Source organism: Pinus tabuliformis, chromosome X, assembly GCF_031772625.1.
Source record: "Pinus tabuliformis cultivar Carrire ecotype Pingquan chromosome X, CPIR1, whole genome shotgun sequence".
Taxonomy (NCBI): Eukaryota; Viridiplantae; Streptophyta; class Pinopsida; order Pinales; family Pinaceae; genus Pinus; species Pinus tabuliformis.
The window spans coordinates 82,491,373-82,563,461 of NC_142308.1; positions in this window are offsets into that span (position 1 = coordinate 82,491,373).

Here is a 72,089-nt window from a genome sequence, read left to right on the forward strand (position 1 = left end):
TATGGGTTAGTAAAATATGAAATTTTTTTTCTTATGGATGACTTCAAGAGATGTTGAGGCTAGTGGTCTACATCCTTTATCCTTGATTAAAAGTGATTCAAACTATTCAGTCTAATTTGTCAACATTATATATTTACCTTTTCTTATGTCAATCACTTACATGATCATAATTTATATATTTAGTTTAAATAAGGTTATATACTTATCTGAAACTTGCTTAGTATAATATTTCAATTTAAATGAATTGTATCAGATTCATTTGAAGCAATCATTTATAGATGAAAAGTTGTCTATTCGCTTGCTCTTAATTGATCAAAGTCTCGTACTATGCACACAAGCCTCTAGTTAGGGAATGATGCAAACCCTGTTCAAACCAATCCAAAGTGGGAGATATTTTGATTATTTAGGCCAATTCATCTAGGTTGTCTCCAATCCCTTGCCTTGTATTTCATGTTTTGCACACATGCCTCTAATTAGGGCATGGGGAAAATCGTGTGCAAAAACATCTTTGATAGATTAAAGTGGTCTTTCATCCCACTCGTGCTGAAGGCCCTTTCTCTGGTCAATGTTTTTTAACAAATGTGGAAACCTTGTTTAAAGTAGTGACATCCTGCCTTTTGATTAACCAATCCAAGTCTGAGGGATTTTGCTTATTTATGCCAAATCATCTAGGATTTCCTCAATCCATTCCCTTGTATGCCATGGTTTCTTAGGCATTGGGGAATTCACTTCAAAATAGAGTAGCCTTAACCAGGTGATTTAATCTCATGGCCATTTCATTAATGACACTTTTGTCACCTATTTTTAGGGATATCCCTGAAGGGAACACACAATGAACTACCTTCAAAATCTTTGTAGTTATTTAGGTTACAAAATCTCCTGAGCCAAAATCCAATGTTATACGCAGAATCAACATGAAGTGTTCTAGCTTGGGTAGCTACTCTTGAACCTTCATCTACGGAAAAAATGACTTTTCCACTCTTAGTTCTTCTTGCTGGCCTGATATCCATCTCAAATTTCATTTGTTACTCTATTATGTTTTCTTTTGTGGTAACCTTTTGTTATTTATTATAGAGGGGCGCTTTTGTAGAAGACATTTTCATTTTGCAGATAAAACATCTAAAATCAAATCCTCCAAGCTACCATAAAACTAACGAAGTGAGGAACATGATTAGGATTTGAGCCAAGCGACCATAAACGACCTTAAGGCTCTGAACCTGTCATGAGGATCTCACATGACAAAGCAGGTATCACTCATGGGATTGATCAGAACAAATCGGGAAAAGGTAAGTATAGCCTTGGTTCTTACCCTAATTAGTGTTCAAATTTTTGAGGAACCCATTTGCATTCCAAGCCCCTCCCAAAGAGCTTTGGGATGTTGTGGTTATCTAAAGGATTAATGAGAAAATTGTCAAATGGATAACCAAACACGTAACTTTATCTCCTACGACCTTGTGCAAATCACATGCACTAGCACAATAATAAATTAGGTGGCCGACGAATCTCGATAAGCCTTCACAATAAGAGTACCTTATGAAAAAAAAACCCTAATTCCATGGAAAAGTGATCTTCTCCACAAATCTCCCCCAGATCCGTGACAAAACAATATAGAAAATTTCTTATTTTTTTCTAGATCTAATCACTTAGCCTCGTAACAATCAAGGAAGAGGATTGGAAAGAAATTACATGCCTTAATCCTAAACTTGGGTGATGATATTGACTAATACTAGTGAAAAAGAAATCGACTTGGCACAGGAGGCCATTCATAACATCAAGAAATAAAACCAAGTGAAGCTCCAATGATTCTGGAAAATAAGCACCCTAGAAAGGGTTGGCCATGGCCAATTGAAGGAAGCCCTTACGTGGAAAATTTGTAGTTAAGATACCTCCCAAAACCACCACTTGTTTTAAAGGATGTTACGTTCTTTGCTAATGGAGGGTAAAAACTCATTGTAGTGGGAAGACGGGTAGTGGGTAATCTTCTCTTGTCTTGGCCCTTTTCTGGATAGTTGAGCTTGCTAATCATTGATGGGATTGATATCAGTATAGTTGGTATAAATAACTTACAATAAAAAATAAATATTATTTCTCAATAACTAACTCTTTTTTAAGGAACAATCATACATCACTTGGATCCACTTCATCCACACAAAGATCAAGAGATATGGGAGTCATTGGAGAAATGCCTTCTAACTCAATATTTGGATCCCTGTGTTCTCACTTAGGTGGAGGAGGGCCGAGTGACATGACACGCCAATAAGGTGACCCATGGTGACATAGCGAGAGCGATGGTGGGGGTTGCAAGTGTTGTTGCAACACCACATAGAGATATACAGAAGTTGTGCATATATGGAAAATATGTGATACAAAAGATGCACATATATAAAAGTTGTGTGATTTTCGTATATTTTCATATCTTCCATAAATGTGCATATCTTTTGTATATGCACATATCTTTCGTATATGCGTATATCCTCTGTATATGTGTATCTTTTGTATATGCTCATATCCTCGGTATATGTGTATCTTCGATATATGCTCATATCGTCTGTATGTGTGTATCTTCTGTATATGCGCATATCCTCCGTATATGCACAACTTCCATATATATGGAAGATATGTGCATGTACAAAATATATGTGCATATATAAAAGTTGCATATATGCAAAATATATATGTATATATAGAAGTTGCACATATACGAAAGATATGTGCATATACATATAATATGTTCATTTATGGAAGATATGCTCATACAAGATGGGCTCAACACTTGGATTGGATGAGCTCAAGATAGAGTAAATGGAGAGCCATATACATAGGAAACGAAAATTGCGCATATACAAAAGATATGCACATATAAGGAAGTTGCGCATGTATGGAAGATATGCATATATGGAGGTTTTCATATATACATATTATGGAAGTTATGTACTACTTCTGTATATGCGCAACTTCCATATATATGCATATACGGAAGTTGCACATATATAGAATATATGCACATAAATGGAAGATATACACATATATGGAAGATATGAGTTGTATATGCATATATTTTGTATATGTGCATACCTTCTATATATGCACAACTTCCGTATAATATGTGCATGTATTCCATATATGTGTTACTTCTATATATGAGAATATTTTCCGTATATGAGTTTCAGAAGAAATGCACATATACAAAAGTTGTGCATATATGGAAGATATGCGATACAAAATATGCACATATATAAAAGTTATGTGACTTCCATAAATGCACATCTTTCGCACATGCACAAAAGTTTTGTATATACAGAAGATATGCACATATACAGAAGTTGTGCATATACGAAAGATATGCACATTTATGGAAGATATATGTATACACGCAAGTTGTGCATATATAGATGTTGTGCAGAACTCCAGCCTCTATATATGCACATAGTTCGTATATGTGCATGTCTTCCATATATGCACAACTTTTGTATATGCGCATGTCTTCTGTATATACACTTCTTCAGTATATTCACTGAAGATATGTGCATATGGTGGTTGTCGTATATGCATATATGAAAGATATGTGTATATACGAAAGTTGCACATGCATAGGAGATATGTGCATGTCCATATATGCACAAATTTTATATATGTGCAACTTATGTATATGTGCATATGTTCTGTATATGTGCTTCTTCTGTATATGTTCATATATGGTAAATATGCACATATACGGAAGATACGTGCATATACGAAAAATATGCACATATACGAAAGATATACGCATAAACAAAAGATGAGTTGCATATGCACATCTTTCGTATATGTGCATGTCTTCTATATATCCACAATTTTCATATAATATGCACATGTCTTCTGTATATGTGTTTCTTCTGTATGTGTGCATATCTTCCATATATATGTGCTTCTTCCATATAGGTGCATATACAGAAGATATGCGCATATACAAAAGTTGTGCATATATGGAAAATATGAAATACATAAGATGCACATATATAAAAGTTATGTGACTTCCTTATATGCACATCTTTAATACATGCACAACTTATGTATATGAACATATCTTCGTATACACGCAACTTTTGTATATGCCCATATCTTCCTAACTGCACATATCTTCTATATATGCACATATATTTCATATATGCGCAACTTCAGAAGATATACACATATACGGAAGTTGCACATATGTTATATATATGTGTATATATTCTTTATATGTGCAAATTCCGTATATAGCCTTGAGGTCGTCTATGGTCGCTTGGCTCGAATCCTAATCCTGTTTTTCACTTCGTCAGTTTTCCGGTAGCTTGGAGGATTTGATTTCATGTGTTTTATCTACAAAATGAAAATGTTCTTCTACAAAAGCACCCCTCTATAATAAATAACAAAAGGTTATTGTAGAATCAAGCATACTAGAGTAACAAATGAAATTTGAGATGGATATCAGGCCAACAAGAAGAACTAAGACTAGAAAAGTCAAATTTTCCATAGAAGAAAGTTCAAGAGTAGCTACCCAAGCTAGACCACTTCATGTTGATTCTGCGTATAACATTGGATTTTGGCTCAGGAAAATTTCGTAACCTAAATAACTAAAAAATATTTGAAGATAGTTCATTGTGTGTTCCCTTCAGGGATATCCCTAAAAATAGGTGACAAAAGGGTCATTAATGAAATAGCCATGAGATTAGATCAGTTGGTTAAGGCTACTCTATTTTGAAGTGAATTCCCCAATGCCTAAGAAACCATGACATACAAGGGAATGGATTGAGGACATCCTAGATGAGTTGGCATAAATAAGCAAAATCCATCAAACTTGGATTGGTTAATCAAAAGGCAGGATGTCACTACTTTAAACAACATTTCCACAGTTATTAAAAATACTGACCAAAGAAAGAGCCTTCAGCACAAGCAGGATGAAAGGCCACTTTACTCTGTCAAAGGTGTTTTTGCACAGGGTTTTCCCCATGCCCTAATTAGAGTCCTGTGTGCAAAACATGAAATACAAGGCAAAGGGTTGGAGACAACCTAGGTGAATTGGCCTAAATAATCCAAATCTCTCTGACTCTGGATTGGTTAATCAAAAGGCGGGTTGCCACTACTTTAACTAAGGTTTCCACAGTTCTTAACATGTGCACAACTTCAACCTCTGTATATATACAACTAACGTATATGCGCATATTTTTCGTATATACGCATATACAAAAGTTGTGCATATATGAAGGTTGTCGTATATGTATATTATGGAAGTTGTGCACTCCTTTTGTATATGCACAACTTTCGTATATATATATATATAGAAATTTCCATATATGGAAGATATGCGAATATACGGAAGATATGCGATACAAAAGATGCACATATATAAAAGTTGTGCAACTTATGTATATGCATATCTTTTGTATATTTGCATATCTTTCGTATATGCACAATTTTCGTATATGTGCAACTTTCATATATACAAAACTTCCGTATATACACAACTTCCGCATACGTGCATATTTTCCATATATGAGAAATATTTGTATATGTACATATCTTCTGTATATGATTATATCTTCCATATATGCACATATATATGCACAACTTCAACCTCTATATATACACAACTCCTTACATGCGCATATCTTTTGTATGGAAGTTGTGCATATACAGAAGATATGATATGCATATCTTTTGTATGTGCGCAACTTCCATATATACGCATATAAGAAAGTTATGTATATATGGAAGATGGATATATATGGATGTTTCACACATACAGAAGATATGCATATATACGGATGTTGTACATATATACAGAAGTTGTGCATATATGGAGGTTGTCATATATGCATATTATGGAAGTTGTGTACTACTTTTGTATACCTGCAGCCTCCTTATATCGGCATATATGAAAACTCCACATATATGTAAGATATGCACATATAAAGAATATATGTGCATATACGGAAGTTGTGTAAAACTTCAACCTCTATATATGCGCAGGTTTTGTATATGTGTATGTCTTCCATATATGCATAACTTCTATATATGCACTTCTTCCATATATGTGCATATATTCCGTATAGGTGCATATACAGAGGATATGAGCATATACAAAAAATGTGCATATATGGAAGATATGTGATACAAAATATGCACATATATAAAATTTGTGTCTCTTTCATATATGTGCAACTTTCGTTTATGTGCAACTTTTGTATATGCACAACTTTCATATACGTGCATATCTTCTATTTAGGTGCAACTTCTATATATGTGCATATCTTATGTATATTTGCAACTTTCGTATATACACACATCTTCCATATATGCATATCTGCACAACTTCAACTTCTGTATATATACAACCTCTGTATATGCGTATATATTCCATATGTGCGCAACTTTCATAGATACACATATACAGAAGTTGCACACATACAGAAATTGTACATATATGGGGGTTGTCGTATATGGAAGTTGTGCATTGTTTTTGTATATGCACAACTTTTGTATATATGCATATATGGAAGATATATGCATATACGAAAATTACACATATACAAAAGATATGTGCGTATACGGAAGATATGTGCATATATGGAAGTTTTACATATACGAAAGATATGCACATATTTAGAAGTTGTGTGAAACTTCAGTCTTTGTATATGTATAGGTTTCTTATATGCACATGTATTCCATATATATACAACTTTTGTATATGTGCATGTCTTATCTATATGCGCTTCTTTCGTATATTAGTGAGATTAAAATGTTGGGAAAAAACATGAAGAAGGAGAATCTTCAAGGAAAAGAGAGCATAATGGCTTTGAAAATTTTGATATCAAAATTCCAAGAAAATCTGGTCAAGATAAAGGCCAAGAACCCTTTGAGTCTGCTTGGAAAAAATGGTGTAAATGAAAATATGGATATGATTCAAAGAAAGTTCCTTTTGATCCTTTGAATACAGAAAATTATCCTACTTGGAGCAAAGAAAACCAAGATGTTTCTTCAATGATTAATCTAAATTGCAAATCAAAGGATGAGGTTCTTATGATTATTCAAAAATTGAATGCATGGGCTTTGACACAGAAAGCCCAATACAAAAAACATGTCTCCTAGCAAGAACTGGCCTTAAGAATCACATGGGGTTTTACAGGAGTTGTCAAAATGTGGTGAGATAGATTAAAACATGATGATAAAATTGGTATAATGGAGTCTGATAGGCCTATAGAAGAACTATCTAAAGCCTTATCCAAAGAATGTTATGGCTTGACTCCTCCACCAACAGATCATTTTGCTAAGCTATATATGTCTCAACGATTATGCAACATAGAAAAACTTCCAAAATATTATTGCACAATGCAGAATCTTTTGTATCAGACCCTTGATCCAGATAATGTTGCATATCTAAGACACTATCTTGCATTTATGCCTGGAAGAATCCAAATTCTTGTTCATGAATATCTTGATTTAAATAAACTACATATTGAAATATGTGATTAGCGAGTCTGCATGATATTATCCTACAATCCCTCCAAAAAGCCTATTTACCCCGAAAAAATCAGAAAAATGTTAAGAAGCAACTAGGGTTTAATCCAAAAAAATTTGTGACATCTATGCAAAGAAGTATCATTTTAATCGCAAAAAGAAACAAAAGAAAAATACAACCCATTGCAAGCAACATTGTTCATGCCAGACTCCAAAATATTATAAAAAATCCTGCATATTCTAGAAGCAAAGAGGACAGAAACAATCTACTAGGCCAAAAGCCTTATTTAAATGAAGGAAGATTCCTTCAAAGAATTATGTATGTTACATATGTAAAAATAAAGGTCATTAAAACCACCTACAAGAAACTTACATATTTTGTCGTTGGCTAACCAAGTGGTTTTAAACTATTCCAAAAACTTTTTATGTTCACTAAATTCTTCAAAGAACCTTTCAACTGCATTTTTTACAGATTCATCATCTTGACATGTGTGTGTGATTTCTCCTAAAGCACGAAAATGTGGATTTGGATTTACCTTTCTTGGACTTTATTTCCAACATTTTTCAACCATGCACAACAAACATGCCACACACATAATAATATTATACACTTGATTGAAGACCTAGAATAACTTAATTTTTAGAGAGAGTATACATTAAGAATATTTTGTATGTCTCTTATAAAAAGAATAAAGACATCACCTTAACGCTTCAATTTCAACAATAGCATCATCTGTGATGAAGGCTTGAACATGCCAATATGGTCACTATTTCTTTCCAATGGAAAATAAGGCTGACATCCATTTAAAAATATTAGTTATAGTATTGTGTGATGATATCACCCAAGCTACTAGAACCCCATTGTAATGTTCGTCAAAAACCATTAAGGTGTAAAGTTGATACTACATTACAAACAATGTACATAATTATATTTATATAAGATACATGCATTAAAATGAGGTTGAATAAATGAATCAAATTTAGGATAAATATCTACTCTGTTAGGTCCCTATACTACTAGTGCAACCCCTTATTGTTATTAGTACAACCCCCTTATTATATTGTTGTGCCCATGTAGTCCCCATATTGTTATTATTGTGCCCCATAGAAGCCCACTATTGTTATTATTGTGCCCTTACATTATTATTGTTATGCCGGATTTGATTATATTATCACCACTTAGACTCCTATATATAGAAAGGAGGTCTTGTAATTTGAATCATCCAAGAATTGTTCATTTGTGTAATGTAAAGGAGGTTTCCCCCTCGAAGAGGCAGAATTCTAAGGTGTTTATCTCTCTTTTCTATCTTATTGTGAGTTGGTTCCATAACATACTCATACTTATTTCAACTAAATGTTGAATCCATTGAGATAATATTATTGTGAGAGTATTTTAGCATCATTGAACACATCCACTTTGTTTGTATGCCTATGATAAAAGGGATGTTTTCAACAAAATCTTGTTTCTGGTAGAAGAAAAAACTCTCAGGGTGTTCCTTATACCAACATTCTACATTGTTTGGATCGCTTTTATCTTTAATATACTCTAACCTTATGGTATCATTGTAAATGTTTAATATATCTTGTCTTGTCATGTATGTATCTCAAAATATCCCTGTGTATAACTCACCAAATCCAACCTTCACATCAGAGATCAAATTGTCCCATATCATTGAAATATTAAAACCTTTTTGAATGAAATTTTGGACACTAGATCACATATCCCTTGTTAAATGTGGTGCATAGTTGAATCTCACAGACCTACCAATTGCATTTTTTCCTTGAAAAACAACATTGGATTTATCAATATTCCTACATGTAGTATATATTATTACATAATCATCTTGTCTAAGTTGAAGTTGTTGCACAATGAAGTGACATTGGAAACCAACTTTAATACTTTCATGTCGATTGTAGTTTCTCTTTTGATCTGAGGATGCACTCATAATTATCTTTTTGGACTCTGGACCATATGCACACTAATAACTATATGTAAAAAATTTACAACAAATTAGATATAACATTTATGCATATTGAAAAAATTATACGTATATTGTAAAAATATATAAATACTCACATAGCGTGCTCCAGATACGTTAAAAAAAGGTTTGTTTGATATCCTCTACTTTTTTACTTCGATGAGACTTAAGAAGAAATTGAGTGGGTGCACATTCATTCAATTCATCTCCGCTCAAGTCGACAATATGGAATAACTGCAATTGGGTCCCCATCAACCTTTGTCCATGTTAAGTCTTCTGCTGAAAATAGTATCATATCCTCTGGGTCTTCAAATTCCAACTCGTTAATCCTCTCCCACTTAATCATTCTTCAAATGCCTATACAAATTGCATTGAAAATAGTTTTGTTTGAGTAAATATTATGGTCTTGATTAATGCATATCACTAAGCATGGAAGTCTCTTTTTTAGATAAATATTTTATACTTTTTAGGTAAACCACTGTGGAGGTGGTGCCACCATGTTGGTGTCAGGGGGTGACTTGTAATGAGTCATTGAGGTGGAAGGGGTTGAAGAGCACTGCCTAACACTACCTAACACTGACGTATGAGATGGTGTGCTAATGGGGGCCCTTCGAAGAGGGATCAAAGGGAGATACATAACACCTCTCCCAAAGGGGGGAAGTTTTGTAAGGTTTTGTGAGGGGAGACTTTGTGTATGTGCAGTTTTTATATATGCACATAGATATGCAAGCACATATATAGAAGTTGATTTTTCTATATTCACTCTCATTTCTTTATATGTGTGACTTTTGTATATGTATGCTTTCATATCTATGTGCATATAAAGACATTGCACATATATGGAAGATACTTCCGTATATGCGCAACTTCTATATATGCACATAGATATGAAAATTGGCATATATGGAAGTCTCAAGTTTCAGCTCTCCACAATTTAGAGTCTAAGTTTTCATCTATATTATTCATCATTTTTAGTGGTTGTTACTTAAAATTAATCATCATATATACTTATCTTCATATTATATGTAATTTCATTGATTTCAACCTAATTTTTATAACCATTATAAAGTTTTAATGAAATGTTATAGATATAAGTGATGCTTTACATGCGAATATTCTAATATCGTTCTCCTTTCAATTTTTCTTCATAATTATTAACTAACATTGCCTAATTTTCATACTTTTGTGTGTGTACAAGAAAATAAAAATTGGAACTAAAAGACATTAAGGATAATTTAAAGAAATAAATATATGAAATACAATGAGGGATATATGTATGAGAAGAAAAATATTTATTAAGAAATTGAGAGGAAGATAATTTCGTTGGAAGAGGAAATGAAAAAAAACATATAGGTAAACAAGTGATAATTGGAGTTAAAGGGATGGGGATATTATAGTTTGAGGTTTTTGGTAAGTGTCAGTTTGTTATGTGTATGTGTGTGTGTTATATTTTATATGAAGTGTGTGCTCTATTGAAGACTAAAAAAAAATCTTAAAATGTCATAATTCAAATCTAGATGGAGTAAGCAGACCTTTATAAACTCTATTTTTTTAACCAAATTGTTATGTGGATAAAATCTCTTATTTCACAAAGAACCATAGATTTAAAATTAAATTATTATTTTTATTATTAAAAATAATTTTAAATTTAATAAAATAAAAAATGATTTCAATTTAAATAGCATTTATGAATTCATGACATTATATACTTTATAATAATATTCCATCTTAATATTAATAAAAGAAAATAACAAGTAAAATTACAATTTTATTTATTACTATAAAATATGCTTTATTAAAATAATTTTATAATATATTTTAATTATATCTTATAAAAAAATAAGTTATAGCTTAATTACAGTTATAATCCTCTTGATTTAAGTGAATAATATATGGTAATTTTTGAATGATAATGGGGCATATGTTTATGTATAAACTAGAATGGCCATATAAATTAAATTGTTAATAAATGTTGATAGACATCAAACACTTACCTCAAAATACATTTCACATGGAAAATTTTGAAAGAAAAAACATAAAAATTAACTTCTATTATTATTATTATTATTATTAAAAGAATTAATATATGAATAATATATTTAAAAAATATGTAACAAGATTATTAACCATGGAGATTCAACACCACTTTACCATGGAGAATCTTAATTTATAAATAGATTTTGTTATAATATTATGGACCATTACCATGGTATGACCTTTTTTTTAAATTAATTAATTTAATTAAAAAAACAAAGAAGACATAACTACTTTCAAGATAAATCTCAACCTTTGATTTATGAATATTCTAACATATTTTGTAGAGGTTAAATCTTTACCATCTACTTAATAATTATTGATATTTAAATTAAAATTTTGAAAATTATAATAACATAATAATGTATATCAATTTATTATAATAAACATAAATAATGTAAGTGACTTAAATTTAAATAATTATAAATATTTATGAAAAAATAAATATAAAAATATCATTTGTTATCTCTTTAGATAATCTCATTTCATGGATATTGGAGTTGGTAAAACACATTTGTAAATGATATATGTATATCCTTTATTAAAAGTAGTGTGTTAAGATTAAAAAATAAAAAAGTAATGTAAAATTGAGTTTTTTTTTTTAGTTTGTCATTTAGGCATTGTTAGCTCTGCTATGCAGCGCTAACTTTCTAATTCCAGAAAGAAGTCTGGTCTGTTTGGTTGTGTCCAAAAGGGGGCTTACATTGGTCACTTTTCCCTTTTTCCCTCACCCCTCTCACCTTTAATCTTCCTCATTTCCTAAATGAACCTTCTAAATCCGAAAAAATTCCCTTTGGCCTCAGCCCTAAGTGCAAAGCTAAACTAACCATAAAACCTTATCCATATACCTTGTGCACTCGTAACCCATCGCAATGCATCCCCGCCGTTGATCAACCCCCGCCAATCCAACAGCTCGCATCGCACCCAATAAAGGCGACCCTCTCTACCACTCTTCACTGTCAGATCATCTCCACCAGATCTGATGGCCTTCGCACATATCGCAAGAACAACTAGATCGAACGATAGCACGTAATGAGGGTGGTTTTTCTCTCTCATCCGCTGCTATGTGTCGTTCATTAAGTGGAATCGCTCGGCCCTAGGCAATTACCACTTAACGCCTGAAAGCTGTGTGATGAAAACCGTTACTGCCTAAGCAAACCACCCCCACCCGTTAGCGCCCGTGCAACTCCATCGCCCGATGACCGTCCGATCTGTCTGCTGCAGATCTAACGGCCCTGATGCACCCCGCTCCCACCTCGGCCGATAGCCTTCGCCGAGCCATCTCCGCCATTCATCTTCCCGATCTGACGGTCATCTCTCTCGCTCATCCCAACTGTCCACTTACCCATGCATCCTACGTCCTACGACCATTCTGTTTCCCGAAGAAGGAGATGACCAGCTCTGCCGGACTAGTTACAGTAAGATCCCCAACAACCACATTAAACAGAAAATATGGCCAAAGGGAGAAAAGGACATAGCACGGCTCTGTAACAGAATTTATCAGTCATGGACTTCACTACTGCGAGCATTCCAACTGCCTAAAGGATAGCACAACAGTTGTGCAGATCAGATTTACACAGTAAAGCAAGCAACCTCGTTCAGAGACTCCATCAGGCAACTAAATGCAGTTGGTGGTCAATTAAGACCCCTCCATACCTAAATGGCCAGGTGCCATTGTAATGTAAACTTATAAATACCCAGAAGAAAGATGTAATCAAGGTTGGCATTTGATGTAAGGTTCAACTTGTGGAGACTGTAAACACTTTGTCACTTGCAGCATCTCATCTTCATTTTCAGCAGATACAAGCTTCTTTTGCTATTAACTACTCACTGTCCATTTTCCTCTGTTCTAAGATTTTACCTGATATGTTGTGTTCTTGATGTCTTGATGTTTAGCACTAGATAACTGTCATCTTATCTCTGTGTTAGAATATTCAATGCATCACTGAATAGGTTGCTCAGGTTTCTTTCTATCTAATGCTGGAGAGCTATCATCCTGTCTTTGCATTAATAGACTAGATTTGCAGGTTTCTGTACTCGTTGCAGTCGGCCATCACATGGTCTTGTGTATCTTCTAGTGTGGTTAGTATTCTCCATATTCACCTAATATCTAAATTGTGAGCATTGGTGGTCTAAAGCCTTGTAGTATGAGGATGTTCAAGCATGTCTCGAGTGAAACAGAGTAGAAGTGGTTATCTGGCTTGAACCAAACCATCATTCCTTCCATTAAACCTTGCAACAATAGTTGAATTTATATGTTACCAGGCATCTCCGAGCTACAACCTAGGAGAGTTTCTTGGAATCCTAACATAATTGACGCCATTGACGGGGAGAGGAGATTGAAGCTGAGCTTCCCTGGGAGAATGACACAGATCCAACTTTGATGATAGACAAAGTCTGGACACATTTTTGGTTGTAATCATCTATCTGGCAACTCTACTGGAGGTCGAGCTTCTTGGCGACTCCACATCACAGTTCTGGCTCAGTTTGTGAGGCACACTCGGAGAAATCCTCAGAAATCACCAGCTGACCTAGTGCCTGACCCTGAAAATATTATCAAGCAAAGAAAGACATCACCAAAGGGATAATTAGGATCAGGTAAACCTAAACAATCTTATGCATCTCTGTAAGAAAGGCTTGTAATAGAATACATACATTGTGAGAATATAGCCTCTAGTACTAGCAATGAAGAGAAATTTTTAGAGATTCATAAACCTCCCTATTCTTTAGGTCCTCCTTTGGATTTCAGCCCAAAGGGAACCTCCCCTCTTGTCCATCATAGTCCTTTAACCTTGTCAGTCATTTCTCAACTCCCTACCTTTCAGACTGCCAACACTCTTCAATCCACCACAATCATGGCAGGCCCACAAGCACCCACCAAAATGGAAAGAATCATAGCTGCTAGGTATGGACCCCTGGTCCTACCTATTCCTTTGAATACCATGCATGCAGGAGAATATCATAAATACATGCCTAAGTTCAGTGGGACAGAGGGAGTAACAGCTGAAGAGCACCTGGAATATTTTTATAGCTATGCTGATAACCTAGACATCAGTGAAGATGATGTGTGGATGAGAGTATTTGTCCAAAGCCTTGATGGAGAGGCTAAAAAGTGGTTTAGAGAGCTAATCCCTAGGTCTATAGCAGACATTGAAGCATTATATGATGTGTTTTTAAAGCATTGGGGGGATAAGAAAGATCTGCTCTATTATCATACTGAGTTTGGTAACCTAAAAAGGGAAAATGGGGAGTCATTATCGGATTTCAATAAAAGATTTAATCGTATGTATAGCAAGATACCAGCTGAAGTGAAGCCTACCCCCACCTCTGCCAAACTCACCTATGCTAATGCCTTTGACTCTGATTTCTGCCTGCTATTAAGAGAGAGGAGATGTGCTTCTCTAGCTGAGATGCAAGATGCAACCTTGGAGGTGGAATCCAATATCATGGCTGCAGAGAAACTCAAAGGACATGTTGATAGAAGGAGGCAGAGAGGTGAGTCTTCCTCTTCTTCTTCATCTTCAGATCCCAAAATGGACAGAATGTCTAAAATGATAGAGTCATTGGTTGCTGAAATCTCCAAGCTGAAGGTTGAGCAGAGTTCTAGGAAAGCAAGGCTTCCTAATACATTTGCTCCTAGAAATCCAAATCCATATAGAAGAGCAAATGAACAATTGCAGATCATTCAGAGGGGCAAAGGGGCCAGTGAAGAACAAAGGGTTAAGACTCCTTTCCAGAACGTACTCATGGAGGAAGAGCAGTTTGATGAAGAGGATGAGATTCACTACATGCAAGACAAGGGCAGTGCAGCCTTTTTTACATTAGCTGCCTACGAGGAGTCATTACTTAGGGACTAGACCAGTCAAGAGTGGGACAGGGAAGTTGTTCTGTAGACTGAAGACCAGCAGAGATATAGCTTGAGATCAAGAGCGAGTAATGTCAAAGAGAGTCCTGCCCAAAGAGCTGCAATCCCCTCAGAGCAGTAGATCAGCAAGCAGAAGCGACCAGCAGCTAATCCCGTCATCCTCAAAACACCGACTCAAGAGGTAAGAGGCCCTGACAAGTCCCCTTCCCCTTTCAGTTTTGAATCCGAAGTCCAGAGATTGAGAATCTTTGTGCCTTTGATAAAACTTGTAAAGAGTGAGGTCTTTAAGAAGTCCATCCTTGATGCCATTGAGCTGAAAGCCACACGAGCCTCCAATGACTATGTGAATTTGCAAGATGACAAACCTGCAGTTGTGCTTAGCCCAATGACTGAGCCTGCTGATGACAATTCCCCATCATTCTATGTCTCCCTGGCCATTCATGACAAAATCCTTCACAACTGTTTGTTGGATACAGGAGCCAGTCATAATCTAATGCCCAAAGCTGTTATGGACGAGCTAGGCCTTGATATTACCAGACCTTATCATGACTTGTTCTCCTTCGATTCGAGGAAGGTGAAATGTCTGGGGCTAATCAAAGACTTAGCCATCACCCTAACTCAGCTGCCCATGAAAAGCATGATGATGGATATTGTGGTAGCAGATGTCCCCCCCTAAGTTTGGTATGCTACTTTCTAGAGGGTGGATTAAGAGGTTGGGTGGGACATTGAAAAATGACTTGTCTTATGCCACAGTCCCAATTTTTGGAGGAGAAATCAGAAGACTATACAGGGAAGCCTAGCTAGCCTATATCATCAGTGATGAGAAGAATCCCACTAATCATCCCATTTACGCTGTGGACACTAATTTTGGAGCATGTATTCTCCAAATTGAAGAATCCCAGAGGGCCTCGATGCAACTCAAGAAACCAGTATGCCAGGCCATGGAAGAGGAAGGGACACAGGCTTGGGATATGTTCTTCGATGGAGCTTGTTCAAGGGAAACTGCAGGAGCAAGAGTGGTGCTGGTGTCTCCAAAACAAGAAAGCACACATCTGTCTTTTAAGCTGACCTTTCAGGTCACCAACAATATAGCAAAGTATGAGGCTTTGATATTTGGCTTAAACATTGCCAAAGACATGGGAATCAGAGACATAAAGGTGTTTGGAGATGCTGATCTCATCATTTAACAAGTGAAAAAAACGTTCCAAGCAAGACACCCAAGGCTGAAAGCGTACAGAGATGAGGTATGGAGACTCAAAGACTCTTTTGATAACTTTTGTATCTCATATATTCCTAGAGTAAAAAATCAGCTTGTCGATTCCCTGGCTGTGTCTGCTAGCATGTTCATCCCTCCCATGCCCCCTACATTGGCTTATGAAGTCCAAGTAAAATATAGACCATCCTTGCCTGATAATGTCCATCACTGGAAAGTCTTTGAGGATGATGATGAAGTAAATATGTTTCTGCAAGTCATTGATGAATTCTCTGAAATGCAAATTGATCAAGGGAATGAAACCTTGGAGGAATATCCCTAGCCCCAGCTAAGGAACATAATTGGCTGAGACAGCATTGTACAGTTGCCTAGCAATCATATACCTAAAGGGTTAGTGCCTCTAGAGAAGTTGTTCGATCATAACGATGTGCGTCATAAGATTGCCCAAAAAGAAAATCAATCTGCAATCCATAGGCATAACATAGGGAGTCCAGATCATCCAAAGTATATAAATCTATCCACCCATTTGTCTGCTGCCCAAAGTTCCAAGTACTGCACCTTAATGAATCAATTTGCTGATGTCTTTGCCTGGGAATACAGTGACCTTAAAAATTATGACAAAAATATCATCCAACATAAGATCCCATTGGAGAAAGACACCATTCCTTTCAAACAAAAGCTGAGACCCATAAATCCTTTGCTCCTCCCTCTAATTGAAAAAGAAATCAAGAAGTTGTTGGCTGCCAAAATCATAGTTCCCCTGAGATATTCGAAGTGGGTAGCCAATTTGGTAGTGGTGAGGAAGAAAAGTGGAGAAATCAGGCTATGTGTTAATTTCAAGAACCTGAACAAATGTTCCAAAAAGGACAACTATCCCCTACCAAATATGGAACATTTGCTACAGAAAGTCTTAGGAGCTAAAGTTATGTCTTTCCTAGATGGATTTTGAGGGTATAACCAAGTTGTTGTACATCCAGATGACCAAGAAAAGACTGCTTTCACCACTCCTTGGGGCACTTTTATGTACTCCAAGATGCCCTTTGGGCTGATGAATGTTGGGGCTACCTTTCAGAGAGCCATGGATATAGCGTTCATAGGAGAGAAGGATAAGTTTGTCCTTGTCTACCTGGATGATATAACAGTATACTCCAGCAACCATCAGGATCATTTGCAGCATTTGAAGAAAGTGTTTCTGAAGTGCAGAAGGTTTGGGATATCAGTGAACCCTAAGAAGTCACAATTTGCTTTAGAAGAGGGTAAGCATCTAAGGCACATTGTTTCTATTGTAGGTGTCAAGATTGACCCAGAGAGAGTGAAAGCAATACAGACCTTGTCCATTCCAAGATCAAAAAAGGACATCCAATCCTTTCTGGGCAAAATAAATTTTGTAAGGAGGTTTATTCCTAATTTTGCAGAATTGGTAAAACACATCACCTCTATGCTAAAAAAGGGATCAGAGATCAAATGGACTAATGCAGCAAGAAGATCTTTTGAAGCCATCCCTACTAAGAAAGCAAATCACCATGTTGTCATGAAGTTCTTGACAAACAACATTTTCACCAGGTTTGGATGTCCACACAAATTGGTTACAGACAATGCAGCAGCCTTCAGGGCAAAAGAATTGGTGAACATGTGTGACTCAATGGGCATTAAACTAGTGCATTCCACCCCATATTACCTTCAAGGCAATGGTTTAGCAAAATCATCCAATAAGAGCCTGATAAGGATAATCAAAAAGCTGCTGGAAGACAACAAAAAGAACTGGGATTCCAAACTGAAGTTTGCATTGTGGGCTGATAGGGTGACCACCAAGAAATCCACAGGGAATTCTCTGTTCAAGCTGGTATATGGAACTGAGGTTGTATTCCCCATCTAGTTGACCCTCCCTGTGACCAAGTTCTTGCAGGAAAAGCAGAATGAGGAAAATGACTTGGCAAAGAGGATTAGTGACTTGGCTGAAGTGCATCAAATCAAAGATCAATTGATTGAGAAGTTTGCAGCACATCAAAAGAGAATCAAGGAAGCCTTTGACAGAAAGGCAAAGATGGACAATCTTCAAATTGGAGACTTAGTTCTTAAATGGGATGCATTGAAAGAAAAGAAAGGCAATCATGGAAAATTCGATGCTCTGTGGACAGGACCTTTTGTCATTGCTCAGGTCCAGGGGAACAACACTTTCATACTACAAAGTGTGGAAGGAGAAACAGTTTTTGATGGCCCGGTAAATGGGTGGATTTTGAAGGTTTATGTTGTTTAAGGCCTTTAGGCCCCAACGTTGTAAATATGTTTTTTTATAGTTTTTAGTGTAGGCTTAGTTAGACTCCATGCCCAATGGAATACTAGGAAATCTTGCTGATCTTGTTTCTATATGAAGGCAGTGGTCTACGGTTCTTGAAACCTCACAGGGAGGATTTCATCCCCAGAAGGAGCCAGTGTTAGCTCTGCTATGCAGCACTGACTTTCTAATGCCAGAAAGAAGTCTGGTCTGTTTGGTTGTGTCCAAAAGGGGCTTACATTGGTCACTTTTCCCTTTTTCCCTCACCCCTCTCACCTTTAATCTTCCTCATTTCTTAAATGAACCTTCTAAATCCAAAAAAATTCCCTTTGGCCTCAGCCCTAAGCGCAAAGCTAAACTAACCATAAAACCTTATCCATATGCCTTGTGCACTCCTTGTTGGTATACGACCAAAGTCCCACATTGACTAGAAGTGGGGAGGATCATGGGTATATAAGGATGGAATAATATCTCCATTGGTATGAGGCCTTTTGGGGTAAAGCCCAAAAACAAATCCATGAGGGCTTAGGCCCAAAGTGGACAATATCATACCATTGCAGAGATATGTGGTGTCCAGAGTCCTAACAAGTGGTATCAGAGCCATGCCCCGAAGTTAGCCAAGTGGATGAATCCTTGGAATGCCGAACGAAGGTGGTGGGCCCCGGTAATATCACGATGGGATCCGTGGATGAGCTCGGTTAGACAGGGGGTGTGCTCCGGATTCTTCATGGACGTGTCCTGGTCCCAACACGGTGAAGAGGAGTTGACCTGGGATAGAGCAAGCTCACGAGGCAGGTGGTGCTTCCACGTAAGGTGTGTTCTTCCAACGCATTGGAGCGGAGAATCCTGGTTGGTAGAGAGTGGACAGATGAATAATCGTTTGAGGGGAGGCTCGATGGTCCTTTGTTCGAGGGGAGGATTGTTGGTATACGACCAAAGTCCCACATTGACTAGAAGTGGGGAGGATCATGGGTATATAAGGATGGAATAATATCTCCATTGGTATGAGGCCTTTTGGGGTAAAGCCCAAAAACAAATCCATGAGGGCTTAGGCCCAAAGTGGACAATATCATACCATTGTGGAGATATGTGGTGTCCAGAGTCCTAACACTCCTAACCCATCGCACTGTATCCCCGCCGTTGATTAGCCCCTGCCAATCCAACGGCTTGCATCGCACCCGATAAAGGTGACCCGCTCTACCACTCTCCACCATCAGATCATCTCCCTCAAATCTGACGGCCTTCGCACATATCGCGAGAACAACTAGATCGAACGATAGCGCGCGATGAGGGCGGTTTTTCTCTCTCATCTGTTTCTATGTGTCGTTCATTAAGAAGAATCGCTCGACCCTGGGCAATTACCACTTAACGGCCGAAAGCCATGCAATGAAAACCATTACCGCCTAAGCAAACCACCGCCACCCGTTAGTGCCTACGCAACTCCATCACCCGATGACCGTCCGATCTGTCCACTGCATATCTAACGGCCCTAATGCACCCTACTCCCACCTCAATCGATAGCCTTCACCGAGCCATCTCTACCATTCATCTTCCAGATTTGATGGTAATCTCTCTCGTTCATCCCAACTGTCCACTTACCCATGCATCCTACGTCCCATGACCATTCTGTTGCCCGAAGAAGGAGATGACCAGCTCTACCGAACTGGTTAAAGTAAGATCCCCAACAACCACATTAAACAGAAAATATGGCCAAAGGGATAAAAGGACATAGCACATCTCCGTAACAGAATTCATCATTCATGGACTTCACTACTCCGAGCATTCCAACCGCCTAAAGGACAGCACAGCAGTTGTGCAAATCATATTTACACAGTAAAGCAAGCAACCTGTAGAGCTATAAAAAGGGTCTCTTTCACCTCTAATTACCTCACATTAATATGTCAATCCGGGAGTGTTTGGTTATTTCAAAGAGTGACTCAATCTGAGGCTATTTGTCAGAGTAATGCTAGTAGTACAGCATTCTGCAAAAATACAAGAGTAAATGGATGCTTGTCTATGACTAAGTTACTTCAAATGACTAAATCACACACTCTTAAAGCTAGGCAACTTTATCAGTCAAGGGTTCGACAGCAATGGCCCATCCCTTTGGAAACTGATGGAAAGGAAATTAGAGCATGGACCACGGGTCTGGGAGCGAGGCATTAAATGTCGAGGCTCACTACAGCCACAGATCGTCTCTCACACCAAATGCGAGTAAATGAAACAGTAGAAAAAAATGGAACGGCAAATAAGAAATTAAACAGCAAATCTAGAATGGAACGACAATGCTTAAAATGGAACAGCAATTCTTAAATGGAACAGCAATCGAATAACTAAACCTCGCGAGCAGTAATCAAGCTTTATCCTATCAACTCAAATGCACTCATTATAATCAAAACTCCAATCTTTCATTCTCCAAGCAAATCAAGCAACACGCGCTAATGGAACAACACTAATTACTAATAAGTTATGGAACAGCATTTGGAAATCATACACACACAACACCCTTGAAAAGTAATCTGATCTAGCACCAATCATCAACAGGAATTACAACTGTGTTTCAAAATGGAACAGCATTAATCCTGAATCATAAAGAACACATCTTTCAGATAAATTCCACAACACGAATACACAGCATAAGAGCTCCGTAACAAAATAATAACAATGTTCAATTAAGTCTAATAATATTCAATCAACTCTGAAGGTATTGGTGATATAATGCAGAGTCAATATAACAGTTATAAAAACCTTAATGAACGAATCTTAACAGAGCATATGATGTAACTTATAAAGCATATCAGATTACCAACTAATGACGATAAGCAAACCACGCAGAAATCAAATCGTAGTGATACAAAAGCAAGTGTCCTCCGGGGCCGGGCCCTTAGCCTCAAGGGTACACCGCTTTAAGTTAATCCAGACGCAGAGATAAGATAATCACCAAGTTTATATTAATGCATAAAACAGAAAGTACAATGAGCCAAGTTCAACGAGACTCGATGATCAAAGTTCAATCTTTAACAGAAAGTTACATAAAAGCATAATCCCCCCTAAATTAACAGTGTCGTCCCTCTATATAAGGGTGACGGCAAAGATGTCTAAGCTATAAGATAAATAAAGCATCGATCCCTTAGGATCGAAGATCCTGAGGGATTCGCCAGACTGTTAATCCTTAATCACTTCTTTTCTCCTCCACCGAGCTGGTGCCTTCTCCTCCTTTTCCGAACCGGTTTGCTTCAACCTGCTTAGCCTCGTTTGCACTCGATCCTTCGTCAAAGGGACAGCAGTTACCCTGTTCTTGTCTTTTTCTTTGGAACGGAAGCTCCTCGTTTTTACCCTTTCCTGCACAGGAGAATGACAACTATCAGCGGTTACGTCTTGCATACTAGTTCCACATATTTTGTCATAATTCTTTATTGTTTTCCACATTCATGATGTAAAAGATTCACAAGTCCCACTGAAAAGCCATTGAAATGATCATTAAAAACATACCTTTTTAGTACTCCACATAGGTCCAATAATATCCTGTCTGTAATACTTTGTGTCCAGTTCTACGCTCAGCGAAGTGTCCCCCACATGGTCCGTCATGACAGGCTTTTAGGATGTCAAAGATTTCATCTTCTCGAACACATCTCCTGATATGCATGTCTGCCCCTGTGTGAAACAAATAGCCCCCAATCCAGGAGAATCGAGTACTCTTCTGAACAATCTGTTTTCGTTCATTAGGGGTTAAGTGTTTTGGTAGTTTACCTACTGCAAGGTAATTGGCAACATCAGCATACCAGGGTGTTCGAACGGCAACAGCAAACAGATGTTCGTCCGGAAATCGATCTTCAACTGCTGCTGCATCAATTGGCTTTGGCATTCTTGAGAGAAAATCGGCTACAGGATTCTCTTTGCCGGGCCGGTCCTTGATTGTGATATCGAATTCCTGCAATAAGATCAACCATCTAGTTATTCTAACATTTGTGACAGGCTTATTTGCTAAATATTTTATGGCGGAATGATCTGTATACAAGATAACAGGATAGCCTGTAATATAATGTCTAAATTTATTGACAGCATGTATTACAGCTAGGAATTCTTTTTCAGTAACAGTATAATTTAATTCAACAGGGGATAAATTGTTGTTGATGTAATAGATAGCGTACGGTTTTTTATCCTCTTCCTTCCCAAGGACTACGCCAATGGCTGTATCTGAGGCATCAGCTGATATCTTGATCCGGATTTAAGCAGGAACGCAATAGATTACAGAGATAACCATAAATACAGAGATGCGATAACCATAAAAACAGAGATGCAGCGGAAATAATACTTCATTTCACTAATGGAGAATACTGAAATATGCTTACAAATAGAAATGACCCAGCTAGGGCGATGGTAGCTTATCTCTGAGAAGAGATGTGTCGGCTACATGCCTCTGAAATGTTCCGAACTGTCTTTACAATGAGGCTCGAAGGCCTATTTATTATTGAGAAACAATGGAAAACCCTTAACATTCCAAAACCTAACCCTAGAAGGTGAAAACGCCAAACTATGGGCCCCGTTTGGGTAAATTGGTACATCAACTTCCCGGGGTCGTAACTTTGGCATACGATCTCCGTTTTACGCGCATGATAGCCCGTTGAAAAGATCTTTCTGAGGACTATAACGCAAACAACGATTTTTTATCTAAAAAATCGCAGAAGCGGGATTTCCCAAAAAACATCGTTTAGGGCCTCAAAACGGCTCCGGAAGTTCAGGACCCGAAAACTGCTAAAAATAGTAAAGTGTGCTATAATTAAGGAAACTGAAAATGTCAAGAGGGACAATGGTGGGGGTCTAGGTGGACTTGGCAGGTGGCCACCAATATCCACCTGGATCATATCTGAAATGTAAAATCCCAGTTTGGTCCTCGAAGGACTGGGGCTGTGGATACGATCTTCTTTAAATCCTTGAAAGCACGTTCACATTTTTCTGTCCAAAGAAAATCAACGTTACCAGTTAGTACATATAAAGGTGCAGCAATGTGTGAATAATGTTCTATAAATCGTCTATAATAACCAGAAAATCCAAGAAAGTTGCGTACCTCTATTTGAGTGGTAGGAGTGGGAATAAGCAAAAGTATTTGGATTTTGGCCGGGTCTACCTAAATGCCGGCTGCTGAAACATAGTGTCCTAGAATAAGTCCTTCAGTCATCATCATGTAACATTTTTTGTGGCTTAAGCAAAGCCTGGTAGCTATGCAGCGTTGTAGGACTTTTTCTAGGGTATTTAGTGCTGGATCAAAATCATCTCCATATGGTGTAAAGTCATCCATATATACTTCAAGTCAATCATTTATTAAATCTGCAAAAATGCTAAGGATAGCCCTTTGGAATGTGGCGGGAGCATTACATAGGCTAAAAGGTAGAACTCGGTAGGCAAATGTTCCCCAAGGACAAGTGAAAGTAGTTTTGTCCTGGTCTTCAGGGGCAATCTGAATCTGATTGTATCCACTGAAGCCATCCAGGAAAGAAAAGAATTTCTTTCTTGCCAAAGTATCTAGCACTTGGTCTATGAATGGGAGAGGAAAGTGGTCTTTTTGTGTTGCTTTATTGAGTTCCCTGTAATCCACACAAATTCTCCATTTCCCATTCTTTTTTGGTACCACCACAAGCGGAGAGACCCATTTACTGTCAGAAATAGGATAAATAAAATTGACATCTAAAAGTTTCTGAAGTTCCGCTTTTACCACATCCTTTAGATGAGGATTAAGTCTTCTTTGCAGTTGACGGACGGGTCTAGCATCTTTTTCTATATAAATGTGGTGTGTACACAATTGTGGGTCGATTCCTTTCATATCAGGGTAATCCCATAAAAGCTTGTTGATATTTTCTTAACAGATGGATGAGCTTAGTTTCTTATTCAGATGTGAGGTTGGCATTGATATTTAAAGTTTTTCCCGGTTCAATTTCCACAATTTTACTATTTGCGACAGAAGTAACAGGTATTGTTTGATCATGTGTGTCTTTCAGAGGATCCTCTTCTAATTCATTATCAAATGCTGCTTCTATCATGTGACATTGTGTGCAGGATCCGGATTCAGTTTGACTATTGAAGTTGTTAATGGCATCATCTTCTGTTTGATCTTTAAAATCAAGTGCCTCTTGTATAGTCAATGGAGATCTAATGTTATCAGTAAGGTATGATACAGGATACTTGTTAGTTTTAATTATTGTGACACTTGGCTGCGTTGGAGGGTATAGAACTAGATTATTGATATCAGGTCCTTTGGTTATGGTCATATTTCCTTGCCGGCAACCAATGTAAGCATCGGCGGTGGCAAGCCAAGGTCTACCTAGGATTAGCGAGTGTCCATCAAGTCGGGTTTTTGGATTAATTATCAGGAAATCGGTTGGATATTCCCAGGAATCTACAGAGACCATGACATCATGTAGAGTACCTTCTGGTCTAACCATAGATCGGTCAGCCAATTGTAACAAAGTAGAGGTAGGTTCTACAGATGTAATGCCGAGCTTTTGACAGGTAGTGGTTGTTAAAATGTTGATTGTAGCTCCTAGATCAACTAAGGCATTAGACAGGGTCTGACCGTAAATTTGAACAGTTACAATTGGATTTCCTGGGTCTTCATATTTAATGGGTGTTTCTTTCCCAGATAATAAATCAGATAAAGTACCGACTACTTGGACTCTTGGATTAGTTGTTATATTCCTCCTTGGTTTCTTTATGCACAATTCTTTAATAGTTTTTGCGTATATAGGAATATCTTGAATGGCTTGGAGGAACGGGATTTTTATATACAAATTTTGTAATTCTCCCAGAATGTCAAAGTCAGGATACTGTAAAGGTCGAGGTATGACTAATCGTTTTGGGAACAGAGGAGAGGATGTGGTTGCTTGATTATGAGTTTGCTGCTTATTTGTATCCTCTTGTTGCAACTGATGTTCTCTTGATAACTGATCTTCAATATGAACTGTTTTATCTCCCTCATTTTCAATGATACGTCCAGATCGTAATTGAAGATCGTTACACTCCCGCAGGTCGGGTCCTATTTCTGGTGATTCTATGATTTGAAGAGATTGGACCGGTCTGTTATTTGGATTGGGGTTGGGTTGGGCTGGGAGTTGCGGTCTCAGATTAGACTGGGGATTTTGTTGTAAAGCTGGCAGAGTAGGTTGAGGGAGCGGAATAGTTCCTACTGGCTGTTGCATCGGTCTTTGCCAGTTTGTCTGCCAGGGTGAACTTTGTGAAGTAGGGGGAGTCCATTGCGGAGGATATGGGCTATTTTTCCAATATGGTGGAGTGTAAGGGAAATTCGGCCAACCAGATTGGCTTGGCTGATTCAACCACGGGTTTGAAGAAGGAAACGATGGTGGTGACCAGTTTGAAAATGGGGGTTGGGACTGACTTTGCCACATATTATATTGTTGAGCATTATATTGTGGAGGCTGAAAAGAAGAGGTTGGGTCTGAAAACATACCAGATTGTCTTGGCTGCCACTGGCGGCGCTGGTTGATCAAGTACACCGATTCTGGTTCTTCCTCTGCTTCCTTGTATACTGCTTTTAATCCAGGAAGTGAGGGGCAGCTTTCCGTCAGATGATCTTTTGTACAGATGGCACATGTTTGGACTGTATCTAGTGGACACTCCTTGTGACTATGCTTTTTCCTGCATCGGGGGCAGAAGATTGCCAAATTCTGTTCTGCCTCCATCTGCTTCTGTTTGGCCTGCATAATATCAAGTTGTGTAGTTAGTGTCCCTAGAATATCAGTTTTAAAATTTTCTAATAAATTTCCAATCTCCACACGTGTTACTCCTTCTGTTGATATTTTATTGTCTCTTGCAAACCGATCATATTCTGTCGGTTTTATTCTTGTGCTGCCTCTCGAACTCCTGATACATAAATCAATAATGTCAGCAAAATTCTCTTGATAAATATCCCCTTTTCCCATGATGTTTAATGTTTCAATCCACTATTCCTTCATGCCCCTTATCAATGCAGTTTTTAACACATTATCAGGTAAAGGTAGTGATGCATAAGGAGATCTTTGTAAATTGTATTGAAAACGTTCCACATATTCTTCTAATGTTTTGTTCGGTTTGGCTGTCATTTGGAATATTTCGTCTTGCAATTCTCTAGACCTACAATAATCCTGATATTTTTTTAAGAGTGATTCTTTCATTTGATCCCAATTGTTGATGACCCCACCACCTAGTCCCATAAACCATCTTAAAGCAGCCCCCTTTAATGTAGAGGGGAATAATTTCAATTTCTAGGGATCGGTGGTGTAATCATATCCCCTGCACAACACATCAAATTCGAATAAAAATGCATCTGGATCTTCTGATGTGAGACCGTGAAATGTAGGGATATGTTGAAGAGGGATAGCTTTCATGGGCGCATTTGCTGTAGAATCCACTATAGGATATTGTAATGTAGAGGTTTGAGTATTTCACTGGTTCTGAGCCATAGGATCGAATATATGCCAATAACCTTCTCGGATATCTAGGAGGGTATTCCTAGGTTGAGAGGGAACGATTTTAGCAGGGATAGTTTTAATGGCACTTCCTTTATCTGGGATAAGAGGAATACCTAATGTCTGAGGAGATTGGACTCCTTCAACAATGATTTTCGCAGCGCTCCCCTTATCTGGGCTGTTTAATGGCTGATCTGTTCCAATGGGAGATTTTGGTTCCTCAATTTCCCCTGTTTCTCCTTCTCCTTCACAAAAGTTGCTGAAATTCCCTTCCTGCAATAGTTCTGGAGTAGAATTTTCAATTTCTTGAAAGTCCTACTCTTCAGTTTGACTATGCACCTCAGCAAAGGCTACAGATGGTGATCCTGTGGCCTGAAGGGAACTAGTAGGTTGTTTAGAAATAATTTTCCTAGGACCTACTGATGGCTGAGATTCTGTTTTCTTATAGATTTCGTCTATGAAAGTTGTTCGGCCAAGGGTCACCGGCCCCTTAGCTTTTTCAAGTTTGGATGGAAGCTTAATATTCTTTTCTGGTTTTTTCTGCTTAGTCATGCACTCAAATGAACTACTAAATTCTATTCAAACAAAGCAACAGCAAATCTGTTAGGAAAGCGGATAGTGGAGCAGGGCTTTTACATGCTCCACACGCAGGTTCTTACCTTTCGTTTTTAAGATCCAACTCTTCCCTAGCAGGTTCGTACACTACTATGAAAAAGACAAATGGCTACACTCTTTCCCCGGCAACGGCGCCAAAATGTAGAGCTATAAAAAGGGTCTCTTTCACCTCTAATTACCTCACATTAATATGTCAATCCGGGAGCGTTTGGTTATTTCAAAGAGTGACTCAATCTGAGGCTATTTGTCAGAGTAATGCTAGTAGTACAGCGTTCTGCAAAAATACAAGAGTAAACGGATGCTTGTCTATGACTAAGTTACTTCAAATGACTAAATCACACACTCTTAAAGCTAGGCAACTTTATCAGTCAAGGGTTCGACAGCAATAGCCCATCCCTTTGGAAACTGATGGAAAGGAAATTAGAGCATGGACCACGGGTCTGGGAGCGAGGCAGTAAATGTCGAGGCTCACTACAGCCACAGATCGTCTCTCACACCAAATGCGAGTAAATGAAACAGCAGGTAAAAATGGAACGGCAAATAAGAAATTGAACAGCAAATCTAGAATGGAACAGCAATGCTTAAAATGGAACAGCAATTCTAAAATGGAACAGCAATCGAATAACTAAACCTCGCGAGCAGTAATCAAGCTTTATCCTATCAACTCAAATGCACTCATTGTAATCGAAACTCCAATTTTTCATTCTCCAAGCAAATCAAGCAACACGCGCTAATGGAACAGCACTAATTACTAATAAGTTATGGAACAGCATTTGGAAATCATACACACACAACACCCTTGAAAAGTAATCTGATCTAGCACCAATCCTCATCAACAGGAATCACAACTGTGTTGCAAAATGGAATAGCATTAATCCTGAATCATAAAGAACACATCTTTCAAATAAATTCCACAACACGAATACACAGCATAAGAGCTCCATAACAAAATAATAACAATGTTCAATTAAGTCTAATAATATTCAATCAACTCTGAAGATATTGGTGATATAATGCAGAGTCAATATAACAGTTATAAAATCCTTAATGAACGAATCTTAACAGAGCATATGATGTAACTTATAAAGCATATCAGATTACCAACTAATGACGATAAGCAAACCACGCAGAAATCAATTCGTAGTGATACAGAAGCAAGTGTCCTCCGGGGCTGGGCCCTTAGCCTCAAGGGTACACCGCTTTAAGTTAATCCAGACGCAGAGATAAGATAATCACCAAGTTTATATTAATGCATCAAACAGAAAGTTACATAAAAGCATAATCCCCCCTAAAGCTAACAGTTTCGTCCCTTTATATAAGGGTGACGGCGGAGATGTCTAAGCAATAAGATAAATAAAGCAGCGATCCCTTAGGATCGAAGATCCTGAGGGATTCGCTAGACTGTTAATCCTTAATCACTTCTTTTCTCCTCCGTCGAGCTGGTGCCTTCTCCTCCTTTTCCGGACCGATTTGCTTCAACCTGCTTAGCCTCGTTTGCACTCGGTCCTTCGTCAAAGGGACAGCAGTTACCCTATTCTTGTCTTTTTCTTTGGAATAGCAGCTCCTCGTTTTTACCCTTTCCTGCACAGGAGAATGACAACTATCAGCGGTTACGTCTTGCATACTAGTTCCACATATTTTGTCATAATTCTTTATTGTTTTCCACATTCATGATGTAAAAGATTCACAAGTCCCACTGAAAAGCCATTGAAATGATCATTAAAAACATACCTTTTTAGTACTCCACACAACCTAATCTGAAAATCACTCGTGAGTGATCTCAGTTAGATAATTAATGAATGAAGGTATTACAGACTCATGTGCTGGTGTGTGTCTATGTCATTTTAGGCAACGGATCGATCATATTACAAAATACACAAACACTAGAAAATGGAAAACAGTAAGAGATACACAGTAAGCAAATACAAGAACACAACAACTTAATAAGGAGTTCACCCTATTCTCTAGGGCTACGTCTCCGGTCCAACTTTCAGTGGTGGCCTTCTTTTATTGTGTCTTTAAGGCAGATATTTACAATGAGGAGCTCAATTTGAGTCTCCTTAAACAAATAATTCTTGGTAGGGTGGTTCTTGAATTCCCCAAGCCACTAGAGTGCACAGACTCTTTCCTTACCAAATATTGACCTCTCTGATCTTCAATGGGAGGAGCCCAATGTGGTACTCAATTCCCGACAGATCCTCACAGGGATTGCTTGAACCTCTCAAGCCTTTTGTCTGCTCGATGCTGCCTTAGGTTAGCTCGACTCTCTGTTTTCTGCTTCTTGCTTCACTGTCTCTTTCACCTTTTCTTTCATTGTTTTTCTTCTCTAGTTCTAGCTTCTCTTCCCTCTATTTTTTTTCTCTATCTGTTCATAGCTTAAATCCAATCTATCCTTGATCGTTCGTTTCCTCTTCCGCCCCTTCGGATCGCCTGCTGCTATTCGCTTGGAGTTCCCTGCCTCTGCGTCATCGCCAACGTCTCACAGGGAGTGGCCACTTGTCCTCTCATGAACTGCGCCAGCTCGTCCTCAATGGTTCAGTATTTCAGTTACACTGTGGAATGACTCATCCGCCAACTCAGCGGCCCAATCAGACTTCAAACTTTTATATGTCGTGGCTTAATTCCTGTTTGGTCAATTTAGAGTGTCCTAAATTACTATATTAATTGTCAATCCGGGAGTCGTAAACTATTGAAGTGTGGCGCACTATATGTGCAAGATAACCTATTTCTTACTTTTTGTCGTTTTTTTTTTTTTTTTTTTTGGGGGGGGGGGGTTTATCTTGTTTATCTCCTAATGTGAAATGGAAATTCTATCCCTGAGTTTTAAGATTACTCTAAAAGACAAGTATGGATATAAATTTTCAAGGCAATTATGTCCTTTATAATGATTTACAAAACTTCCAACTTCAGAGGGTCTTAGAACATACTAATGATGAAATTAATTCCTAAAAGAAAATGAAAATGTGCCACTATTCTAATCAAACAAACAGTGAACTATTGATCATGAAACCATTATCCCTGTTGCTGTCTAAATACAAAAGAAATGAATTAAGCTATTGCACTCAAAGAAATCCAAAAATTGCAAGTAAAGTAAAACTAAAATCAAATTACATCATTTCATAGTCTGACACCTCGCTAGTTAGCCCAGCTATGGCTTTCGGAGGTAATCATCAACAACTTGAGCAATCTGATATCTAACTGCAGAAAAGTAAACTAAAATCAAATCACATCAATTCATAGTCTAACCCCTCGCCAATTAGTCCAGCTATGGCTTTCGGAGGTAATCATCAACAACTTGAGCAATCTGATATCTAATTGCAGAAAAGTAAACTAAAATCAAATCACATCAATTCATAGTCTGACCCCTCGCCAGTTAGTCCAGCTATGGCTTTTGGAGGTAATCATCAACAACTTGAGCAATCTGATATCTAATTGCAGAAAAGTAAACTAAAATCAAATCACATCAATTCATAGTCTGACCCCTCGCCAGTTAGTCCAGCTATGGCTTTCGGAGGTAATCATCGACAACTTGAGCAATCTAATATCTAATTGCAGAAAAGTAAACTAAAATCAAATCACATCAATTCATAGTCTAACCCCTCGCCAGTTAGTCCAGCTATGGCTTTTGGAGGTAATCATCAACAACTTAAGCAAGTTGATTTCTAAACTAACTAATAAAGCCAATGAACAAGACTGAAATAAACAAAAGAGAGCTGGAATTAAAAGCTAAGAAAAGCAAGTCAACAGAAAAATTGATTCCATGTCACTAGTTTTTGCAAAAGGGAATGTATGAAGATGCCCGGGCCTATTGTAATATGGAACATACACACTGATCAGCGTTAACAGCAATGTACAAAGCATGTAAAATTATGAACAATAATGAAGCGTTAGTACCATGAAATATACATAAGTGAATAACTATGGCATATTTGCAATAAACATAAAGAAACACAACATGAAACTGTACAGCAATAAGAAACAAAACCTCGGCGTGTGCAGGGGCCCTCTGCACAACCTTGGGCAACAGCTATCAATCAAGAATTATGCTCACGCAATCATGTAGAAACAGAGTCTTCTCATATATTTCAAAACGCAGTCACAACAATGAAACTAGTGTCACGGCACAGTGGGATTTTTTAACAGCAAAATTATATTCAAAAGACTAACTCCTATGCATATAGAAACGCATTATTTATAACAAAAGGTTACATAACTGTTTTCCTGTAAACTACGCTGACAGAGGACACGTAAACGACAGCGTCCATGGATTTAGCATCATGGCTGCCGAGATTATGCAATCTATTGAAAACGGCTTGTTGGATTCACATCGTGGGCAGCCTACAGGTGTCAGCGTGCCTCCAGATATCTAGAAACGACCACGAAAATCTTTCACGTGCTTGGAAACGCGGATTCCTGTTGTCGTAGGACTCTTCTGTTTGACCACCGCTTGACCACGGCTTCCCCTGATGAATCTAACTGAGCCAATAGGACTTGGTCCATGTCCAAGTCATTTCCAACTTGCCCATGTGGCTCGCTTTGCCTGATGACACCTGCAATGTAGACTTTAACAAAAACAGCTGTGGAAAGTTGAAGCAGCTGCGGAAAGTGACAGGATTCCGCAGCTCAATGAGCAAAAATCTAGTTCAAACAGCAGACACAAAACATAGTTAAAAAAAAACCACTTTAAATGCTCTTTTATGATTAATATGCAATTATGTTGATAGCTTAGGAGATCCAGGTGAATGGAAAGAGTCTAGGAAAGTGTATAGGAAATATGCAAGTTTAGGGCTCAACATACCCCCACTGTGAAGGTGTTGCTTGTCCCCATGCAACCAAAATTTTGACCATCCTCTCTTCAATCCATATGCTCTAAGACCTCCGCCAGCACATCCAGCCCTCTTCTCCTCTTCCTTGGTACTGCTAACATCCTAGGCTTCCTCATCAAGCATCTGAATTTGAGGTTGATAAGTGCTTTACTCAACCTCCTGCACTTCTGCTTCAATTTACTGTTCTTTTTCTGCCACAGCCCAAGATGTAACATAGTGTTGTCATGAATGATCTTGTCTAATCTACTATGTTCCCTTAATGTTTCATTTTCATTTTTAATGTGTCTATTTAAAACCTCCAATTCAAAACCTTCTCGTTTCAACGATTGGACTAGAGCTTCTTGTGTTGTGTGAGGCTGAGTGGATGAAGTGCTTGGACCTGTGGCTATCATTTCCAAGGATTCTATATAACCATACATCTCTTGCTGATTCGGGTCTATCTTGGGTGTAGTTTTCCTTGGGCTGACCCCAAAATCCTGTTGAGAAGGACTGATTTCCAAATCTGGCCGAGAAGGACTTATGTCAAAATATGGCTGTGAAATGGAAGTATGGTGTGGGCTACGGTCAGGAGAGGTTGTTGGAGGCTGCTCCGGTGTTTCCCCTCCCAAGTCAATAAAGTTGGGTCCTTTGTTTTGCACTGTCCTTAATTTCCCTTTAAGCCTGTAGCTTCTCCTTACATGCTGTGGACTAGTGCCTTTTTCCTCCCTACTCTGTTTTTCTTTTCCTTTCTTCTTGGCTGCAGCTGATTGTTCCTGAAGATAAGCTAGTCTTTCAGACAGTGTTTGGTGGTCTTCTTTTTGGGAAGGATCTGGGGCTTGATATACAGCTTCTATATTTCTTTTTCCTTTTGGTTTTCTTTGCTCCTTATCCTTAGTTCTTTCCAGCCTCTCTTCTTGATTACCTTCTCTAGTTATGCTAGTAGGAGGGGCTTGCATTCTCACACTTGTCTTCTTCCTTCTACTCTTCCTGACTGAACTGTTCTCTGGTGTTTCAGGGGGATCTTGGAAAAAAATTCTAACCAAAAATTGTTCCCAGGTGTCCTTCTTTTCCTTCAATTGTTTTTCTATCAGAATTTTCACAAGGCCGTGATGATACAAATGGGGTTCTATGTCCTCCAAATTCTTTTGGACAGTTACAGACATCTTTTTCAAACTGTTCAGTAAAAAGTAGGGCAGATTGAGGGTTTGGTTTTCTAAGAAATTCATTCACAACCGGGTGTGATACATATACATTGATCCAAAACATCCCTCACATGTAATGAACTTTTGAATAATCTATAATAGACTGGCCCACTTCTCTTCTAAACTATGGACAGGGATTCCTCGTTTAAAAATAGTTACATCCATACCTGGATTTCGTAGGATAACCCTCCAAGCCTTCTCGTCAAAGCTCTTGTTCTTGAACCAGCGTTCACCCTCCTGCGGAAGTTCTGTAGCGGCTGCTATAGATGCCTCGGTGACTGTAAACTTGAGGTCTCCAACTTCCACTTCCAGGCCGTTAAAAGACCTCGCAAAAGTCTTTGTAATCTCCTTGTTGTAGCCCTTGAATTTTTGAATAAACCGTAGCCACCTTGCCTTCTTCAGTATGTTTTTCACTTGCGGGTACCCTTCCATAAACTTGGGCCCTTCCAGTTCTGCCCTCAACAACAGACCCATCCTTCCTTCCGTCTTAAAATTCGTCTGCGTGAGTAAGGGTTTTAGCGAAGGTGAGATGGCTGGGTTAACGATGGTGAACAGGGTTTATGGAGAAGAAAACAGTGACTGTAAATGGAAAACAGAGAACAGGTAGTGGGAGTGAATTCATGGAATGGAGCGGAGACTTATATGAACAAGGTGGAAATGCAACCATGGCTTCAATAAAATAGTAGGGGAGTAAAGTGAACCCGGCAGAATTTTAAACTGAATGGCTGCGAAGTAGACGTAAACACACTTATGAAATGGCTGCGGAATTTGTGCAGTGGAGAGGATCCGTGATCAAATCGGTCACGTCCTCATGATTACAGGTGGAGTGTCAAGGTATAGCCAACACAAGTTAAATCTGAGGGCTGATCATGAGGCCATTTAAGAAATAAATGGATGGTTTGTGGAGGAATTGTAGGTCATGGAATGGTTATGGAGGCTACCAATGCCAATCATTGCATATAGTGGAGCTATGGTTTTATAACTATGTAAAAATGTGCTTTGAATGCTATTTGAAATAAAATTCTACTCATACTTTGGAATTCTTGCCACTTTTTGTCCATTAATCTTTGATCGGCTGCTCCTTGTTGATGCTTTTAAGTGCCTCATCTCTTCATAATATGTCCTCGGTCATACCTACATTTGATTTCATGATTATGTAACTAACATCTAACTATCAGTTTTGAAAACATAATGATGGCTGCGGAAACTGCTTATGGCTGCGGAAACTAGGTTCAACTGCGGAAACTGACACAGAAATCATATGACTGAATGGAGATGGATAGATGATAACTGACTGAATGAAAATGGTTATGAAAAAAACTTTTATTGGCGGAATGAAATGAAATGGATGAAATGGAGTGGAATGAAATGAAGTGGAGTATCACAAAACTGTGAAATGAGAGAGAAAAAAAAACAAAACAATATATATATATATATATATATATATATTTGGAAAATATAGGGCGTCAGGAGTTCCCGATTTTCGCCCTATATTTTCTGTATAATACTGCCAATCAATGATTGGTTTTCAGGCTTATACATTTTTTTATTATTATTTTTTTTTTTTTGTAGAAACAGAAAAGAATAATGGCTAGGCTGGTGGAGAAGAAGGATTCTTCTTCACCAGCCTTATTGCAGAACTATCTTGAAATATTTTGACAAATTCCTCTTTTGAGAGTGGCTTATGATATATCTTTAATCTATGGCCATTCACAATAAGAGGAGTTTGATGTTCATCAATGGTTTTGATTCTTATCGCTCCATTGCTATTTTGTCAATCTCATATGGCCTAAGCCAATGAGTCTGAAATTTTCCTTTAAAATCTTTAAACTTGGAATCAAATAGCAATTCCCAATCTCCTTCTTGAAACTTTTTCTCTTTGATGTAATTGTCATGCCACTTAGCTCTTTGATATTGAACTAGATCAGTTCTTAGAATTGCCTCTTGTCTGATCTCATCTAGCTCATTCAACTGCTCCATTCTATGCTTTTGGGCTTCTGATAGATCTATCCCCAACCGAACTACCATCTTGAAAGTTTTGACTTGGAACTCAATGGGGAGCAGGACTTCTTTCCGATAAACAAGTTCATATGGAGAATGTCCTGTTGTATTTCTCCATGTAGTTTCGTAGGCCCACAAGGCTTCAGGAAGCCTTTCTGCCCAATCTCTTCTGTGTAAATGAAGAGTTTTAGTGATGATGCCTTCAATAACTTTGTTTGTGGACTCCACTTGACCATTTGCTTGCGAATGGTAAGGAGTAGATTTTCTATGCTTGATCTTGTATTCTTCCATCAGCTTCTCCACCAGGTTGGATGTGAAATGACTTCCCTGATCTGTCACAATTTCTCTTGGAACACCAAAGCGAGTAAAAATATCCTCATAAGGAAAATTAACAACTGAATTTTCAGTAGCAGAAACTAATGCTTTGGCTTCTACCCATTTAGTGACAAAATTAGTACATACCAATATATACTTTCTTTGTTTAGATGGTGGATTAATAGGTCCAATGAAATCTAAAGCCCATTTTTCAAAGGGTTCGATGAGTACCTATGGCTGCAATGGCATTTCATTTGAAAGGGTAGGTTTCCCTACTCTTTGGCAGTTATCACACCTTTTGACATATTGTTTTGCATCTTTGAAAAGGGATGGCCAATAATATCCCAAAGAGAGGATTTTATAAGCTGTCTTTTTGTCAGCAAAGTGTCCACCGCATGGTTCATCATGACATGCTTTGAGGATATTAGGCATTTCATCTTCCCTAACACATCTTCTGATCACAAGATCTGGCCCTGTTTTAAACAATTCGTTAGAAATCCATGAATATTTTGAACTCTCCTAAATAATCTTTCTTCTTTCACCAGGAAATAAATGTGGAGGCAGTTTCCCTGTAACCAAATAGTTAGCTATATCTGCATACCAAGGAGTCTTAGTAGTTACTGCAAATAAATATTCATCAGGAAACTTGTCCTCTACAGGAGAATCTTCTTTAGTATTCTGAATCCTAGACAAGAAATCAGCTACTATATTTTGTTTCCCTGGTCTATCCAACACAGTAATATTGAATTCTTGTAAAAGTAAGAGCCACATTATAACTCTGCCATTAGTAACAGGTTTGTTCATTAGATATCTAATTGCAGAATGATCAGTATGAATAAAAGTTTCATAGCATGTAATATAATGTCTAAACTTATTGATTGCATGAACAACAGCTAAAAACTCTTTTTCAGTCACAGTATAGTTCAACTCAGTGGGAGTTAAATTTTTACTAGTATAGTAAATGGCATAAGGAACTAAATCTTTTTGACCCAACACAGCCCCTAGAGCTGTATCTGAAGCATCTATAGAAATATGGAAGGGAAGTTTCCAATTTGGTCCTCTCAAGATAGGTGCTTCAGATATTCTTGTTTTCAAAGTTTCAAATGTTGATTGACAATCAGGATCCCATTTGAATTCACAGTCTTTTGTAAGCAATTTGAAGAGTGGAGATGCTATTTTAGTGAAGTTCTCTATAAATCTTCTATAGTACCCAGTAAATCCCAGAAAAATTCTAACATCTTTTTGACAATTTGGAATAGGGAACTTGGAGATGACTTCAAATTTTGATCTATCAACTTTAATCCCATCCCCAGAAATATGATGTCCTAAAACAATACCTTCAGTAAACATCATAAAGCATTTTTCATGGCTTAATGAAAGGTTTGTCTCTTTACATCTTATAAGGACTTTTTCCAAATTTTCTAATGCCTCTTCAAACGAATTACCATAAACTGTAAAATCATCCATATAAACCTCAACACAATCATGGATTAGATCAGAAAAGATTCCTAGCACTGCTCTTTGGAATGTTGCGGGTGCATTACATAATCAAAACGAAGCACTCGATAAGCAAAAGTTCCCCATGGACAGGTAAATGTGGTCTTATCTTGATCTTCAGGTGCTACCTGAATTTGATTATAGCCACTAAAACCATCCAGAAATGAAAAGTACTTTTTGCCTGCTAATGTATCTAATACTTGATCGATAAAGGGCAAAGGAAAGTGATTCTTCAAAGTTGCTTTATTCAATTCCCTATAATCAATGCATACCCTCCATTTAACATTCTTTTTAGGTACTATAACCAAAGGACAAACCCATCAGCTATCTGAAATTGGATAAATGAAGTTTACATTGAGTAGTTTTTGGAGCTCTTCTTTCACTATCTCCCTAAGGTTTGGATTCATCCTTCTCTGAGGTTGTCTGATTGGTCTACTGTTTTCCTCGATGTGGATGTGATGAATGCAAGTCTTAGGGTCAATACCTTTCATATCAGTATACTCCCATGCAAATGCAGTAGAATGTTTTTGCAATATTTTGGTTAACTCTCCCTGTTGTGATTTTCCCAAGTTTTTGTTGATATTCAATGTTTTACCTGGAAAAATCTCAATGGTAGAACTACCAAATTCTTCCATAGAGTAAAGAGACATTTGTCTGGAGGATAAATACTCAATGTCAGAATCTAAATGAAATTGTGTGTGGTCATATTCTGAAGATGTTTCAAACTTTTCTAACGTGTTCAGAATTTGACTATCTTCATTGATTTCAAAAATGGTAAAGACAGGTTGTATAGTATCCTCATCATCGACCCATTCATTGTCTCCTACTTCTGTAATTGCTTTTTCTGGAGGATACAAATTGAACTTCTTTGTCGAATTACCATCAGAAATGTACATATCTCCAGATCTACAACTAATGAAAGCATCAGTTGTGGCTAGCCAAGGTCTTCCTAAGATGAGTGGGTGCCCTACTAAATTACTCTTGGGAGTCAAAATCATGAAATCTACTAGATATTCCCAAGAATCTAAAGAGACTGAAATATCTTCTAATACACCATCTGGTTTGATTATTGATCTATCTGCAAGTTGCAGTAAGGTAGGTGTAAAAACAATATTAGGAAGTTTAAGTTGTTCCATAGTCTATCTACTCATAATGTTGATAGCATCCCCTAAGTCAATCAAAGTGTTTGGAATTTCTATCCCATTTATATGTGTCTTGACAATTGGACTACCGGGATCTACATACTTCTGCATGGTAATTTTTCCCATCATGATATCTGCAATTTTTCCTACCAGGTGGATTCTTCTTGTATCTCTTGGTTTCCTTCCTGGTCTTTTGAGACTCAACTCCTTTATTGTTTTTGCTAGAATAGGAATCTCTCTAATGGCTTGTAGCAAGGGAATCTTGATACAGACATTCTTTAATTCATCTAGAAAATCATAGTCAGGCAACAAGATTTGTTTTTCCACCCCTTTGTCGATTTGTAATCTTTCAGGGAAAGGAGGTGTGGATGAAGATGCAGGTTTCTCAACTATAGGAGTTGTGGGGGTTGACTCTTTTTCTTTTTCTTTTTGAGTGTTTGGATTTTGAAGAGATGCTTCAGAACCTTTATTGACTTTAAGAGAATCTTCCTCAGAAGTACTTTGCTTCTGAGCATCTATAGAAGGTTTTTCTAAAACTCTACCAGACCTGAGTTGTACATCATTAAGAGGAACAATCATATAGGTAGGAAATTGTTGTCCTTCTCCCATGTAAGCATTCTGAGGATTTTTGTTATTAGGATTTGGCAATGGCTGGGCTAGTAGTTGATTTTTCTTTTGTTGGAATGGAAGCAAGAGTTGGGAATTTTGTTGAAGAAGTTGTTGTTGTTGTGGAAATGGCAATGAAAGTTGTGGATTTTGATTTGAAAGTTGTGGAGCTTTTTGATTTTGAAAATATGGAGGATATTGATCAAATAGAGCAAATCTCCCATAAGGATTTTCCATCCCTTGTACCCATGATTGATATGGATTTTGAGGTTGGGACCAAGGTTGTTTCCAAGAATTCCAATTTGGCGGGAGTTGAAAGTTCATAGGGTTGTTAAACCCTTGATTTTGTTGCCCCTGCCAAGGTATCCTTGAAACAAAACAGAGAGACTCTACTGAATTTGGATCTTCTTGAAAGACAGCTTTGAGCCCAGGAATTGAAGGAAAATCCTTGGTCTCATGGCTTTCCGAGCAAATCATACATGTTTCTACAACTTTTGCATCCAAGGGGCATTCCCTTAGAGCATGTTCCTTCCTATATTTTGGACAAAAGATGGCCAAGGCATCAGCTTCTGCTTTCTGCTTGTTTTGTATTTTAAGGGTGTCTAGTTGTTTACTAAGGCTCCCTAGAATATCAGTTTTGAACTCATCAAGCATATTGCCAATCTCTGCCCTACTTATTGATCCAGTTGTAGATTTGTTTGCTCTAATAAGAGAAGGATCTCTAGGCCCTTGCCCCGTTTTAGATTTTCCCCTCGAGAAATGGACACATAGTTCTGCTATGTCACGAAGTGGAAGTTGAGAAATATCTCCCTTCCCCATCATGTTTAAAATATCTATCCATTCATCTCTAATGGCTTTTAATAGAAGGGCTTTCAAGGTCTCCTCATCTAAGTTACTCATTTTTTCTCTTTTTAAGTTGTATTGAAATCTTTCAAGTAAATCCTCCAAGTTTTCATCTTCTTTTTGCACCATTTTGAATACCTCATCCTTATGGTTGGTGGGCATGCAATAGTCCAGGTATCTATCCAGAAATGTTTGTTTCATATCATTCCAAGTCCTAATAGATTGAGTGACTAATCCCATGAAACAATTCAAAGCAGCTCCCTTCAATGTTGAAGGAAACAATTTGAGTTTTTGAGAATCTTCCATATAGTCATAAGTTCAGCACACGACTTCAAACTCAAATAGAAATGTTTCAAGATCCTCACTTCGCAACCCATAAAAGTTTGGGAGGACAGATGGTGAGATGTTTTTCATTGTTGTATGAGTTTCCTCATCAACTATAGGGAATCCAAATGAGTTATCTCCTTCCCTATTTCCTCCATTATTTCCTCCACCTCCACCATTGTTGCCTCCATTATTTCCTCCTCCTCTACCCCTACCTCTAAATCCATTTACTACTTCCTCCGTCATGGTAGTTTCCTCAGAGTCTTCTGGTTCTTCTATCAAGGGTGGATGAGAGAGAGTTTCTTCCTTCTCTTCTTCGAGTGATTCTACTTCTTTGATTACAATATGTTCCCCTGTAGAAGTAAAGAAAGATTCTTCTCCTAGATCAGATTTAGTAGATAGTGTGGGAGAACCCTCAAATTCAGCTGCTGCTCCTTGAATTCCAGGAATCCTAAGGTTGGGAGTAGATGGGGGTGAATCTTGGCTATGCCTTGAAGTAGCTGGAGTTGTAAAAATCGAACTCTTGGCCCTAGCTATAAATCTTCCCCTAGAATCTCTTGCTCTATGCATGTCATTTTTTTTTATTTTTATTTTTTTTAATCTTCAATTCGGGCTAATACTTCTCTTTCTGATCTTCCAGATCACACTAGGTGCAAGAAGAGAGCATACCCAAGAAATTATTGAACCAATAACCCTCTTAAGGAATTTAGACTTCTGTGATCCATAACATTGTTTAGATAATCTTCGGCAAAATCACATAACCAATCTTTTGTCGACGTGTTTCGAACCAACCAGTGTGGTTCATCGTTAGGACAAGTTGAAGAACCAATCCGGCTCAGCTTGTTTAAATAGAGTGTGCAGAGACTCCAACGGCTAATTTTGACCTAATGGTCCTAGTCAAACCACTAATATTCTTGTTATATAATTAAATTAATAAATTATATCTAGTATAATAATTCATATTTATTAAATAATCTATATATATTATTATTCCAATATTATTTAAATACAAACAAATAGTATTAAATTACCATTTAGTTATATTAGGTAATTGTATATTTATTTAATGATAATTATTTAAATCTAATGGTCCCTTGGTAAACTAGATCTTCTCTGTTTGTTTTTTAATAGATGAATATGCGAATATATCATTTTTTATTTATTATTTAAATATAATGGCCCATTTGAAATCAATAACCCTCTTTTCTGATCCTCCGGATCACACTAGGTGCAAGAGGAGAGAATACTTTTACAAGTTATCAATTTTTCCCTTCTTTGATTTTTTTTTTTTTTAAGAAATTGGCTGCCTAGTTACACTTCCCCGGCAACTGCGCCAAAATTTTTGGTCAATTTAAAGTGTCCTAAATTGCTATATTAATTGTCAATCTAGGAGTCGTAAACTGTTGAAGTGTGGTGCACTACCTGTTTCTTACTTTTTGTCATTTTTTATTTTTTTTATTTTGTTTTGGGGGTTTTTATCTTGTTTATCTCCTAATGTGAAATGGAAATTCTATCCCTTGAGTTTTAATATTACTCTAAAAAACAATTATGGATATAAATTTTCAAGGCAGTTATGTCCTTTATAATGATTTCCAAAACTTCAAACTTCAGAGGGTCTTAGAACATACTAATGATGAAATTAATTCCTAAAAGAAAATGAAAATGTGCCACTATTCTAATCAAACAAACAGTGGACTGTTGATCATGAAACCATTATCCCTGCTGTTGTCTAAATACAAAAGAAATGAATTAAGCTATTGCACTCAAAGAAATCCAAAAATTGCAAGTAAAGTAAAACTAAAATCAAATTACATCAATTCATAGTCTGACCCCTCGCCAGTTAGTCCAATTATGGCTTTCGGAGGTAATCATCAACAACTTGAGCAATCTGATATCTAATTGCAAAAAAGTAAACTAAAATCAAATCACATCAATTCATAATCTGAACCCTCGCTAGTTAGTCCAGCTATGGCTTTCGGAGGTAATCATCAACAACTTGAGCAATCTGATATCTAATTGCAGAAAAGTAAACTAAAATCAAATCACATCAATTCATAGTCTAACCCCTGGCCAGTTAGTCCAGCTATGGCTTTCGGAGGTAATCATCAACAACTTGAGAAATCTGATATCTAATTGCAGAAAAATAAACTAAAATCAAATCACATCAATTCATAGTCTGACCCCTCGCCAGTTAGTCCAGCTATGGCTTTCGGAGGTAATCATCAACAACTTGAACAATCTGATATCTAATTGCAAAAAAGTAAACTAAAATCAAATCACATCAATTCATAGTCTGACCCCTCGCCAGTTAGTCCAACTATGGCTTTCGAAGGTAATCATCAACAACTTGAGCAATCTGATATCTAATTGCAGAAAAGTAAACTAAAATCAAATCACATCAATTCATAGTCTAACCCCTCGCCAGTTAGTCTAGTTATGGCTTTCGGAGGTAATCATCAACAACTTGAGTAAGTTGATTTCTAAACTAACTAATAAAGCCAATGAACAAGACTGAAATAAACAAAACAGAGCTAGAATTAAAAGCTAAGAAAAGCAAGTCAGCAGAAAGACTGATTCCATGTCACTAGTTTTTGCAAAAGGGAATGTATGAAGATGCTTGGGCCTACTGTAATCTGGAACATACACACTGATCAGCGTTAACAACAATGTACAAAGCATGTAAAATTATGAACAAGAATGAAGCGTTAGTACCATGAAATATACATAAGTGAATAACTATGGCATATTTGCAATAAACATAAAGAAACACAACATGAAACTGTACAACAATAAGAAACAAAACCTCGGCGTGTGCAGGGGCCCTCTGCACAACCTTGGGCAACAGCTATCAATCAAGAATTATGCTCACGCAATCAGGTAGAAATAGAGTCTTCTCATATATTTCAAAACGCAGTCACAACAATGAAACTAGTGTCACGGCACAGTGGGCTTTTCTAACAGCAAAATTATATTCAAAAGACTAACTCCTATGCATATAGAAACGCATTATTTATAACAAAAGGTTACATAACTATTTTCCTGTAAACTATGCTAACAGAGGACACATAACGACAGCGTCCATGGATTTAGCATCATGGCTGCCGAGATTATGAAATCTATTGAAAACGGCGTGTTGGATTCACATCATGGGCAGCCTATAGGTGTCAGCGTGCCTCCAAAGATCTAGAAACGACCACGAAAATCTTTCACGTGCTTGGAAACGGAGTCCTGTTGTCATAGGACTCTTCTGTTTGACCACCGCTTGACCACCATTGACCACGGCTTCCCCTGATGAATCCAACTGAGCCAATAGGACTCGATCCATGTCCAAGTCATTTCCAACTTGCCCATGTGGCTCGCTTTGCCTGATAACACCTGCAATGTAGACTTTAACAAAAACAGTTGCGAAAAGTTGAAGCAGCTGCGGAAAGTGACAGGATTCCACAGCTCAATGAGCAAAAATCTAGTTCAAACAGCAGACACAAAACATAGTTAACAAAAAAAACCACTTTAAATGCTCTTTTATGATTAATATGCAATGATTTTGATAGCTTAGGAGATCCAGGTGAATGGAAAGAGTCTAGGAAAGTGTATAGGAAATATGTAAGTTCAGGGCTCAACAATTCCCCTATCAAATCCGATTCCTCCATCAGGTGCAATCTCTGCCATCATATCTGAAGCCCCCAGATCCTACGGTGTTCACTCATTTCGCACAGTTGACGTGCTCAACCGTTAGCGCGCGATGAGAGGCGGTTTTCTCTCTCAACCACCAGACACGCGTCGTGTGATGAATGGAATCGCTCGTTTTCTGCCAAATCCGCTTACCACCCAAGGATGCCTCCGATATACCGCCAGTTTTGGAGCACGGGACCCTCCTTTCACCTTGGCACCTTCCCTACAATTTCCCAGCTTCCCATGCGACCAAGCGTTTCGGGGCTTTTCCTTCTCGAGGGTTTTTGCCAAAAATGGCCTCCGTTTCTCGATCCAGGCTTCCTAACTGCCAGTTTTACCTCCTGTGCAGTCTCCATGGGCCTCAGTCAGTGCGCTTTGACCAAGGTCCTCGTCGTTCCTTGCTGGCTGCAAACTACCACTGTCCAAAGGTCTTCCTGATAGCTCTTTGTTCATAAATTCAAAGTCTATCCTGATTTGATACAATCATGGCATTTTGATAATTTTCATGGATCCAATTCGAATCACGGCCTTCCCACTGAAAAAGATTTTGGACCACCAAAAGTTGGTTTTCAAGCATCAACTAAGTGAGGGTACAATTTTCTCACTTGTCCAATCTCTATCCACTTTTCACTGCTCAGCTTTGAACCCTTAAGCCCAATTCTGAGGTACTCAACATCTCCTCTATGCATCGTCCTCACCTTCCTGTCCAGAACTGTGTCTTCCTGCAATTCATTAAGATATTCAGGTAGCAGGTCATCAATAGAAGGCAATTGACTCTGCTCTTCGGGATCCTCAATTAGTGAAGGTTCAAACAATCTCAAGCAATCTACATTTACGACTGAGTAGATGTGCATGTAAGCTGGTAGATCAAGGTGAAAAGTATTCTCACCAATCTTCTCAAGTATCTTGAAGGGTCCATACCTGATAGGCTTTAGCTTCTTACCTTCACCTTACATCCTGTCCTTATTGATATACAACCAGACTTGGTCACCAACTTGGAAACTATGCTCCATCTGATGCTTGTCATGCCTTGTCTTGTATTTGGCTAGGCTCTTTTCTAGTTGTTCCTATACTGCCTGGTGGATCTCTTGGATTTGTTCAATGAACCTAGTTTCCCTGTCCACATCATTGTGTCCCTCAACTGTGGTTTCTTTACCAAAGACGAAATCCAAAGGAGACCTTGGTGTGAAGCCAAAATAGGTCTCAAAAGGAGATCTCTGTGTAGAAGAATGTTTTGCTCTGTTGTAAGCATGCTGCACATAACATAAATGTTCATCCCAAAGCTTAGGATGTTTGCTGCAATATCCTTTGAGTAACTGGATCACTGTCCTGTTAACTACTTTTGTATGGCCATCAATTTGTGGATGAAAAGCTGTGCTTTTCTTCAGTTTGGTGTCCATCAGTTCCCACAGACTTGACCAAAACTTCCCCACAAATCGGGTGTCTCAATCAGATACAATGGAAGTGGGTAATCCAAAATGAACCCATACATGTTCAAAAAACAGTTTTGTAGTTTGTTCAGCTGTAATCTGTTTATTATAAGGTAACAAAATACACATTTTGTTGAACCTATCCCCAACAACATACAGATAATCATGACCTTTCCTAGATTTAGTCAGTCCTCCAACAAAATCCATGGAAACATTTTCCCAAGGGTGAGAAGGAACTGGTAATGGAGTGTACAAGCCTAGTTTTCTATTGCTAGGCTTGCTTTTAGCACACATAGTACGCCCTCTTACATATCTAGAAACTGTCTCGTTCATTTTTGGCCAATAACAAAATATTTGCAGCTGTGCAACTATTTTACTTACCCCAAAGTGACCTGATATTAGAGAAGTGTGTGCTTCTCGAATTATCTTTACTCTTTCAGTTTGTGGAATGCATAACTTCCCACAATGGTATAAGAGTCGGTCCTTCACATGATAATCCAATTCTTCTACTCGTTTGCCTTGACTTAAAGTTGCATATACATCTTTAAAGTCTATATCTTGAGCATATTGTTCAATGTAGCTCTCATGTAACACATAATTATGGTTAAGTATAGTAGATGCATTTATAATGGGTCTAGATAACATATCTGCAACTTTATTATGTGTGCCCTTTTTATATCTGATGACTAAATGAAACTGTTGTAGAAAATCCATCCATCTATAGTGCTTTGATTGTTGCAACTTACTTTGAGAGTGTAGATATTGAAGTGGTTGATGATCAGTATGTATTACTATCTCTTTGCCCATTAAGTAATGTTTCCACTTTTTCACACTCTGTACTAATGCATACAATTCTTTATCATAGGTAGGATAGTTAACCACTGCAACATTAAATGTCTCAGAATGATAACATATGGGTTTACCGTGTTGTGTCAACATTGCTCCCATGGCATAGTCACTGGCATCTATTTGGATCTCAAATGGTCTTTGAAGATCAGGCAGTGCTAGTACAGGTGTTGTACTAATCTTTTCTTTCAAGGTGTCAAAGGCTTTCGGCTATTTGCCTCCCCACTGAAACACCTTGTTTAATCCTATTAAAGCATGTAAGGGCGCTGCAATTAAGGAAAAGTTAGAAATGAACTTCCTCCAATATTGTGCTACTCCTAAGAAGCTTCTAACTTCTGTAGCAGATTTGGGTTTTGGCCAGTTTACAATGACTGCCACTTTAGAGGGATCTATATTCAATTCACCACCCCCTACTATATGACCCAAATAATTCAGAGATGTTTTGCCAAATTCACATTTTGAGAGTTTAACATAAAGTTTTTCTCTTTTCAAAACATCTAGCATCTACTTAACATGCTTTAAGTGTTCTTCCCACGTTTTGCTAAATATCAGAATGTCATCCAAATACACAATAAAAAAATCATCTAGAAAAGGTCTGAGTACATCATTCATTAATCTCGTGAAAGTAGCAGGAGCATTAGTTAAGCCAAAAGGCATAACCAGCCACTCATACAATCCCTGCTTTGTTTTGAAAGCAGTCTTCCATGCATCTTGTTCTGCAACTCTGACCTGATGGTATCCACTATGCAAGTCTAGCTTGGAGAAATAAACAGCTTCTTTCAATTGATCTAAAAGATCATCTATGCGAGGAAGGGGATAACGATTTTTTATTGTTATCTTATTCAGTGCTCGGTAATCAATGCACATTCTCCACGAGCCATCTTTCTTTCTCACCAAAACAATCAGTGACCCACATGGTGATGTGTTAGGTCTGATGAACCCTTTCTCGAGCAACTCCTGCACCTGCTTCTTGATTTCAGCATTCTCTAAAGCGGACAACCTGTACATTCCAATGTTAGGCAATGGAGCATCTTGCTGCAAAATAATATCATGCACTATTTCCTTTTTGGGTGGCAGACCTTTAGGTTCTTGAAACAAGATATCATACTCTGAAACAACCTTTTCTAAATCAACTTGTTGTTTAACATTACAGCCCTCAAATACATTGGTTTTATCAGGTTTCTTTTCCTTTACAACCATCAGTAAGAATTGTTTGCATGAATTTATCATTCGTTTCATCTGCCCTGAGTTTATGAGAGTATAATTATTCTTAAGCTTATGAGCTCTTACAAAGTATTCGATTCCATCTTTAACAAGTAGATACTTGTTCTCAGCTCTATAGAAAATAGCTTTTCTGTCATACAAGTAAGGACTTCCTAAAATAATTCTACATATATCCAAAGGAATTATGTCTAACTCAACCTCATCTACAAATGTTAACCCAAAAGAAAACTTGAGTTTGCACTGTCTAGTCACTTGTAGTTGTGCTTTATCATTCAACCATCCTAATGGGTATGGTTTCTTGTGAGGTTTAGTTACTAATCCCAACTTCTTTACAATTGCTTCAGAAATTAAATTTACTTGTGAGCCACGATCAAACAAAGTATCAATCTTTTGATGTTTGGAAATAACTCGAATATGGAAAATCTCATGTCTTTTTCTCTCATTTTCTTCATCAATAGTAGATTGTGTAGAATTACTAGTAGATTCTTCAGAATTCTTACCTCTTATACCTGTGGCTGCAATGGTTGTTTCATCTCCTGAGAATGACCCCAAATCTTTCTGAATAGTTATAGCAGTCTTCTTCTTCTTGCCCTCAAACTTCTTAGGTTTCAGCTCTGGATGCAGAATCCAACAATGCTCGTCATCATGCCCATCCTTTTTACAGTGAGTGCATGAATCCTTGCTTTTCTGTGCAGTGTTAGCCTTCCTTGCTTTCCATTTTTGCTTTCTTTTCTCCTTATTCTTGCTTGTAGTGGGTTGGGATGATCCCCCAACTTCTGGACTTCCATTCTTTCTTCTAGCTTCTAGATGAGTAGCTTGTACAGATACCTCATCTATACTACTGGGATTAAACATGAGGATAGTGTGCCTCATGTAGCTGTGTAGACCACCAATGTACTTCAACAGAGTCTCGGGTGAGTCTAATGAGATTCCTAGAATCAATGCTCTCTTTCTAAATTCTTGAGTGTACCCTTGCACACTTTGCCCTTTCAACTGTCGAAGAGTTTTCCAACTGATCATGGCTTGCTTCATGTAGGCTAATGGATAGAACTGTTTTTTTATTGTAGAAACAAATTCACTCCAGACAGAGATAGTCTTACCATGTCTTTTCATGTCAACTTGGGTCCTACCTTCCTACCAAACCAAGGCAGTGCCTCCAAGGCGTAGGCTTGCCAACTGAATCTTGCTCTTGTCTGAATAGATATTCTGCACTCTACAATAAACATAAATTTGTCTAATCCAATTTTCCAACTTTTCTGCATTCAACTCTCCATCATATATAGGTAAATCAAATTTAACATCTAGTTTGATAAAAGATGCTTTCTTTTTGTGTTCAAGGCTATTAGGAGGTGTGAGAAAGCTTTCCTCTTTCCCTTTTCCTTTTGAGTGGTCATGGAAGTGAGACTCATCTTCTCCTTTGTCTTGTTTAGAGCCTCATGAATCTTCATCTTTGTGTTTTCTAAAGTCCCTATACATTTCTTCTACCATGGACTTTATGGCTAGGAAACTATCTATGAATTGAGGGTCTGGCCCCATAGAACCTTCCTCTGACATTGTCTTTCGAGGATAGACTCTCCTAATTTCAGGATTAGTTTCGACCAACTCTCCTTCTCCTAATTTGAGCTTTGATCTAGTTAGCATTCAACAGATAAACCAACACAAGCTTGTCTAACCTTAACAACCTAGAGCTTTGATACCACTTGATCTAAAAATCACTCGTGAGTGATCTCAGTTAGATAATTAATGAATGAAGGTATTACAGACTCATGTTCTAGTGTGTGTCTATGTCATTTTAGGCAACGGATCGATCAGATTGCAAAATACATAGACACTGGAAAATGGAAAACAATAAGAGATACACAGTAAGCAAATACAAGAACACAACAACTTAATAAGGAGTTCACCCTATTCTCCAAGGCTACGCCTCCGGTCTAGCTTTCAGTGGTGGCCTTCTTTTATTATGTCTTTAAAGCAGAGATTTACAATGAGGAGCTCAATTTGAGTCTCCTGAAACAAATAATGCTTGGTAGGGTGGTTCTTGGATTCCCCAAGCCACTAGAGTGCACAGACTCTTTCCTTACCAAATCTTGACCTCTCTGGTCTTTAATGGGAGGAGCCCAATGTGGTACTCAATTCCCGACAGATCCTCACAGGGATTGCTTGAACCTCTCAAGCCTTCTGTCTGCTCGATGCTGCCTTAGGTCAGCTCGGCTCTCTGTTTTCTGCTTCTTGCTTCACTGTCTCTTTCGCCTTTTCTTTCACTGTTTTTCTTCTCTAGTTCTTCCTTCTCTTCCCTCTGTTCTATTCTCTGTCTGTTCATGGCTTAAAGCCAATCTATCCTTGACTATTTGTTTCCTCTTCTGCCCCTTTGGATTGCCTGTTGTTGTTCGCTTGGAGTTCCCTGCCTCTGTGTCATCGCCAACGTCTCACAAGGAGTGGCCACTTGTCCTCTCATGAACTGCGCCAGCTCATCCTCAACGGTTCGGTATTTCAGTTACACTGTGGAATGACTCATCTGCCAACTCAGCGGTCAAATCGAACTTCAAACTTTTATGTGTTGCGGCTTAATTCCCCTATCAAATCCAGTTCCTCCATCGGGCACAATCTCCGCCATCAGATCTGGAGCCCCCAGATCCTACGATGTTCACTCATTTCGCGCGGTTGACTTGCTCAACCGTTAGCGCGCGATGAGAGGCGGTTTTCTCTCTCATCCACCGGACACGTGTCGTGCGATGAATGGAATCGCTCGTTTTCTGCCAAATCCGCTTACCGCCCAAGGATGCCTCTGATATACTGCCAGTTTTGGAGCGCGGGACCCGCCTTTCGCCTTAGCGCCTTCCCAGGGTTTCCCGACATCTCATGCAACCAAGCGCTTCGAGGCTTTTCCTTCTCAAGGGGTTTTGCCAAAAACGGCCTCTGTTTCCTGATCCGGGCTTCCTAACTGCCAGTTTTGCCTCCTGCGCAGTCTCCATGGGCCTCAGTCAGTGCGCTTTGACCGAGGTCCTCGTTGTTCCTTGCTGGCTAAAAACTGCCACTGTCCCGAGGTCTTCCTGATAGCTCTTTGTTCATAAATTCAAAGTCTGTCCTGATTTGATACAGTCGTGGCATTTTGATCATTTTCATGGATCCGATAGACTCCATCAGGCAACTAAATGCAGTTGGTGGTCAATTAAGACCCCTCCATACCTAAACGACCAGGTGCCATTGTAATGTAAACTTATAAATACCCAGAAGAAAGATGTAATCAAGGTTGGAATTTGATGTAAGGTTCAACTTCTGGAGACTGTAGACACTTTGTCACTTGCAGTGTCTCATCTTCATTTTCAACAGATACAAGCTTCTTTAACTATTAACTACTCACTGTCCATTTTCCTCTGTTCTAAGCTTGTACCTGATATGTTGTGTTCTTGATCTCTTGATGTTTAGCACTAGATAACTGTCATCTTATCTCTGTGTTAGAATATTGAATGCATCACTGAATAGGTTGCTCAGGTTTCTTTCTATCTAATGCAGGAGAGCTGTCATCCTGTCTTTGCATTAATAGACTAGATTTGCAGGTTTTTGTACTAGTTGCAGCCGGCCATCACATGGTCTTGTGTATCTGCTGGTGTGGTTAGTATTCTCCATATTCACCTAATATCTAAATTATGAGCATTTGTGGTCTAAAGCCTTGTAGTCTGAGGGTGTTCATGCATGTCTAGAGTGAAACAGAGTAGAAGTGGTTATCTGGCTTGAACCAAACCATCATTCCTTCCATTAAACCTTGCAACAATAGTTGAATCTATATGTTACTAGGCATCTCCAAGCTACAACCTAGGAGAGTTTCTTGGAATCCTAACAAGCATTTTCAAAAATTCTTTGAAGAAAGTTGAGAAATGATTCCTAGAACTAAAGTTTAAAACACAAAACTTTTTAGTATATGAGTTAGAACTTTTTCATTTATGACAATTTTTTATGTGGTGGGCATAGAAAACCTTAAAACCTGGAAATTTTAAACAATAAAAGAAAATTTAATTGTATATTAAGGTCTCCTTCTCACTATCTTGTGAGAGCACTGTTAGAGTCGATCTGGTCAGCCCTCCGTCAGAGATCAAAACTCTTTGTGCATTTCAATTTTAGGTGTCCCGCTCCATTCACTCAACTGCATTTCACTAGGGGCATGCCATGATCTGACGGAGAAAGTCATGCTAATCATTTTCCCTCATGTCTGGCTCATGCTGGCTCAGGTCTTTTGTCCATAATCACCGAAGTTCATGACAGTCAAGGTCTGGTCCTTTACAGGACAAAGTCATTTTTATGTTTGTGGGTCTAGGAATTCATCAATTTGGTCTTTGAAACATGTCCAGTAAAGCCATGCAGGCCAGAGGGAGGCCATTACACAGCTATGGTTCAGAGAGCTTCATCATCACGTGGATAGACTTCGACTCTTCTTCAAAACTCTGTTTTGAAGAAAAGTCAAACAAGGTCATTTATGACAAAAAATTTCCAAAAAATCACCAGTTGACTTTTTAGATGCAGTTATGATTTACATGGCCAAATTCTCTGTCATACAGTCCCTGCAAAGATGTGCCGAAAATTTCATCATTTGAGCCAAAATGTCAAAGGAAAAGTGAAAATCAGTGTGTTTAAAAGTCAGTCAAAAAGTGCAAAACACAACATTAGAAAAATGGGTTTTTAAGGAAGAAAAAATTAAACCCATCTCCTCCAAGGCTATAAATACATATTTTGACCCAAGGCAAAGGCATTGTGCTGCTACAAGACTTGGAGAAGACATTGCAAAGGCGTGAAGGTGAGATTGGAGCGTTGGAAGTGAGTGGGAACAGGTTTTTGAGCGCGCGGCGCACTCACCGGGCGCGACGCACACGTAGCCAGCCCGCCGTTGAAGCTTTACACAGGCGCAGTGCATACCCAACGCGTGGCGCACTAGGAATTGCGCGCGGCGCACACAGTCCAGCGGCCGAGAAATAGTGCCAAACCACTTCAAACTTTGGTGAAGGCTATCAAATTGAGAGGTAAGCCTTATGACATTACCTGCTCATCAAATTTTGTCAAGGATATGGTGTTTGTGAAGAGGTTTGAATGTCACCCAAAAATGCATAAGGTCAATCATGAAAAAATCACCAAGAAAACGATGGCTGGGGTTGTAAATTTGTGTTGTTAGTGCCAAGGTTTCACTCCACTCACCTATTCCCCTCACCTATCATTTTCCCCATCCTCCCTTATCATTTTTCCTAAACCCCTGCCCTAAGTCACTACCAAACCCTCTCCCTATTCCTCCACTATTTGGTTAACGCAAAATCACCATAGGACCAGCTTATTGGGCAAGCAAAGCTGTGGAAGAGGGGTGCATGGTCGAAGGGTTAAAGAGTCAAACGATTAGGAGAAAATTTGGGTGTTTTCATAGCGCGCGGCGCACTCATTGGGCATGGCGCACACAGGGCCCATCCACTGTGTAAATCTGACACTGGCGCGGCGCATACCCAGTGCGCGGCGCACTGGGCATTGCGCGTGGTGCACAGAGAGATAAAGCCCAGAAACTATTCAATCTGCCTAAAAATTTTTGGATGCTCACCAAATTTGAAAGGTAGACAACCTACCTCCATTCTTGCATCAAACTTGAAAGGGATAGCATGGTCGTAGGGGTATGAATCAAATGCAAAAAAAAATTGTAAAGCAAAACAAAAGAGAAACAAAGAAATCGTGATCCTAGGGTTTATGCTACAGTGACAGTGTTGCCAATGTGTTTCAAACCCTACCCCATCAACACTATACCCAAACTACTCCCAAATCCCTGATAAATCTCTCCCTTTAAACCCCTATTCCCATTTCATCATTCCCCTCCTAATACTCCCTGTTTTATTGTCCCCTTGGTGGCAGATTTTCAGAGCAACTACCAGCTTCATTGGAATTCAAGGGCAGCATAAAACTCAAGGTACAAACAGTAGTAATGGCATCCAAAGTTTCATCAGAGTATGAGGAGGAGACCCATAGTGACACAGCTTCGGGAGAAAGGACCCAAAGGAGACATCACCGGAGTGGCAGACATCTTAGAGATGAGCCAAACACCCTCACCGAGTTGCAGGCATGCCCTCTTGCTATGTCTTGTTTCCAACACTTAGCATGTTTTGAATTTTGTCAGAGGGTGGCAAATGTCAGAGTTCATCATGAGTTGGCTTGTCTTTTTGCACTTCACCTACATGGAGGACAGTCTATCTTGCCTGGGGTCACTTTCACATTGACACCCAAGACCATATCAGTGGCAACAGGCATACCAAACATTGGAGAGCAGTGGCACAAGAAGAAGAAGGTAAAGAGGCATCATTATGAGCCTTACATCAAAGACAGCTGTTTGAGCCACCTCACGAGAGTTTTTCCATTCAGATTTTTGAAAGACGAGTATGCCCCGCTCATGAAATTGATCATGAAGTACTTCAATTGCGAGGGGAGGTTTTCTCGCCTTTATGCCTATCACATCAGGTTGCTCATGCACTTTACCAGGGTGCGAATGATGAGCCTCCCATTTTTCATTTATGGGAACATAGAGAGGATGAGAAATTTCATGCAGCACAAGACCCCTCGACAGCAACTCAACAGTGTTTATCACTTTGCCCTTATCCAGATTTTGGTGGACCATCAGTTGGGATTGCAGGGTATTTCTTGGGAGGACTTCATTTCCCGTGACTTCTTCAGCGCTCCACAGGTAGTATCAGAGGCAGAGCATGAGGTAGGTGGCCCGTCACATCAGCATGAGCACCATGAGACTGCTACCATGCCAATATACATCACCTATCAGAAAGGCAGTAGACCTTTGTTTGTAGCAGCAAAGCGAGTGTTATCTCCACCCGAGGTGGAAGGGGCCTCGCTTCCGACATCAGCGTCACAGGAGCAGGGGAGAGGTAAGGAGCCAGTGCATGATGAGGGGCCTTCAGGTGAGCCATTAGGTGAACGAGAGACAGAATTCATTCTCCTTCAGGATGATGAGACAGATGCAGAACCCACAAATGCAGAGCTTGGAGAGATCATCTAGGAGCAGCAATCAGTGATTGAGAACTTATCCCTGGACTTGGAGAGGGCCAAGTGGAACATGAAGTATCTGGAGCAGAGGAACAAGCAACTTGAGGATCGGATAGTTGAGATAGAGTTGCAACTGATCAAGGAAAACCGGCAACACATCATGGCAGCACAAGGCAGACCTATGGAGCAAAGAGATGAAGATCGGGAGTATGTTTTAGAGAAAGTGAACGTCCACTTGGAGCAGTGGTTGGATAAGGCTAACAGGGAAAAATACATGCTGAGGCGCATGACTCACCACTACATGGCCCGAAATATGAGCTCCAAAGCAAGAATCAGGAGCCTAAAGGCGAAATTGAGCAAAGCAACAAAAGAGGCAAAGGAGGAAAAGGAGGAAAAGGAGAAAGATCGGCTTCGAATCTTGGCTGAGGCTTCCTTGGCACAGCATAGCACTTCATAGGGAACATCCAGCCCAAATTTCAAAAAATTTGGGGAAATTTTGGTCACTTGGTAATTTTTTGGTAAAAAACAGGGATTTCCTCCCAGTGGCACGACGCTAAAATTCTAGGGCTCCAATTGAGAAATGGCTTGCAGATTTGGATTCAACATGGAAAATTACGACTACTGGTGTCCGGGCAAGAGATTTGGGCAAGATCTGGGTCTCCTAAAGGTCAAAAAACACCCAAAAATGGCCTCTCTGCCACTTTTTTGACACACAGAAAGCAGTCTTGGGAGAATGGATATTTGGAGGGGAAAATGAGCACCAAATTTGAAAATTCCAATTGGGTTATAAAGTAGATAGGACAGGCTTTCCAGAAAGCCCACTTGGGCACATTTTGGACACCTTCAAGTGCCCCAAAATAGGTCCCAAAGTAGCGTGACGCACAGAAAAAATGGTGCGGCGCACAAAGGAAAAAATTGCCAATTTGCTTCTGTTTCGCGAAATTTCGGGTCGCGACTTCTCCAAGTGGGCCCGCTCATCTACACTTCAGTTTTTTGGCACCAAAGGTGGCATTTAAAGAGTTTTTTCTCCAAATTGGCTTCTATCCAAGTGGCGAAGGAAGGCAAACGGTCACCCAAAGCCAAATGTCATGTTTGCAACGCTGCACCTGTAGCTGATGGTTGGCTCTCCATCTCCATTTCGCAATGATTCGAGTAACTCCCCAACCCTTGGGCATTCTATCTCTTCCTCACACATTCTATATATTGTATGCAAGTTATTTGCAAAGGGTTGGTTGGCTTGTAACTTCTGGGAGACTGTGGGAAAGAAACTTTGTTTCTTCACTGTGTATTTTTGACAGAGAATTAATGAAAGGCAGCGGCTCTATTTCATGAGATTCTTGTGGTTGTGAGTGTAGCAAATGTGTCTCTTATGTTTTCATATGTATTTTGTTATGTTTCATAATTCAATTCATGTTCATTTCCAGTGAAATTTTCTAAGTGAGATTAGGTAGAATTCAATTTTATTGCTCTGCCTGTGGGAAAATTTCATGTTCAGTGTTATTCTTCTGTTGAAAAGGATTCATGTCACTATGCCCTTTTCACTTTCTTCAGCAATCTATTCATGCCGCGGTACCTCAAACTAAATTGTTACATTTTCCGCCTACCTTGCCTCACGAAATAATATGTGCCTTTGTATTAAATTCTCTGTTCTTTGCTGAGCGCCGGTCCCATAACATACCAGAAGCTCTGTCATTTCATAAAATTGTTTCCAAATCCCTATTCACTTACTAGCCTAAGGTAAACATTTCATTGTAAGTCATCTAAGACCGTTTTCGATCATCTATTCACTGAGCGTGACTCGGAGAGAGCCCTCTCCTGCTCTGGTAGGGCTAGCTACCAGACTGAGTGTGGTTTGTGGTTACCCTAACTTTTGCCTTCCTTCAGCCTAAGGTAGATTTAGGTGCTAACAAGCACTACATGAATGAAATCATCAAGCTACTAACAAGCATGTAATCAAAGAAATAATCATGGCCATTTACATCATTTACGTATTATAATCATGGACATTTATGTCATGAAAATCAGGAAAATTCCAAAGAATATCACAGGTATAGTTGATATGCAACTCTTTTAAAGTGTATTACTCATATAAGAAAAAATGCACATACAATTTCAAATGTGAGTTAAAGGGATGGGGATATTATAGTTTGAGGTATTTGGTAAGTGTCAGTTTGTTGTGTGTGTATGTGTTATATTTAATATGAAGTGGAGTTAAAGGGATGGGGATATTATAGTTTGAGGTTTTTGGTAAGTGTCAGTTTGTTTTGTGTGTGTGTGTGTTATATTTTATATGAAGTGTGTGCTCTATTGAAGACTATTCTAATATTCATGTTCTAAAAGATAAAAGTAAACTTTGTTATCTATACACAATAATGATGCTAGAACAATTATTAAAACACCTTTAAATAAGGCTCAATATTCATATCTATTTATTTCTTGTTAGTCACAAATGATCCATGTTGCCCCTATTTACAATCACAAAGTTTTAAAAAAAAATCAAAATATTACATTATTTTAACCTATAAAGGGATTTTTTCATCTAGCATACTAGTTCTTTCCTTCCTTTGACAAACAAAAAAAATTGGCTACTTCATGTAGATTTCTTCTTCAAAATCCTCATGTAGGAATGTTGTATTCATGTCCATTTTTTCTACTTCAAGATCAAAAGAAACAACAAAAAATAAAATAAATCTAATAAAAATTAACATGGCAACATGAGAAAAAAATATCACCAAAATCAATTTCTTTTATGTGAGAATAACTCTTTGCTACTAATCAAGCTTTGTATTTCTCCACTCTCCCCTCTGCATTCAAATTCCTTTTAAACACCCTTTTGTTGCTACTAGATTTGCTGCCAACTAGCAACTCCATTAGATCCCAAGCTCCATTCTCAACCATGACCTTTTTCCATAGTTTTATATCCTGTGAATCCATTGTCTCTCTAACAATTATAGGATCATTATCAGTGATAAAGAAAGAGAAATTTGAATAGAAATGAGGTGGAGTATATCTTTCTAGTTGCCTTCTTTCTTGAACCGATCTTCCTAGTGTCAGAGTTTGTGGATTTTCTTCTTCCAATTCTTATTCTTATGTAGAGTTTGATTCATCATCATTCAATTCAAATTTTGTCTTTCTAGTTATTTCTCCCTTAGTAGGACTTTTTGTTTGAAATCATCTTCGACTTCTCTAAATACCACATCTCAACTATACATAACCTTCTTAGTTTTTGAGTTCCAAAGCCTATAACATTTTTTAAATTCAATAAAGATACAATTTTCAACTTTCTGATATGGCTTACTCATATTCTCCTTTGGAACACGTACAAAGCATCATAGCTAAATACCCTAAAATGATTAAGAGAAGTTTTTTTTTAAACACTGTGTTAGAATTTTCTTATCCCATAAACATAATAAAAAATATTTCCTCAACTCTTCAATATTCTCTTATTTTCATAATTGTATTTAATCACTTATTAAGGATATATCACAAAAACACAATTCATGGATATTTAAGAGTTTTTTTCCTTTGGAATATTTTCACCCACATGAGGCCTCTTTGGCAAAAATCAATGGACCTTATCTTTCCCACTAGAAATCAAGAACACTACAAATTAAAAACCCTTCATAAAAGAGGAATTTTATTAAATCATCTCTTGCCTCAAATGCATAATAATACCCCCAATATAGAGTAATGGGAGCTAACTATTCAACTGGGATGATAAAAATGTCTATATAGGTTTACAATTCACACTAATTATTTATATTGAAAATAATAATGCATTAGAACACTAATATTTATTGATTAATTTCATCGTAGCCTTTAAGTAATCATTTTTTTACAATTAATTATAACAATGGGAATGCTAAAATAATTTTACAATTACTTAGCAATTTGTTTTTAGCATTCTGATCTTATCTCTTACTCTACCTTTAACTAAGAGATTCATGGATATTTAAACATTATTTCTTGTGGATTTTTTTCACCCATATGACAACTAGTTAGCAAAAATGGATTGAACCTCTCTTTCTTATTAAAATTTAAAAAACACTATGAATTTTTATAAGAAAAAGATTTCATTAGATTTTTGTTACCTCAAATACATAATAATATTCCATATGTAATAAAATAAGAACTCTAAAAATATTTACAGAAATTTACAAATAACACTAACTATTTAAATTAAAAATAATAATACATTAAAACATTCACATTTTTCTCATTAAATTTATTATTAACTCTACTAACCAATTATTTACTATCAATAATAACAACAAATTCAAAAAATATTAATGTAATTGCATTGTCTATCCAAAACCGCTAAAATAATTTCACTGACCTATTAGTGATTCCATTGCCTATTGGAACGGTGGTTAGTACTTCAAAATCAACGAATGCAATGCATTCTCAATGGTGTAAATATGAAGCTTGTTTGGAGAAGCACGTCCAAAGAAAGAACATTAGTCCAACATCATTTTATATGTTGACAATAACTCCAGTTTAATTGTGTGAAACAATTAATATAAGTTCACTTTGATTGTATGAAACAACTAATATATGTTTATATAAACCAAATCGATATTCGAAAATTAATTAAGACAAAAAAAATTGAATTCCATATATTATAAAAAGCTTAACTCTTCGGTATCTCGCTACAAGTTGTTCAACCATGTGATCAGTGATATAGACAAATTATAGAAAGCAGGTTATAAGGTATCTAAAACTGCAAAAAATAGGAGGGGATAATGAAATCTCTTAAGATTTAAAAATGCCAGGGAGTCGCAAGGAAGAACGAAAGTTGGAAGATTCATCGAGCATTCAAGAGTGATTTGTTTCACTCTTTTTAAAGAGGAACAATTGACCCACTTGACGACATTTTTTCATAGTTCATTTTATTCAAAAATGACACTGAAACCCCGAAAATTTCAAGTTGAATAGAATGATAGAAAAAAATATTATCAATTAATTCTATTGTAAATTTAGCACTCGAAAAGTTCAAATGGGATAATAAATCCAAAGACATGGCCATCTACTGGAGACCAAAGAACATCAGCCATGGAACCATTCCATCTAGGTAGTCAATGGTTATGTATTCTCTGTTGCAATTTATGAACTTCCTGTTTTCATCTTCGCGGTTACTCTTCGCCCGTAGAAGACATACATCAGACCTACTAAATTCCCTCTTCTTATCTAGCTCGTTTTACTTTTGGTTGGACCTTGCATCTTTCTTTGACCAGGACAGCGAAGCAAGCAGGAAAAGCGCCAATTAACTCATTTGATCCAGTCAAAGACTCTATTTCCTACCCATATCCGTAAGCTACAAAGGAAAAGCCAATTGCAGTAGAGGCAGAGGCAGTCCACTAGAAAGGAAAAAGTTTCCCCGCTGCCATAAGCACTTGTCCCAGCACCAACTCAATCAGATATTTACTCTCATCATAAGGATTGTTGTAACATTATTTGGTTTTTATAAGTTATTATATTAGTCAAAAATAAATTCAAAATGTTAAGTTAGGATATGGATGCAAAAGAAAGAAAAATTAAAATATTAGGACAAATTTATATTTTACAAGCATCCATATCAATAAAATGATAGGAGTTAGCTGCCCTAAAGAAAGAAGGAAAAAGAAAAATAAAATGTTAGGGGAGCAAAAAGAAAACAAAGGCTTCATTTCCATATGAAAATAAATGCAAAGGATTCTAGTATAAATGCATCACATTTGAAAAATGTTAAATTTTGTTAATTTATGATTCATCCCTTAATTGGGATTAATTCTTTGGTTATAAACCTTTGGCATTTGAAATTATATTATAAAGTGCATATTTGATTAGACCCAAGTAAATAAATGACAAAAATTCTTGTCGACTTTCAATAACAAGAGCGCATGATTCACGACTGATCTTCTCCCTGCCGGGATCAACGATGGGGAGATATTTCGCACCCCCCTCGACCGTTTCTCATTAACGCGACAGGGGGGGTCTGCAAAGTGGTTTCCATGGCGAGCGCCCCAACCTTACATGTCGCCACCATATCACTCTGCACCCCCCCCCCCCCCCCCCCCCCCCAAAACCACAAGCCACTTGCTACCCCCCCCTGCAAACCTCTTGTGGTTTCCCTCTACCAATGGCTTTTCCATCCCGTGCCTTAACCGTTATCCTTCAACCAATCTCAATCTGCCACCTCACATACTCGTTGCCTATTCGACATATCCGTTGCAACCTCACATGCTCACTGCTTTGCTGTCATACCCATTATAATCACCCATTATAGCTCTACTCTTGTGCATTAAAAGTTGCTACGGTTATGAATAAAACTGTTATCCCTTCCAGCATGTTATAAATAAACCTATTCCTGCCTCTTTGTTACTTTCCTCTAACTTTTTATGCGATTCACAAGTAAATAATTTCTACATAATTTTTCTTATTTGCTCAATCTGTTGCCAACATTTCTTTTCCTTCTGTCTCTCAATATGGACCCAAAATGGAAATCCAAAAAGCAGAGTGCAGATGAAAGTTCTACCACTCCAACTCAACTCGACCTTGACCATATTCCTCTGGTAGACTCACTATTCAAAATCGCAGAAGCCAAGTGTGAGTTCGATTTCTATGAACTGCACTTGTGGCTCAAACAGAATTATCTTGACAAACAAGATCCAATTAGGTTTTGGGAATCCCTGTTACCTCTCTTTAGTTTCCCAAAGACACATGAGTTCCCTGACCTTATTACCTGGTGTCAAGCCAAATATGATCCTGTGAAAAGAGAAGTCATGGCTCAGAATGGAGACATTTTGATAACCATTTCTGCTGAAATCATAAATCAAATGCTCTTAATCCCCCAATCTGACTCTCTCACTCATTTTTCACCAGCAACACTTATGGATCTGTACCATAAGTTAACCTTCCCACAGAGAGCCCAAATTTTTGAAATCTTTTTGCCTGAGGATGCAGAATTTCCCAAAAGAAATCCACCTTACTCATCTGCCATGTTTCCTGCAGCCTCTAGACATTGCATTTCCTTACTTTCCTATTTATTAGGATACCTAGATGACCAGTCTATTGTTGAGACTATCCTTGGTTTCCTATCCATTTTTAATAAATATCAACAACCAGCATTGTAATTGTCCACATGTTTCTTTTTCAAAAGGGTGATCTGTTACCTATCAAACTTAGCAATCGGGATGAAAAAGGAGTGAATCAATCAGTGATTCACTGGACAGAAATAGTCAGAACAACTTCTACCACCTCCTCATTTGCAAAATTTGTAGATGCATTCATACATCCAGTGGCATAGCTCCTTAACAATTAGACAGAGCCCAAGATTGGGGATGAAATTAAAAGGATTCTACACTTAAGTGAACAAACCAAAACTAGTTACTTGTATTTATACCAGAACTATACTGAGGTAAGAGTATATGGTTGTGAGCTTGCACCATATAAGATGCCCAAATATGTTCCTATGAGAATATTTTCTAGAATTTATTAGGCAGATGATTCACATGGATGAGCTACATTTGGTGTCAGGTAAAAGGAAGTCTCAATTCAAGCTTAAAGCACAAATCGGATCATTTATTTGCAACACCAAATTAGCTAGTGTTGAGGTAGATACATTGTTGAGGAAGATGAATTTTCAGCTCAGTTTCACCTGGTCCTATGATCCTTTTGGCATCATTTCTACTTTGAGAGTTAATTTCAAGATGACTCCTTATATTCATACTCCAAGGCCAAAAATAGAAAAAATTATGAATCAAGAAACATGGGTTGATGGCACTCTTCAAGAGGCAGATGAGCAGGTTGTATCTACCCCCACTAAACAGAATCTAGTTGCTCAGAGAAAGCAACAGAAAAGGATGAGAGAGGAAACTTCATCTACTAAAGGTATTATGAAATGATTTAATTTTAAACAAAAGAAGCCTAAGATTAGCTTGGTCACATCAACAGAATAAAATCCACCAGTGATCATTGATCTTGGAGATCCAAAAGTGTCTACATCAATAGGTATTAGTGCTTCAACCACTCCTCCCACAACTATTGTTTCAACTACTCCTCCTACAACTTCACCTTCTACAAAGCCTCTAGAAATTATTCAGTCCACAGGAACTAGCTCTTCAGATGATCAGAATATATTTTCAAGGTTCCTAGAAATTAAACAAACTTCAACCTCCCAACATAGGCTTCTTTCTGCTTTTGATAGTGAGAAAGGTAGAATGCAAATGGCTTTCTTACAAGCCTAGATTCCATTTCCTAAATCACCATCACATTACAAAAATATTGTGTTTTCATTTGATACCAGTCAGATCCATCCAATTGATCAAATGGATATGCACAGATAAACTGGTGAGATGATGTTTTCTATTATGACAACTACAACTATGTCTCTTTATAAACTTAGGACTGCCCTATATAATGTTCAGTCCCAACTTAAGTTATAAAAGATTTCTTATTTATCCCAAGACAATAGAATAAAATCATTAAAGGATTTTGTAATTAAAGTGGGATATGATCCCAAAGATGTAAAAGTTGCAGAGCTACTCCTTAAGAAGAAATATGCAGACATTGTTGCATTGAAGAAACAGTTAAAGTTGCCTTCAATAGAAGATCCTCTAACCAAGGATATGGCAGAGAATGAACAAAAAAAGGAGGATATGCTCAAGCTTATCATTGAGCAGAATATACAGTTGAAGAAAATGGAAGAGAAAATTGAAGAGTTATTGAAAGAGAAGGAAGCAGCACAGCTTGCCATGGTTCCACTCACAACAATCCCAATAGCAGTTGCAGGTACAGAGCCTAGTTCATCATCAACAGCCATTGAGTCTACATCAACAGTAGTTGATCTAGCCAGATTATCATAGGAATTGTCCATACAAAGACAGGAAAACGAGAAATTACTGCAAAAATTCCAAAATCTAGAGTTGCAGAAAGTACAAAATGATACTTTATATCTGCAAGAAATGCAGAAGACTCACAAATTGGAACTTAAAATCCAGAAGTTGGAGAGTGAGTCCCTGATGGAAGACACTTTGGCTCATGCCAAGGAAAATATTTGGACAAAAATCAGTCAATCCATCACAGAGCTATGGCCATCCATACATATTATTTTTTAACAGCAAGAACTCATCACTAGATGCAGAGTAACGATAGAAGAACATAAAGCAGCCTTGAAGACCAAGCCAGCAGAAGCCATAGATATGATCAATGTTTTAAACTCAAAGAGCATAGAAGGATTAGAATAAATAAACATCTCTAACAAAACAACTACTATCTTAGAGATTAAGAAGGTATTACAAAAAAAGGAATTTGCCCAATCAGTTAGAAACTAAATGCCAAACCCTGGATATTTCTGTCAAAAGATTTCATTCAAAGTTTAATGTTTTAAATCAGAAAGGGTTGCCAGGATTAGTAGGTTTGAATGATAAATTGATTAGATTATATTATTATTGCAAGGAGTTATATGCTATTGCAGTAGACATAACCAAATTTGTAGGAGTTAAAGGACAGATAATGGGGAGGCCTTTTCTAGAAGCTTTGGAGTTGGGTTTAACCATCTTGCATGAAATTAAACATTTGTTTCTCACCAAGCCTAATTTCGAGAGATACACAAATGTGGATGAAACATTTAGAAAGATGGTGAATGTGGAAATCCAAAGTGAAGAAAGATGGGATAAATTGTGTGAAACAATTGAGTAATTGCTCATTCTAATAGCATGACAGCTCACCAGTGTTTTTAGGCTAGATCATCAATAGATTCCCAAAGGATAGAGCCACCTCTTCAACAGTTTTTCGGTTCCTATTTTATTGTTCTATTTTTGTAATTTTGTACTATTTTGGTATTTCATTCCAAACAGATTGTAGATCTTTTGCAAATTTTGTATAAATAACTCCTCCTTTGAGTTATTAAGGGTTGAACCCTAGAACAAGCTATCAAGCAGATTTGTACTAAGTTGGATCATTTTTTAAATAATAAAATAGTCTGGATTTACCTCATATGGTTTGTTTCTCAGTGAGTTGTATTTCATCTTGTTTATTCACTATGTTTTCTTCATATAAATTAAGTCTTTTGCAGTTATCTGATTTAAAATTTAACTAAGTTTCAGTCTCTTTTTGAATCCTCTGTGAAGTTGTGATTTCAAATAAGAGAATAATTTACAAAATTGTTGTTATTGTAAGTTCCTCTTTAAATATAAATCACACCAAATTTTTGTAACAGTTTGATTATATTTTGTTGATTAAGAAAGCACTATTTTGTTAATTTCTTCTTATAAATTGTTAAATATTTAGTTTGAATATCAAATCAATTATACCTCTCATACTCTACTTCTCCATCCCATTAAAATCAAATTAACCATGTGTAGTTAAAGAACAGCATTTTGTTTTACTTAAGAATCTATCTAAGTTTAAAGCACCTATTTATAAAATTGTTCACTGGTCATCCAATCATTTAAAACAACAAAACATTATAGATGCTTTGGCATAACTAATTGACCTTAAGTTATATCAAAGGACAACATGAGATTGGCATTGTTGCCAGGGAGCGAAGGATTGAAAGTCGCTTTTCCTTTAAGGTGAATAAAGGATAGGATATAGGTCAAAAACTTTCACCTGGCGATTCCACTGTTTCAAGTTGGCTCCTTTTAAGCATACTAGATCACGTTTTGATTCTGAGATTGTTAACCCTCTACCAGATCCAGAAAGACTTATTAGGGGAGCCTCTTCAAGGAGAAGACATAGAACCTCTTCTTCTTCTTCAACTTTACACCCTGAAGACATATCATTTGTAGATCCTTTTTCATTTGTGCCATCCAATCCTGATTGGACTGAACTACCTCCTAGGGTTTCTGAACTCCATTCAAGAGGAGTAGATCTTCCATCAGCCTTTTTAATACAATCACTTGAGTCATATCAAGTGCCATCCATTCCTATAAAATCACCTTCATCTGAGGAAGAATTGGGTTTACATTTACCTGAATTCAAACCTACAGACTTCATCTCCCCAACTCCTTATTCTGTTCCATCAACTTCTACTAATCTTGAAGAGACATTCTCTGTCTATTTGAATCCTTTGTTTGATAATAAGGAAGACTTTCCATCAGGAGTTCAGAATTTGGTTATTAAAACCCCTTTGAAATCTTCAAGGAGGTCTCCTCCCTCTTTCTCTCCTCCACATACTAATACCCCTACCGATTCTTCTTCATCACCTTCATCTTCATCATCTTCCTCTTCCTCATCATCATCCACTTAGTCACCCCAGACTCCTATTGCTATCATGGATTTTCAACCCATTGTACAAGCAAGGTATGTTGCCCTAGTCCTCCCTCAAAACTTGGCAAATTTTCCTTATGGATATCTAAAGCATTTACCAAGATTTAATGGAGAAAATGGTCTTTCAGCAGAAGATCATGTATGAGCTTTCCTAGATTTTTCTGACAATATGAACATAGAATAGGAAAATGCTTATATGAGATTATTTACGCAATCCTTAGAAGGAAATGTTAGGATCTAATTTAGGCAACTTAGACCTGACTCTATTAGAACATGGAATGAGCTCATAACTATATTTAAAAATCAATGGGGGGTAAAGAAGGACCTTCCCTACTTTCTCACTGAATTTGAAGAATTGAAGAGAAACCCTAGTGAACTAGTTGTTGAATTCATCAAGAGATTTAACAAACTCTATCATAAAATTCCTGCCGAATGCAATCCACCAGTAGCAATTACAAAAGCCAGATTTTCCAAAGCGTTTGAAGATGACTTTGCAGTTATGCTGAGAGAAAGGGTATCTAGTACATTAGAAGACATGTAGAAAAATTATATAGAGGTAGAAGCTAATAGGTCTGCTTCTGGCAAACGTAAAGCTAAAACAGAGAAAGAAGAAAGAAAATTAAAAGTTAGGGTTGATGATTCATCTTCTTCCAAATCTAAACTTGAAGATCAGAAAATTGATAAAATTACATCTTTATTTAGAAACCTTTCTAATAGGATTTCTAAAATTGGATCACAACCTAGAACTACTGAGAAAACTGTTGTCAGACCTCAAACTCAAACTCAATTTCTAAGGGCTCCTCAAATGCAGATCCTTCAAAGTCCAGGTTCTGACCAAAACATTTAGCCACCATTGTTGATTGATGATCAGTAGCCACATGATACAGGTACTTTAATCACTGAAGATATCAATAATGTTGATTCTTCAGCAGTACAAATGGCAATAGTTCCTTCATCTTCCCCTCAGCCTTTTGAACAAGAACAAGGAGATGCTCAACTTTCAAAATATCAAGCATTTTCTAAATTTCTAATTGTAGAGCTAAATAAGAGATATGATCTAAGACCTAGATCAGGCCCAGGTAGATCTTCAAAATCTACCACTATAATTGAACCTGCAATAAAATCTATTCAAACACAAACTCCAACACCTCAAACTACAGAGTCATATACTGGAACCTTTTCATCTGATAAGACCATTTTGACAATTTTTAATATTGAAAAGGAAATGGAAAGGGTTAAGATTCCTATCCCTTTAGCTGAACTTTCCAAAAACCCTGATTATAAAAATCAAGTGTCTAAATGGATACAATCCTCTAGTGTAGATGCTGAGGGAGATATTATTAGTTTTCAAGATGAAAAAACCTCAGTAGTTTTTGGCCCTAGTTCTGATATGATTGATGAGATTCTTCCACCATTTTATGTAACTTTAAAAGTCCATGACTTTCTTTTGTATAACTGCATGTTGGACTCTGGAGCCTCTCATAACTTTATGCCAAAGGTAATTATGGACCAGCTCCAGTTACAAGTTACTCATTCTTATCATAACCTCTACACCTTTGATTCAAAGTAAGTACCATGCCTAAGACTGATCAAAGGCCTAGTTGTGACCTTAGCCAAATACTTTTCAAGAGTATAGTTTTAGACATAGTTGTCACTGATATTCCTGCCAAGTTTGGCATGCTCCTGTCTAGATCTTGTTGTGCTAAACTTGGGGGATCACTTCAGATGGACATGTCTTTTGCTACTATTACAGTCTATGGAGGTGAAAATGTAAGGTTATATAGGGAAGTCAGATTCCTCCATACTGTTTGTAGGTCTGATCAACCAAAAAATCACCCCATCTATGTAGTAGATCAAGATTTTGGTTGCTTTCAGTTGTCCTTGCAAGATTCATTAAATACTCAACTTGCCATTGAGAATACAATTTCCAAACCTAAAATTGTAGAATCACATATCTGAAAACTTTATTTTGATGGCTCTTGCTCAAAAGAAGGAGCAGGTGCAAGAATTGTTTAAATTTCACCAAATAAAGAAAACATAACTCAGTCATGCAAACTTGAATTTGAAGTCACCAATAATGTAGATGAGTATGAGGCTTTTCTTCTTGGTCGTGAACTAGCTAAGAGTCTAAAGGTTCAAAATTTGAGTGTCTTTTCTGATTCTGAGCTAATAGTGAAGAAGGTTAGAAACCTATGTCAAACAAAGAAACCAAGGCTTAGGTCCTATAGAAATGAAGTTTGGGATACAATTGAAAATTTCTTCCAAGGATTTAACATAACTGCTATACCTAGAGATGAGAATATGCATGCTGATTCACTTGTTGTCTCAGCAAGCTCTTTCAAAATCCCTGAGCCAGTATTGTTGGAATACTAGATTCAAGTCAAGTATAGACCATCAATTCCTAATAACCTTAAACATTGGCAGATTTTTGAGGATGATGAACAATTAAAATCTTTTCTTCAAGTCATTGATGAATTCTCAAATATGCAAATTGAAGAAGATCAAAAAGATGTTCAAGAATCAAATCAACAAAGCCCAGAAACTTCATTCAGTCCTAAAATTCTTGATCATGATATCATTCAATTATCTAATAATTTTATTCCCAAAGGATTAGTTCCATTGGAAAAACTATTTGATAATAATGATGTCTCCAAAAACCCCTTGTTTAACACACTTGAAGAAGAAATCGAAGAATGAAATATTGGGACTTTAAATGAAGTAAGAAATGTTAAATTGTCATCAACCTTGCCTTTGGATGTAAAAATCAAATACTTTAATCTTCTTTAAAATTACAAAGATGTTTTTGCCTGGTCTTATAATGAGTTAAAAACTTATGATACATCTTTAATTGAGCATAAGATTCCTTTGAAACTAGAAGAAAAACCCTTCCAACAAAAACTAAGAAGAATCAATCCAATACTTCTTCCAACTATTGAGAAAGAACTTAAAAAGCTACTTGATGCTCATATCATAGTCCCTCTAAGGTATTCTGACTAGGTAGCTAACCTAGTTCCTGTCAGAAAGAAAAATGGTGAAATTAGGCTATGTGTAGACTTCTAAAATATGAACAAATAATCTTTAAAGGATAACTACCCATTGCCCAAAATAGATCATCTACTTCAAAAAATTTCAAGTACAAATAGGATTTCTATGCTAGATGGATTTTCTGGTTACAACCAAATTATGGTGAGTCAAGCTGACCAAGACAAAACTGCTTTTACTACTCCCTGGGGTACATTCATGTATGCTATGATTCCATTTGGAATGACAAATTCTGGAGCCACTTTCCAGAGAAAATCTGAATTTGTTGTCATTTATCTAGATGATTTAACTGTTTTCTCTGATTTTGATGAAAATCATTTAAAACACTTGAGCAAGGTTTTTGACAGGTGCAGGAAATTTGGCATATCCATCAATCTGAAGAAATCTTTATTTGCTAAAAAGGAAGGAAAATTACTAGGGCATATTATTTCCAAAGAAGGAGTTATCATTTATCCAAAGATAGTTTCAGCTATTCAGACTCTATCCTTGCCTAGAAACAAGAAAGAGATACAAAACTTTCTTAGGAAAATAAATTTTCTCAGAAGGTTTATCCCTAACTATGCAGAGATAGTAAAGGATATAACTGATATGCTAAAGAAGAACAATGAAGTGAAATGGACAGTTTCTGCTAGATATGCTTTTGATCAAATTAAAAAAGCTATATCTGAGGCCTCTACATTAGCTAGTCCTAATTATTCTTCACCTTTTAGCATATTTCCTTTTGCATTAGAGACAACCTTAGTAGCTGTACTTTTACATAAGAATACAAATGGTGATGACCAACCCATAGCCTTCTTTTACAAAGTCATGAGGGATGTTGAGCTTAGGTATGAAATTATTGAAAAATAAGCTTATGCCTTAATCCAAGCCCTCAAATCCTTTAGAACCTATGTCTTGCATTCACACATTACAGCCTATGTCCCTAATCATGTTGTTAAAATTGTTTTGACCCAACCTGATACTGATGGAAGAAGAGGGAGATGGATTGCTAAAATTCTTGAATTTGACCTTGAGATTAAGACCACAAAGCTAGTAAAGGGTCAAGGTCTGGCCAAATTGTTAGTTGAATCCAACTGCAAAGTATTGGGGATAAATCTAGTTTCTGAACTTTCATCAGAGGAGAATCCACAAGAACCTCCTACTTTTGCAAACAAGGAGAATCCAAAAGAACCTTCCTCAATTCCATCTGGGGAGAATCCACAAGAACCTTCTTCAATTCCATCTGGGGAGAATCCACAAGAACCTCTTTCTTCATATCAAGCCATTCTTGTTCATATAGATCAGAAATATCTACTCTCTGATTGGTATTCTGATATTGTGCAGTTTCTTAGAGATTTTTAATGTCCAGCTGAACTTGACTTGAAGCAATGTAAAGCCCTGAAGCTTAAAGCAGTAAAATATTGCATTATCAATGCTAATCTATACTATAAATACCCTCTTATTTATAGATGAGTTCCATGTAGGGTTTTGTGGTGGACACTATGCCTGGAGAGAAACAGCCTACAAAATTTTAAAGGCAGGTTTCTACTGGCCCACACTTTTTAAAGAAGTAGGAGCAAGAGTAAGAAGTTGCACACAATGCCAAATATTTGCAGGGAAACAAAAACTGTCAGTACTTCCTCTTGTTCCAGTATTGGTTCAGGCTCCTTTTCTACAATGGGGGTTGGACTTTATAGGGGAAATTCATCCACAATCAAGTAATCAACATAGATGGATTCTAACTGCTACAAACTATTTTACCAAATGGGTAGAGGCTATACCTGTTAAAAATTCAACTGATACTGTTGTGATTAAATTCCTTGAGGAAAATATTTTATCAAGATTTGGATGTCCTCAACAGATTGTTACAGATAATGCAGTAGCTTTTAGCAGTGTTAAAATGATTGAGTTCTGTCAAAAGTATTCAATTCTATTACACCATTCTACACCATACTACCTATAGGGTAATGGGCTAGTAGAGTCCTCCAACAAGAGCTTAGTTAAGGTCATTAAGAAGACTCTTGAAGACCATAAAAAGATTTGGGACACTCACCTAATCCATGCAATTTGGGAAAATAGAGTTTCTCCTAAGAGGTCCAAAGGCAAGTCGCCTTTCCAATTATTCTATGGTAAGGAAGCAGTTTTTCCCACTCATTTAGCTTTACCTGTTATGATTCATTTAGGAAGCTTATGAAGAAAAAGATGATTTCTCAAGAAGGATAAATCAAATTATTGAGTTGAATAAGGACAGGGATGAAATTCAGTACAAACTAAGGAAATATTAAAACAAGAAGAAGGAGTTATTTGACAGAAAGGTCAGAGAAAGGAATTTCAAGAAAGGTGACCTGGTGCTTAGATGGGACACAAGGAGGGAGGATAAAGGCAAGCATGCAAATTTGAAAACCTCTGGTTTGGTCCATTTAGCATTGCAGAAGTCAAAGGAAATAAAACATTCATCCTACAGAATCTAGAAGGACGGTATTCCTCATTGAAAATCAATGGGAAATACTTAAAACATTATATCTAGTACTAGATTTTCATCCATCCATTCATCATTTGTAAATATTTCCGGAGAGTTCATTTTATTTTGAAAAATTTGCAAGTGAGTAGTTGTTTCAGCAAAGACTCCATAGCCCAAGGAGAAGGCACTTGGACCTGCTTTTTCTCTGCATCCCATAAGGGGAAGCAGTCCCCAGCTGGAGCCGATGTTGTAACATTATTTGGTTTTGATAAGTTAGTATATTAGTCAAAAATAAATTCAAAATGTTAAGTTAGGATATGGATGCAAAAGAAAGAAAAATTAAAATGTTAGGACAATTTTATATTTTACAGGCATCCATATCAATAAAATGATAGGAGTTAGCTACCCTAAAGAAAGAAGGCAAAAGAAAAATAAAATGTTAGGGAAGCAAAAAGAAAACAAAGGCTTCATTTTCATATAAAAATAAATGCAAAGGTTGCTAGTCTAAATGCGCCAC